Source organism: Lactuca virosa, chromosome 2, assembly GCF_052849685.1.
Source record: "Lactuca virosa cultivar CGN04683 chromosome 2, Lactuca_virosa_CGN04683_v6, whole genome shotgun sequence".
Lineage (NCBI taxonomy): Eukaryota > Viridiplantae > Streptophyta > Magnoliopsida > Asterales > Asteraceae > Lactuca > Lactuca virosa.
In genome coordinates, this window is record NC_136427.1 from 277,225,185 (window position 1) to 277,297,273 (window position 72,089).

Genomic DNA, 72,089 nt, shown 5'->3' on the forward strand with positions numbered 1-72,089 from the left:
CAATCCAATTACCCATCCCCATTATCTTCTTTATTTATTAAGGTTTTACCCTAAGAGTCAACTATCCTTCATTCATTCATTCCTAAGGATTGACCTAAGGAGTTGGCACAAAATCCATTGTTACATAAGGCTTATCTGCCAACTTTATCCTTTAAGCGCCTCTGCCAGGATTACGACATTCACTATTAGGCGCCACTGCCTGGATTACGACATACACTATTAGGCGCATCTGCCGACATTATCCTTTAAGCGCATCTTCCAGGATTATTCTTAATTATCTTTCATACCTCATCATTTATCTACCCATGTTTTACCCAACATATTCGTAGATATAAAATGTATATACAGTTTAACTTATTTAAAACCTGTACCAAACATTGAATTCAACACCCATCTCAAATAATCAAACAACTTATTTAACACATATCACATATTTTATAGCCAAAACTTCATATTAAACACCCTTCTCAGATAAAAAAACAATTTACTAACACATAGTACGTATTTCATAGCAAATACTTCATATTTATGTGTTAGAAGAAAGTAACTATACACTCATTTGATAAGGCAATGTTCGGACAGCACCTCGTCTCTTAAAATAATCTTTTCCGATGAAACCGGGAGATCTTCACAAAAACCGGGCTTCTCGCGGGCAGAGCTTCGACTTGGAAATTTCACTTCTCGGGATCTTCGGGGCTTCGGGATATTTCTTGCACGAAAAACGAGGTAAAAACGAGAGAGAAGGAAAGAAAATTGGCAAAGAACTCGGCTGCCCTCACACCCTTTATATAGGACTGGCTGACTCCTCGTACGCAGGGCGTACCTGCGAGGAACGCGGGGCGTTCCCTGCTCGTACGCAGCGCGTTCAACAGCTTCGGACGTCAGCGCTTACCTCATCCTCGGATGGTGCACTGGATGGGACTAGTGGGCGACGTGGACTAACCTAGACCTAGCATTTCCGAACGCGGGGCGTTCCCTTGGAACGCATAGTGTTCATTTCGGACCGATTCTCGAGATTTGAGCCCAAAACTTGTAAAATCCGCAACTTTCGCGTACGATCTCCGTTTTCGACGTTCTTTATATCCACGCGTAGGTGAGACTATGATCTACAACTTTTATTTAGACTTCGTCAGCTAATTCTGACTTTATTTTTAATAATATATTTTTAATAGGCCGGGACAGGAAAACTCCGTTAGAAATTCATAACTTCTTCATCTGACGTCCGTTTTCGTCTGTCTTTTTACTGTTGTACTATTATTGACGAGATCTTCGATTCTTGTTTAGATTGTTTCGGCTAGAAATCACTCGATCTCAAATCCGAACTTCGGGCTGCATACTGCTAAGCTGAAACGTAGAAAAATCATAACTTCCTCATACGAAGTCAGATTTGGACGTTCTTTTTATGCATGCTCTCGGTTTAACGAACTCTACGACGTTCGTTTAGATCACTAAGGCTAAATATCGCTCTATCGTAAATTCACTATTTACGTCGCGCTGTGTCGTGTCGGTTCTGTCGCGAAACTTCGACAGGTCATAACTTCTTCGTTATAACTCGGATTTCGACATTCTTTATATTTTCGGAAACCTTTCCACGACTACTACAACTTAGTTAAGATTATTCATTCTAAATAATCTTTTATCAAAAAGTCATTTTTGACGCTTATCGTCTCTAAATTGTCTAGCCCGGATCTACGGGCATTACACTTGGTGCCTTAGACCCATGGGTATGGTAAGAAGACTCACCTCTCAAAGGCTGAACTGGAAACTGTAGTCAGATATATATCCCACGCTGCTCCTCCCAAACTGTCTATAATCAATGAGTAAATAACTCAGCATAATCTCATAAATACCCCCACGGTCAACCCTGGTCAAAGTCAAGGTCTATAGTCAAGGTCAATAGTCCATATTAACCTTGACTCGTCGAGTACAATCAGTCACTCATCGGGTCCCCTGTTTAACTCATCGACTCGCCGAGTCACTCGAGGGACTCGTCGAGTTCCTAGATGTTCACGGCTGTAAACCACCAACCGTACACCCTTGACCGTGAACCCTCGGACGTGAACCCTTGGCCGTGAACCCTTGGCCGTAAATGAGAAAATCCTCTCGACTCGCCGAGTCACTAGAGGGACTCGACGAGTTCTCACGTATTCGGTTCTTTCCAGTGGATTTAAGGTTTCAAACTTCAGATCCATACTCTCCTAGTGAAGATGTCACGTAAAGTTGCAAACTTTACGTGCATGCATAGCCTCACATGGCCATAACACCATAACTAACCTTCAAACAAGGTTTTAATCACTAGAAGAAAACAGGCCTTTAATGACACGCAATTTATGACATGCAGTGATTATGATACGAAAAAGTGTGTAACCTAAAAATAATGTTAGCTCTTCATAAATTTTAAGGGTTTAGGGCGCGCATTTTTGCGTGCCCTAAAACTAGTATCATAGCAAAGAAAAAAAAACACGGAGGGCGCCTTTCGTAAAATGTGTGTCGTGTAAGAATGTCGCTTTATATTTTTTTTAATAAGGCGCGTTCATTCCTCCTAATAACCAACTAGGGCTTTTTTTCACAACTAGGGATTTTTTCCACATTCATTCCACACAAAATTGTGAACATTTCTACCGAAGAAGAATAACGATCGTTTCTCTTTTATCCCAATCTCTGAATCCTACCCCAAAAATTTATGTAATATCTGCTAATATGAATCGTGAAAACTCTTGGAATAGTAGCGGAAGCGAATAAAGGATCAGAAGAAGATGGCCCTTCGTTAGATGATCCGTGTATCCATTTTACAAAAAGCCTATACTTCTGTAAATGACTGGCGCCGTTCTCTCTGGTCAATCCTTCAACGTTCATCATCTGCATAATCGTTTTAGGAACAACGTTCTTCACTCCTAAATGCGCAACAACCTCCACAAATCTCTTGTGCAGTTGAGGAGTCCAAACCAAACGAAACCTTTTCAACGCTAGCGCCGCCGCTATCAACAGAGTCAGCTTCCTCTCCAGCTCCACCGATAGCGCTGCCGCTATCAACTCTCCTTAATTTCCTCGAATCAGAACTGTCTTGAGTCAGATCGATGGTCTCCTCGCCTTCCACAACCATCTTGAGTCAGATCGACGTTCGGCAACCCAACCTCCCACTCCGAAACTCGATCGTCGTCATCTCTACCGCTGACATCGAAGTCGTTAGTTCTGACTTCCTCTCCCATAGCAATAAATTGGTAAGCAATTTGAACCGATTTCAACAAATTAAACACCCTGGTTAACATTTTTTGGGGTAGGATTCAGAGATTGGAGAAATTTAGGGTTCAAGAAAGGTCTTGAAAGCTCCTGAAAGACTGCAAAACAGGTAATTAAATCGAATTGTTGGCTACTTCATTTATTTTCTCTAATTAAATTATGAATCTTTTGTGTTGGCTTCGTCTTGTGTTGCTTATGATTTTACATTTTTCTCTCACCACTTGATTTTCACTCCTCTCAAGGTTACACTGAGTTCTTTGGTGGGAAGCAGTTTATCCAACAATGTATTTCTGTTGTTGATTTAGTTTTCTAATTTAGTAGGAAACCCAAACTTGATCCTTTTGATATTCTATTCGAAGAACAGGCCCTAGAGATCAGATTCCCTTAAGGAACAATGGTATCCATGAATTCTTTCAACAAATATGTACAGAGCTCCAATATATCCACATAAACTCTCATCCACTGACTATTTACTCATTCGCTCTTCAAAGGGAAAGCTCTCATTAAGACGCATTGACCGGATTTACGTTGTTGGTCAACAGGTTTGACCTATATCTTTCCTTCGTTTTTTTCCATCTATATATTTATTTAAAATGTGTAATTTAAATAGGAGCCTCACATGGAGGTGATGTCCCCTGTATCAAAAGGTGTTCAGATGTATAATATGAATAGGCTTATGGTGTTCATGTATCGTGAGTTTCGTGCTCTTCAAAAAAATGGCTTGACACCTGCCATTCGTGCCAATGAGTTATCTACACAGTTTGCAAATGTAGCTGAAGTTTCTTTAAGAAAGAGGTTAAAGTTATTCTGTGATTTTCAGGTGAAATTTTACTCATTACTTTACTTTTTTACCCATAATACCAATATATTAAAAATTTGTTTTATATTTATGGAACCAATCACCAGAGGGGTTCATGGGTTATGAAGCGAAATTTTCGTATTCCATTAGAGGATACCTTTGGGGAACACGCAGTTCATTGTAGAGAGCTCCTTGGTTTCAAGTACAGACATGATGTGGTTCGGGATGTTCTCTTTGATGATTGTCGGTGTGCTGGTATTTCTGTGAAGAAAGAAGCGCCGGTGAACTTTTTGACAGACCCGCAGGATGGAAGGTCCACACTTAGACCGGCTGACATTTTGGTCTTTGGATGGATAGGAGGGAAGCATGCGTGTGTGGATCTTACTGGGGTCTCTCCTCTCGTTGGTTTGGGGAGCGGGGGTTTCACAGCTGGGCATGCCGCTTTGAAAGCCGCTGCGTGCAAAGTGGTAAAGCACGAGAATGCATGTATAGAAAATCAACATGTGTTTGTACCTTTTGCATTCGATACATTTGGTTTTCTCGCACCAGAGGCGGTGGAGCTCCTCAATAGAGTCCAACGGGTCATGCATTCTAATGTCATATCTCCTAGATCCACAAATGTAGTTTTCAAAAGAATTGGTTTTGCCATCCAAAAAGGGCTAGCGGCGCAGCTTGTTGCCCGTTTGCCTTCAATCGATATGTATTGAACATTTTGTTGTTTTATTTGAAACTACAATTAAGTCAAAAAATTAGAGGAGGAGCTTAGAAGAACGGTGACACCAGAAAATGTATGTTTTCACTTTTCTTTAATCTTTATCTTCCTTTTCTTTTATCTTATTTCTTTTTGTGTGTTAGGTGTGTGCTTTTGAAAGCATGCTAGCTGGAATGTGCAGACTTAAACGTCTAGGAATCAGCATGACTCATCCATCTGGTCTCTTCTCTGCAATGAATCAGCACCCTGATAAAGCAATAGCTTTAGCTGCTGCTTCCCACATCGAGAGAGAATTACAAATAACTCCCTGGAATTGAAGTAACAACTTTGTTTCTTGTACAAATCAGGTAAAAAAAACCAAACAAGGACTTAATACTTAACTGGATATGATTTATTGGTTTGAAGTCTTAAATATTGTTGTTCAGGATAGAGGAAATATTGAAAGATTGGAGATTACTGGTGTTGGTGATCCATCTGGTAGATGATTAAGATTTAGCTATGTTCGAACTGCTCCCAAGGCTCCAGTTTCAAATGTCATTGAAAAGAAAAAAGTTGCTATAAATAGAAGAGGATCTACAGTCACTAGAAATGATGCTGATCTTCATAGATTAAGCATGGATGCTGCAAGAGAGGTGCTTATTAAATTCAATGTTCCGGAAGAACAGATTGCAAAAGTTACAAGGTGGGTTAAAGGGTAGCTTTTCTTTGATAAAATGATATAGTTTAAGTGTTGCTTATTTCTTGTTTGCTGGTATCGCCTCCGTCTGATTTGGGCATAATGTGTTTTTTGTTTTTTGTTTTTTGTTTTTTGTTTTTAGCTTTTGCTATAATTTGCTTATATTATAGTAATCTGATTTGGTTATAATCTGAAGAACATAATGTTTTTTTGACAAAATTGCAAGAATGGTCCCTGTGGTATGTCAAAACTAGCAATTTTGGTCCAAAATGGGTTTGGCTCGCAAGGATGGTCCAATAGTTTCGTTTTGTTGCGAGTTTAGTCCAATTTCCAATCAACTTTTTGATAGTGTCGGATTTGCCCCTTATTATTTATTTTCCAATTTTCTTTTATTACAACAATTAAAAAACAATTAAAAACAAAACAAAAATAAAATCTCTCTCTCTCTCTTGTTTCTCACCTGATAACAAAAAAAACGAAGGCAAACAGCCGAGGCTACTACCCTGTTTCCACCCTCGACAACTAGCAGACCCCAAGCACCCGGATACTTGTTGTTGATGCCTTCATCGACTACAACCCCCTCCTTATATGTTCTATTTAAATGGCCATCAACCCTATTTTTGTGTTTCCTTTTCTGACAAACAAAGCAGTCAAACAGTCCCTTGGATCGATGTTTATATATATGTTGTCCTTCTTCTTTGTTTTCTGTAATGAACACACTCTCAATTGTGTGTGTTTTTATTCTTTTTCTGATAAAAGAACGAGAGACGACAACCCCCTCATTCCCTACTCTTCTTCTTTCTTCGAGACAGTTGAGCTCCGGTGGTGCTTTCCGATTCATCACTGCCCAACAACCCCACCTCTTCTCTTGCTTCCGTTTTCCTCCTTTTCTTGTCGTTCGGATCCGCTAAGACATCCCCCCAAATGTCGATTGTTTCTTTTTTGCCCCCTCCCTTCGAGTTTCACTGTCGAAGGTTCATATCATTTACCTTCATATTTTCCATTCCTGATCAGTGGAAGAGATGAAGAACGAAGACCCTTTCCTTTCCCAGCCGCACCGGAGCTCCCGTCGATCTGCCTTTCGTTCGAATCGATGGTGAGTTTTCGTTTCAGGTAAGGTTTTGTGTGTGGATTTTGTTTCAGATCTACCCTTCTTCATATTCGTTTCAAATTTGGAACCAAGAACATACCTACCTTCAACTTTTGGATTTGGGTTTTATTTTAGATCCAAAATTAAGAACGAAGAACACCCATTGTGGATTTGGATTTGGGATGTTGGATGGTGGTGGGTCACGACAGGGGGAGGAGGAGGAGCTCGACTGTGGTGGCTCTCTTCGCCGGAGAAGTGAGAAACGAGGGAGATAGACGAGTTTGAGATGAAAGGGAGGTCGAGGAAGGGATTCTGACGGCATCGGCTGTGGTGGGAGGTTGGGCTGTTGCAAAACGAGGGGAGGTGTTGCCTTCTCCGGCGATGGAGAAGAAGGAGGAGGGAGTTTTTTTCTGATGAGATACTAATGAGAGAGAGAGAGAGATTTTTTTTTCTTTTTTTGATTTCTGTAATAAAAAAATTGAAAAAGTGAAAATACCAAGGGCAAATTCGTCATTATAAAAAGTTTTAAAATTTTTGGACTAAACTCGCAACAAAACGAAACTATTGGACCATCCTTGCGAGCCAAACCCAATTTGGACCAAAGTTGCTAGTTTTGACATACCACAAGGACCATTCTTGCAATTTTGTCATGTTTTTTTTTTCTTTTTCAATCTGATTTATTTGTTATTTCCACAATATCCTAATCATATATGACGTTCAAGAATATTTGACAAATCTAGTTCATTTCAAGGTTGGAAAAGTTAGCAGCCAACTAATCTTGGAATGAATTTTTTAGATGAAGATGTTCAGAAGTATATTAATGAATGATTATCATTTACCTTTTGTTGTTTAAAGTTTAAACAAACTTATAGTGAAACTATATCAAGCATCTAAGCCCCATATTTTGCAATTGTTCTTTTCTATGGTTGTTGCACTTTTTCTCAATACATCATCTTTATTCATTGTAGTCCAATTTCATGTTCATCTTCACTGTCAATGGATGGAGGTATGTCTGCACCCAAGCCGAGCCCCAGCTTGATTAGCACTGCTATTCATTCAAATTATCCACGTGAAGTTCCTTCCGTGTTGGCCCCTATCCGGTTACCTGATGATATGTTCCCTTACCGTGTCCCTGTAACAACAACAAAATCCCAGAAAAACCCACTCCCAGCACCTCACACTGAATGCAAAGTCAACGTTGACCAGCCTGATCTAGATCATGAAAAAGCATGTACTATACCTGATAAAGAGATTAGGGAACATGGTGAGAAAGAAAAAGACACATCAGAAGACACAGAACAAAGAGAACATGATCAAGATTATAAATATTGTGATGTGACACATCATTTTTCCCAAAATAAACCCCCACGTACTCTTGAAGACTCTGTAGCTGAACTCTTTCATCAAGGTATCTACTAGTCCCATCTGGCTGTTGTTATAAAGGTATTGCATTCTTTTGAACAATTGATTTCATGTCCTTATTGAACCTTTGTATGTTGGAAGATGTACATGGCCAAATGTTTTGTCTTCGTGAGAAGGTGAAGGAAAGATTGAGCAACTCAGATGATTACTAGTCATTTTGAAGTGCATTGCAGAGTATTGCACAAAGAGTATTACTCGACCACAACTACAATCAAGGGTAAACTTATATACACAATACACATTATTTAAAGATTTATTCTTTTTTGTTTCTAGTATCTGCTTCCTGCTTTATTGCTAGTTATCTGCATTCGTTGTTTGTGTATCCATAAAACTTCTAGATGACTTTTTGTGTGGTATCCTTAGATTTAATTTGATAAATTAAAGAAATTTTTATTTTTGTTAGGTAAATAGTTTGCTTGGAGCATATCCGGATCTTGTGGAAAAAGTCAATGAGTTTATAGATCATAGTGAAAAAACAAGTAATTGTACACATAAGTTCTTATTTACATTTACATGCCTAATAAGAATCTATAAATCTTCATCTAATAATGTATATATATGCAGATAGCTCTTCCCCATGAGTAAGTTTACATATAATAACATATATCCTAATCCCAATGACGATTTTACCTAAATGCCCCTCCATGTTATTTCCTCAGTAATGTAGGATGTTAAATTGTTTTTTTTCATGACTCTCTAGCATGACTTTGACTAGCTTTGGCAGGATCTTTATGGAGTGATGGACATTTACCTGGAGTAATAAAGTGTAATGACGGGGGTAAAGATGGAAATTCTGATGGAGATGAAATGGAAAAGAATAGTTCGGCCATCAAGGAGAAGTATCTAACAAAATCAATTCAAGAACTTGACCTTTCTGACTGTGAATGTTTTTTTCATATTTGACCATGTGTTCATTTTTAATCTCTCTTTCTCTCACTTTGTTGTAAACAGGTATTTTCTGCTTTTGGGCCTGTTTTAAAGATAGCAATGTTTGACAAAAATGGTGGAGTTCAAGCTCTAATTCAATACCTTGGTGAGAGTTAATTAATTTTTTTGATAACAAGTGTTGAGAAGCTTATTGTATATAATATAATTTTGTAAAATGTTAAAAATAAATTATAAATTTCAGATGTTCAGACAGCTATTGTAGGCAAGGAAGCATTTGATGACAAGGGTTTTAAAAAAATCAGCACAAATCTTGTTTACAGAGAGGCACACATTAGGTTATTAGAACTATTAGTTTGTAAATTTCGTTACAACTTCTATTGATTTGTTTTATCTTTCCATGGAACGATTATTTGTATGACATTAAATTTTATGTAATGGATTGTATTTTTTGTATATGATATTTTATTTTCTATTATGAGACATTAAATGCAAATTTAATTTGAAAATTAGTAAATTTATAAATAATATTTTTTTAAACATTTAAAATTACGATACGCAAAAAGGTGTGTCATATTCATTTATGACATGACCTTTCTTGACAGGGGCTTTAATGATACGCAATGGGAGTCGTAAGGTTACGACACGCAAATGCGTGTCGTCTTCCTTTATGACAGGGTCTTCCTTGATACGCATTGCATGTCGTAAATGAGCGTCGTAAATGCGTGTCGTAACTGCGCGTCGTAAATGCGCATCGTCTATAGACGACGCGCAAAAGCGTGTCGTCTCTCGTTATGACAGGGCCTTCCTTGACACGCATTTGCGCGTCGTGTGAGCATTTTACGACACGCATTGCGCGTCGTAAAAGGCTGTTTTTCTAGTAGTGAACGCATGGAGAGGGGATAAGCTTATAAAAAGGTGTGACTTTATGATATTTGGGACCTAAGAAAGTCCAAATCTAGAACCATATCCTTGTGATAGGTCCAGATCTAAGCTTGCTTCCATTTCCTCAAAGTTGGTCACAACTCTCAAATAGAATCTAGGCTTAAGGTAACAGATTCGTACCTCAATTCAATGCCCAAGACAAACTAGATGCTAGATCTAGTGTTTTCTCCTTGATACTTCTTCTTCAAGCTTGGAATTCCTTCCACAACCCCAAGATTTAAGCTCCCAAAGCTCTTACTTCACACACCCAAGTGTTTGCGGCCGTAAACGATCTCTTATGATGCTAAGGGAGGCTACAAAGGCGTATAGTGTCGTTTATATAGGGGGAAAACCCCAAAATTTAGGGTTTTCTTTAAACAGCTCGGACTTGCCGAGTCGGACCTTCGACTCGCCGAGTCGGTCCCGTCTCGTGTTCCATGATACCACGACCCTACTCGACGAGTTGATCTCCCAACTCGTCGAGTCCATGCATAAAACATTTCCAAATCAAACCAGGTGTTACATGAGTCTTGATAACCACGACATGGTGAATGGAATCAACCACAGGAAAAAGGAGGGATTCGAAGCTAAACGAGAGTATCTTTTATTCTTTGTTTTAGATCGTCTTTTTAGTCATTAATTAGGTATTTTAGTTTAAGTTTTTCTGAACTTGTAAAATTAGATAGAAGCCCCACTTTTAGTTGTTTTTAGTTTTGCTTTTAGTAATTATTTTATTAATAAATACCGTTCCATGTGATTGACACATGACTTACCCAAGCTATTCCATAATCTGACTAGGTACACTGCCTATAAGTGCATAATTTAGCTAAGTACTTAGGTTTATAAATTTAAAGCTAGATAGGTATATAAAGTGCACATCAGTACACGATCTTAAAGTGGGATACACAAACAAAATCCCAAATATGCCCTTCACTCCAGTTCTATTTCTCCTATTCCTACTTCTCCTTAGTCAACTCTCCTTGACCAAAATTGGAATTGTGCTATGACCAATAAATTTAATGCTTTACTTAAACAGAATACATGGGATTTGGTTCCTCGTCCATGGGATACTGATGTAATTGGTTGTCATTGGATTTTTCGACATAAATTTAAGTCAGACGGGTCTCTTGAGCGATACAAAGTACGTTTGGTAATTAATGGTAAATCGCAAGAGTTTGGTGCGGACTATGGCGAAACGTTTAGTCTTGTTGCCAAATCTGCAACAATCCGAACAATTCTTATTCTTGCATTGAGTCGTCACTGGCCTATTCACCAACTTGACCTCAAAAACGCTTTCCTCCATGGGAATCTCAAGGAAATAGTCTACATGCACCAACCTCCAGGGAATCTCAATAATGAATATGCTTATCTACTTTTCTATGTCGATGACATAGTTCTTACGGCTTCTTCCCCTCAGCTAAAGGTCCAAATCATCTCTTCCCTAAAATCTGATTGTCACATGAATAACCTCAGTAACTCACGTATTTTTGTTTCTTTCACAACAAAAATACGCAGGTGAAATTCTCAAGACAGCCAAAATGGAAAACTATAAACTGGTTGCTACACCAACAGACACTAACTCTAAGCTCAATGCTTCGGTTGGTGATCCAGTTGCTGATCCTAGTGCCTATTGCCAGTTAGTTGGTGCTCTATAGTATCTAACTTTTACTAGACCCGACATTTCCTATGTTGTTCACCAAATGTGTCTCTTCATGCATGCTCCATGGGAACCACACTTAAATACTTTAAAACACATTCCCCGTTATTTAAAAGGCACTCTTCAACTTGGCTTGCATCTGTACTCTAGCAAGCCATCTCAACTTATTGAATATACTGATGCCGATTGGGGTGGTTGTCCCGACACACATAGTTTGACATCCAGATATTGTGTGTTCCTAGGTGATAATTTGATTATGTAGTCTGCTAAACGACAACCGACCCTGATCCATTCAATACCTTGGGGTTGCTAATGTTGTTGTCGAGGCTTGGTGGTTGCTTAATGTTGTTGTCAAGATTGCTACACCAATGTATGAAACATATTGAAATGGACATACACTTCGACCGGGAAAAAGTTGCTCCTGGTCACATCCGTGTTCTACATATCCCTTCTACTTATCAAACATTTTCACCAAAGGATTGCCTCCTCAACTCTTCTTGGACTTTAGATCCAGTTTGAACTACGTCCTCCTCCCGCTCCAACTGAGGGGGGCTATTACCGAAGATTATTTCCTTGTTTATTGTATTTTATATTTGGCATTGATCCCTTTGTATTTGTATTTATATATACAAAATACTGAATGAGAATGCAAGAACTAATTTGTATTGTATTAGATTTCATTATGTTGATAGATCGAGGACGAGCCGAGGATTGGTCGGGGAAAAACCAAAATCTAAAGGGGAGGGGATTCGATTCCATGCATCCTTCGGGGATGGGGACGAGCTTAGGCACTCGGCGATGGGGACAAGGATGGTCAACCCTGCCTCATCCCGCCCCATTTACATCCTTGTGTGTAACTCCATGGCTTTTAACTATCAACTTTGAGGAGTTCCCACATCGGTTTAACAAGGAAGGTCCACACTCCTCATCTTTTATATAATGATTTTTGGAGGCTCTTAGAGTTGGCGTATTCCTAACCTAACCATTTTTGGTTGGTGCCCATATAGCTAATGTCAAAGTTTTCTAGTTTAAACCAATAGGTTCGTTTTATGCATAATCATTTGGAACGATAATATCTCTCCACTGCTTGCATAATCCGTATAACAAAAACTTTTGTTGGATAAACAGATCAAGAGTGTGTTCAAGAATTGGGCTTGTTCCTGAACACAAAAGTGCAAGTCGCTAACAATGGTGGATGGACACATTTTGTGGGGTTTGTTTTTTTTTTTTTTGTTTCTTATGCGATTTTCGTGGGAGCATTTTAGAAAAAAATATATTTTGAAAATAATGGTTCATGGAAACTAAAATCACAGATTCAGCTTTTTAGGGTTTGAACAAATGAATTACAAGTGATACATCAGGCAATAGGGTCGAAATCACAATTTTTAAAAATGTTTATATACACGATCCTTAAATTATCCAAGTCGACTAATATTCGAATCCCAAAATTGCTATAGTTCAAAAATATATATAAATGAGGTGATATGTATGTAGGTTTTCGTAATTACATTCTCTTTACATATACATGATGCATTATAGAATCATATATAGTTGAATAAAGAATACCATAATAAAGGAGGAATTTACTTGCTATCGAGCATTCATAAGTGTTACGGTGACTTCATTGATAGAATCCAATGTTGGGGCCGATGACAAAGAGTTGATTTCTGTCACAAACCTCTCTTCCGCAAAAAATGCAGGTTGCTTAGGTGGAGGCAAATAGTTCTCATTACCCAGCATGAGAACCACTGACGGCATCGTGGGCCTATCATCTGCATGATGTTGTACGCATAACAAACCAATATGCACTGCCCGTAGTACTTGAGAGGTGACACATGAGTCTCGCACAGATGAGCTAACTAGCTCAACTGACTTTCCATCTTTGTGGAGTTTCCATGCCTAATGTCAAAATAAGAAGTTATTAGCATAATCCAAGGCGTTAATAGTCACAAAATACTATGTAATAATCCATTTCACATTGATAGAGAGTAAGGATTATAAGCCACTTATAAGTTATGAGCCTTAAGGCTACAAATAACTTCCATCATGCATATATGGGGTGTTTCAGAATAACTTCCATCAAGCGCTTAATGGGCTAGACTATAACTCGGGTATATATGGGGTGTTTAAGAATATAGGCCTCATGTACTTATTTACTTACATGTCCAATAAGGGTGTCATTGTAATCTTGTTGAGAAAATCCTCTATTTTTCTTCCCACTCACTATTTCCAACACCAAAACTCCGAAGCTGTACACATCCGACTTTACCGAGAAAAGGCCATGCACTGCATACTCTGGAGAGATGTAACCACTGAAATATAGTTTGACAAATTCGTTGATCATGTATGAGAATTTTAAATGAAACTAATACAATCAAATGAGAATATCTTAGATTCTTACTATGTTCCAACCACTCTGTTCGTGTTAGCTTCAGTCTCATATCCGCTAAACTTTCTAGCAAGGCCAAAATCCGATATCTTGGGATTCATGTTCTTGTCCAGCAATATATTGCCAGCCTTCAGATCTCTATGGACGATTCGTAGGCGTGAATCTTGATGCAAATAAACAAGTCCTCGAGCAATCCCATTGATAATATGAAAACGAAGAGGCCAATCAAGCATGATACTTCTAGATGCATCTGCAAAACAAAGTCACTAAATTAGTGTATATACAATTAACGAACTAATTACTATATATATCGCAAATGAAATGTGTGTGTTCGAACCGAATATAAAGAAGTCAAGGCTTTTGTTCTCCATGTATTCATATATCAACATTCTTTCATCTCCTTGAATGCAGTATCCGAGAAGCTTCACAAGATTTCGATGCTGAAGTTTGGCAATACATCCAACTTCATTCTTGAATTCATCAAGCCCTTGTGACGAAGTTGCTGAGAGTCGTTTCACAGCTATTTCTCGTCCATCTTCAAACACGCCCTAAAGATCCAGGTTATGGATATATCATTAGCTATCTTTCATATGTAAATATTAATTATTGTTTTTCATATAAAGAGGGAATGTATTACATTACCTTGTAAACCGGACCAAATCCACCTTCACCGAGCTTATTGTCGAGAGCAAAGTTGTTAGTTGACTTAGCAATCATGGACAAGCTAAATGCGGACAACTCTGTATCTTTATTCCTATCCTCATCATTGGTATACTTCTCCTCACGGGCTTGCATCAAAACTACAAGTTAGGATATATAATTAGTGTGTCTGCTAATTTCTAGTATTATATAGACCAGAAAAAAATAACTTGGTTGGGGTACCTTGTCTTCTCTTGCGAGATCTTTTCTTCTTTCTCCATGCTACATACAGTGCTAGAATCAGACATACAATAAATGAACCAATTGCAGCTGACACAGCTATAGTGATCGTTGGTTTCTTCTTTCCAGACCCTGAGCCATATTCTGGGGAAGTAGGGCCTTTATTCAATCCAAATAAATGACAACTGATCATCAGGATGTTATTTTGTACATATACACACGAATCATATACAACTACAATTAAAGCTTCAATAACAGAGATGGAAATGGAGAAGAGAAGCCTTACTTGGTAGTTCGGAAGCAGGCATTCTTATGTGAAGTTCTTGTGTTTCATCATACACCCGAATATCCATTAGATCACCGAACCATAGCAAGCATCCGCGTCCACCATTTCTGATATCTAAACTTGCATAAGCTGTACAAGAGCAATTCTCTTTGCAAGTTGTTTCACAATCATCAAGTGTCATGGTCAAATTGTACACTGAACGATTTGTGTCTGGGAATTTTACACCTGAAAGTGTACGAAATCCATCCCCATTCCCACAAGCTAATGGTGTTATCCTTTGACACCCACTTGACCAGTCTGCTAAATTCCATTCTTCAGGGCGCCGTGGTTCAAACCCTTCCAGGCAACTACAAGCAGGGGCGTTGTTAATGTTGCAGTTTCCATATGGACCACAGATTGCATAACGCGCACAAGCATCAATGTTACTTGCAGTCGAATAGACAGTCCAATTTTGTGTGCGATTGACCCAAATCAAGTCTTCGATTCTGCCATCCGCACTCAAATGCATCCTGGAAATAAGCGAGTCGTTCACAAGTGCATATTCATAGTATATCTCATTCTCATTGAAAACAAACTGGTGTGTGAATATTGAATTTTCGCCTAAATTAGGCATACCATTGAATGTAACACCATTCCATGGTCCGAATCTCGACACAGGAGCCATATTTTGCCTCTCAAAAAGTTGTGGATACCCATTTGTATCCACCCGAAAGACATACTGACCTGCAGAAGGAGAAGGGTCATCATCGCTCCTCCATGACCTCAAGTATGTTTCTCTTCCTGTTATCAAATCCACGCCGATTCTCATTCCTGAGAGAAGGGTGTCTACAGGATAATCAAAACTTTGCCAAATTAAACTTCCCTGATCCCTCAGAACAAGATTTCCAGTATCCATAAGTTGAGCCACCACATCGCTACCTCTATCAGATGCCGATGAATTTGATGACCAGATTACAGAGCTGTTACCACTGAGAATTTGGAGTGCACCCTGGCTAACTCTGAGCACACCAGACGTATCATTCAATGGAGTCTCTGTGTTAGCAACCCACACCACCGTACGGGTTGGTATCATCTTGTACCATATCCCTACGTACCGATTATTTGATCTGCCAGGTCTGAAGAACCCCATTTCAAAGATTTCACCAGCTGAAACAATGGTGTCACCATCTGTGATGGTTTGATTTGCTGATATGGTGTCTGCTGCTGCTGCAAAAGTTATCAAAATTGAGATTAGAAGAGTACCAAAGCATAACAAGAATATGGTAAGCTTCTCCATGAATGTGAACTTGTCCCTCGTTCATATGTGGATTATGTGTGGGTTTAAGCCATAAACGGCATGGGCCGAAAGAAACAAACTTTTCTGACCGAGGAAATTTAGAGGCAAAATTCAAAGATGATGGTCCACTTGAGATAATTAGCAACCGTCCAAGTAACACGCAGTTGACCAGCTATTTTCAACAACACCCACTTGCTACAATGGTCGATCAACCTGCCACACAAGTTATATATTAATTCAAACTAGAAATCCCATAGAATGATAAAACAGATAAACGCTCGATCACGATAGCCTGATTGTGACGGGACTTGTTGGTACCAATGAGTAGGGCCAAACAAAGGTTTTCACCAATCGGGTTATTCTTATTCTTTGTTGGGTGAGAATTTTCTAATTTAAAGGCAATGAAAAATTTTCATTGCACCTCTTTAAATTTTTAACATAACCTCTCATTATTTATTTTTTCTTAAATAACTATAAATAACTATAAGGTCATAAATTTACATTTTTAACAATAATTAGTTAAATAATTAAATATTACTATATTTCCATCATACTTATAATCATTATATTTTTTTCTCATTTTTTATTTTAATATATAGATTAAGATATTTCCGTTTTTTTTATACTTTTAACTATTTATTATTGTTTTACTTGTTTATCTTTGTTTTAATATTTAGAATATATATTATATTTTGTGATGTTCTGTTCGAATACATTACTTAACGTTTTTTTAACGTTGAATAATTGTTTTAATGTTTTAATTTTTTGTATTTTTTTACATTTTGTTTGAATAAAATTTCTATTTTTTATAATTTTATTAAAAATATTTATTTAATGTTTTTTTTATGTTTTGTCTGTGTATATTTATTCAAGATTCCATGACCATTGTAATTATAATTTGTAACATAATTCAATTTTACGATATGAACTTATTTTTACTTTGCTATGATCGTAATCTTTTTATTTATTTTTTTTTCTAGATCTAAAATTACGATAAAAGAATTGAACATGATAATTAATTTACTTCTTAAATAAATTTATTATGATTAAATAAATTCCAATGTTATCGATTTGTACGGTCCAAATGAATATTGTAAATGGAAAATCAATGAGGAAATATATAATTTTAGAAGAAATGAGAAAAAAAATCTTTAGAAAATAATTAAATTTATTTCAACCAAATAAATGGTTATGAAAATCTTTAAAAAATCAGAAAAAGATAATTAAATAACGCATTCGAACAAACCGTCAAAATCTAATTATTCAAAAATTATGAAGATGACTAAAGCGTTGTTAGGTGCGTCAAACCCAACAAATGATAGGGGTACAACAGACTTCAAATACACTACTTCAATGCACTAAAAAGTAGTACAAGACAAGCAGGGTCGAACCACAAAGACACGGGATAAAAGTCTATACCTCTTTACGCAAGGTACTTTGGTCATAAAGGGGGGTTTTCTTTGCAAAAGTAAAATAGTAAAATAACATTCTACTTTAAAAACATGCAGAAAATGAAATAAACTTGTAAACAATTTGATTGAAGTGTTCTAGTTCTAGTTCTCAATGTTATTGCTCAACTTGATTATGACTTGATGTAATTCATGATTGTTATTCTAAGTTGGTACTGAAAGATAATAACACGCTCTAATACCTCTCGCTTTCCAAATTATCTAACCAAAACACGCTCTTTGACTAGACCTAGCTTTACTAATTCAACCTAAACACGCTCTTAGATTGTATTGAAAAACTGCATTAAGTTTTGTACAAGCTTCCCAACAATGTTAATTTCTTCTCATACGCTCGGAAGTGTGAAAACATGTGATATATGTTTTACAATAAGAAAACTTATTGTTTATTACCAATTATTAACTTAATAGAGCAATTAGGTGCTTAAAAGTTAATTAACTACACAAAAATCCAATTCATGAAAGTGGCCAATCAAACACAAATCAAATTCAAGGATTCTAGTTTAAACAAAAATATAATCACTAGAATATAATCACAAATCAATCATCAAATCATATGCTTCAAGTCAAGCAATCAACATGTTTTGAACAAGAACTAGAAATTAGGGTTTCTTAGCCACACATGACTAAGAACAAATCAATCAAAAAGAAAGATGGTATTGGAAATGTTTAATACTTACAAAATGAAATCAAAAGTGTTTGCAATGATCTGGTCTTCTCAAAAGCTCCAAGAAATCTCCCAGAATTACCCAAGATCGCCCCACAGTTGCTCCAAAACCGTCTCTTTCAAAAGTGTGGCGATCCCCCTTGTTTTATTAATGCTCACGTGCTTGCCATAAGACCATGCGTTTTTAGCATGGTCATGCGTTTTGCCCATGTGTTTTTGGCATGTCCATTTGTCTTGACAATGTGTTTTTCGCATGACCCATGCTTTTTTTTTTCTCTAAAAGTCCAATAAGTCTTCACTGTTGGCTCCATCTTCAGTCTAGCTTCACCACGAGTCATATTGCTCAAATATAAGATGAGAAAGGACAAACACGACCCGTGTCGGTGTGACATGAACCGTGTTTCAAACGTAGTCCTTTGCTATGATGATAATGCAACAATGACTCGGGTTGTTTTTTCATGTTTTCTTCCATGGCATGACCGGTCCATCTTCTCTTCATGCTCCAAAGCTCCATGTTCCATGCTCCAAGCTCCAATTTCCATGCTTCGTGCTCCATGCATCTAAGCTTCAAGCTCCACTCTCCATAATGCCTGCAAAATAAAAAAAAAATAGTGAAGTGCCAGACATTCTTAATGAAATATGTTATTGCCCAAATAATTAACTAAATGCAAGAATTATGAAGTAGAATGCTATGAAAGGACGAAAATAAACATGCAAAATAGGTGCATAAAATGCACCTATCAAACCTCCCCAAGCTTAGACCTTTCTTGTCCTCAAGAAAGAACAAAATTAAGAATCACCTTAGAGAAGACGATAGGTGACTAAAGAGAAACTGAAACATCCTAAAAATATAGTCCAAATTTTTCATTTTTAATTTATAAATAAAAACATAGTAACCCAAATCAACTCATAAAAACATAAGTGATCGTATCTCAAAACATCATATCAAAACACTGTATCAAAATCAAAAGTCAAAATATCAAAGTAAATCATCCCAGGCTAAATGTTGTGGTATGTTGTAGACAGTGTGGTTTAGCTCAAGGTTTAGTTATATCCTGTTTTTGTTTCATCAGTTTCCAGTTATGGTTTCTCCGAATAAAGAAGAGCTTGGTGTCGGATCGGACCTGTGAGGCCGTGGTAGTTGGGCTTGGATGGTGCAGTCTGTTGCAGGTTAGTTGATCCTAAAGGGTGGAGGGCCTTGTTCGAAGTGGTGGTAGTATGAGCTGCAGGAATCAAGTAACAAGCAGTGATAGTTATCAGCTCGAGGATCGCAGCCAGAGGCTGGATGATTGGCAGGTGGATTTGGACATCATTATCTTCAAAAAGGGTTATGCTTTTCCAATGTTCCGCGTTCAGAAGAAGGAGAGAACAGACTGACGATTTGCAAATTTGGGGTGTAGGCCCGACATGGGGCTAGATAGTTACGGTTTTGGGGGCAAGTATGGCAGTATGGGGTTTATAGGCAAGGTGTATGGTAGTCCGTTCATTTCCAGATAGGAAATCGGAGATAGGAATGGACTAATAGAATTATCTTTTGTGCACATGCGCAGGATTCTTGATGTTAGAGACGACTATGATTGGGAAGTTTCCGAGGTCTCCATCTGATATTCGGAATCCCTTGGAGGATGCTTGGTCGTTATCTGGAAGATCATCTTGCGTTGTGGCATAAATTCTAAGGGTCAAGGATGCTATGTACCTGGTTGAGCCGGTTTGAGAATTGGTCTATCTACAATGCCAGTTGGTTGTAGTTTGATCCCTAAGTGGGGGAGAACTAGGTATTCTGTTGGGAGGATCATCGATGTATTCAATTTTATAGTGCGACATAATAGGTCACAAGTATCCGCGTTCTGGGTATGCGGGGTTTTGGTCCAAGATTGGGTGAAAGCGGGATGCAGAGCAAGTTGCCATCAGATATAGATGCTCAGGAGTGCATGCGATGTTTTCGCACATGAAGTTGTTGGATAAAGATCTCATTGTATCAAATGGTTCCTTTAGGGTCGCTGATGATTAGGTCAGGAGGTGTTTGGGCCGCTCACATTGAGTATCCGTTAATGTGGGATTTGTTAGCTCGTCGTGCAAATTTCCATCGTTAGTATGGAATGAGCAGACATGATCTGTCAATCAACTTCAGGGTTTAGTATGTGTAGTCCCTCATGGGCTGGGTTCAATAGTGTATTGGATATGTGGATTATTGGTCAATGCATTCTCGATCCTTGGTCATTTCATTCATCGTCATCAGCAGAGGTTCTTCGAAATTTTCAAGAAGTTCAATGGAAGCTTGATGAATGTGTTAGCCTATCGTCAAATTATGTAAATTGTACTTTGTTGGTTTCCAGGTATTGGTACCCTCAGTTGTTGAATATGGAAGTATTGTTCATAGTGAGCTCGGATTTGGCAGTTGTTCTTGGTTTTAGGAGTTTGGACATTGAGCGGTATTGTTTAGTTTTTTTTGTATGACTTTGGATCTATGCAGAATCCAATTTTAGCATGTTGTGTCATTAGGGTTTTAGTAGCATTTCTGGATAACCTTGGGAGTTTTATCGAACTAGTTACATAGTGGTGGAATCCGTTCAGTTTCAGTCAAGGACATGATATTGTTTCTTTCGTTTATGAGGATGATATTGTTAGCGATTGAGGCACGTTATCCATTAGATCTACTGGTACTTCACCCTTTGGATAAGGCTGTGAGGAAAAAAGGAATGCAATAGATCCAGGGTTGGTGTGAGTATTATGGTAGTTCATTGTGTATCATCGTGAGAGGTGTACGTGGTCGGAACAAGAGAGCTAAGGAGCACTTGGTACAAATTATTGGTATGATTCTTATTGGTTTATAACCTCTGAACCAGGACAACAATACAACTCCCTATCCCATTCTCTGAATGCGTGCAACCATGTTTCGTCTAATTTTTTATGGGTAATAGCTTGTACTATGGAAGGAACTGTGCATTATAGAAAGGTATGGCTCTTGTTGCGTTTGGTTAGTGTTTAGAAGGATGTTCGATTGGGTTCCTGCAGGTTGGTGGGCTCAGGGTTGTGAATCTTTATGCCCTGTGGTATTGGTTATGAGTTTCAGGACAATGTTGGAATGACGAAGAAATTGCTACTGCGTGGAGGGAAATCCAGTCATGAGCTTAGGGGTATTCCAGAGTCATGCTGCATCCAGACTTATGCCGAGGTTCTTGTAGGAGTATTCCAGACATAATTTGTAGGCCCGATGTTTATGTTGGTGCATTGTTGGGAGTCGGGAGACTCGGTGACTAGTTGGTTTGAACCGTGAGGATAGTAGAAGTGGTAGACGGCAAGGTTACTTGTTGATTATGGCTCGAAATCTTATATAGTTTAAGTCGGATATCCTGAGAGATTTTAGCCTAATGCTTGTTTCTGATGTTCTTGTTTGATCGTTCGCTCTCGGGCGGATCATCTATTCAACCGTCTATCTGACCCCTGACTACATAGATCATCATGATTATCATGAAAAGACCATGAAATTGAATAGGCCCGTTGGGTTGAAATAGACCCGTTGGCTGAAATAGGCCGTTCGGTTGAAAGATATCGTGTGAGTCAATTCGGACTCAGGATTGTTTCAAACCCGTTACTATTGGCTGGTGATTTCTCTATCTAGAAGTATGTGTTGTAAGGGCTAAGGGAGTGTGTAGACTAGGTATGGTATTGTTTTGAGTAGTTACTCGGCTGAGGTTTTGCCCGGACATTGGTATGCATGGTCGTTTGCACAACGTTTGGTCGAGGGTTCGGTTTCAGATTTTCGTGGGAAAGGTGCGAGTCAGCAGAGATCCTGGATGGATTGAATCTGGGAGCTTTGTAGGCATGGTTGGTGTACGTGACCGTCTTCTTATGGGAATATCTGGCGCGATCTAGGTTCTTCGGATTACAATTAAGGATATCGTTTTCTCGATGTTAGTTACTAATTGTGTTGTGTATGCACCGTCGTGGTTGCGGGTGGGATTTCATCATGTTCAAGTCGGCAAATGGATCTTTATATGGTCAAGTATTGTTGTAAGGTTTCAGAGAGGCGTAAGAGGGAACCAGATGTTGAACATGCGTCAGAATTGATCGTGTGCCGGTTTTGCGGACACTTTGTGGTTGAGGATCACCAGGTTATATTGGCGATATCTTATGCGGAAAGACTTGGGTTTGGGAAACCTTTAAGGGATGAGTATGCATTTGTGAAAGATTTGTAAGTAACAATTTGGAGGAAAAAATTTGATTCAAGTGGGGGAGAGTTGTAAGATCCTGTTTCTGATCCTGTTTCTGAATAAACCCTATGTATTTATTTAATTTTATTTTTAATTTAGCCCTAGAGTCGTATTAATTTGATGGGGTGTTCACTATCGGGACTTAAATGTTATAAATTTTGGAAATCGGGGGTTAAAGTGTAACTTTCAGACTAGTTATGAATAGATTTGTGGAAGCCGGGGGCTGTACTTGTGGACTTAAATTGAAAGGATTTTTGGACACAGGGGGCTATAGAATAAATTATGGATTTAATTTGAAAATGAAATTATGTAGAGGGACTGAAAGTGTAAAAAAAGATTTAATGTTTGAAAGAGAAGCGAGACTTAACCCGCTCCCCCCCCACCATCTTGTTTTTCTCGGCGACAAGCAAACATCAACCCTAACCCTAATTTATAATAGTAGTCGCCACCTTGTGCTCCAGCTGCCGTCGCCATCTTACGAGCATCATACTTCTGCCACTTACACCGCCAAGCTCGACCGCCACCATCTTGGCTGACCGGTATCACCCCCTCTATAACAGAAAGAGAGCGACACCTTAGGGAGAAAGAAGTTAGGGGCTATCGCACCACCGTCTTCTTCGTGGTGGCCTGCTGTCGTGAAATCGAGCAGCCACTGTCTTGCTGTTGTCGTTGTTGCCACTTCCAGCGATAAAATGGAGAAGTCGAGTAAGGGAATCGAAGCAAGAAGTTGCGAGATGTTGTTGTTGCATTCGTTTCACTTGAAAGGAAGTGTTTTATGCGGCTTCTTCCCTTGCTTTTGTGCGTGAAACCAACGACAACCACCTAGCTGCCACCGCTCACCACCGCCGTTAGGTGTTGGTGTGTGCAAGGCGTGTGTGTGTTGGTTGCAGCCGATTGTATAGCGTAAGTATGTGTTATGGGTGTTGTATGGCATGTTTGTGTCTTGTTAAGCCGGAAAACCAAAGGAAACCTATCACCATTGTAAGGAGGTGGCTACCACCCTCTACTGCCTTGTTGCCACCTTCTGTCACCACCATCCACTGTGTTAGGATGTTGTGTGCATGTATTAATGTGTGTATGTGTCTTTTCTATGTAAATAACATAATAGGTGCTTGTTTTCCAAATTTTGACTCGAAAACCACCACCACCGCCATGAAGTGGTGGTTGCCGACGTGAACCACCATCAACCACCACCGCCCGGGGTGGCAGTGGGTGATGCCCAACCTATTAAACTCTAATTAACCTAAACTTGGAACTAGTTGGCATGTGTTTGGGTTGGAAACCCTAACTGGGGTTTAGCAAACCCTAATCTTGGAAACTTTAGTTTGGGACTTGCCAGGAACCGCGTTTGGACCATTGATTTAGAGGTATGAATTATACCCGACCTTATTTTATGATTGACTTATTAGGGTGACAGAATTAATGGAATAAGTCCTTAATGGGTTAAGTGTGGAACACTAACCCTAGTTATCATTTTATGTGAGAAACCTAGAGACGTAAAACTCTAATATTGAACACGATGATCCGATTTTGACTCAAGTGTCTTCCTGTAAGTGAGAGGAAGTGACTTGAAGCTAGATGAGTTATTCGTTACTACTATGGTGACCTACACGCATATCGAGGTGAGTTTTACTCACTGTAACTGTGGGTCGAAGGCACCAATGCCATACCACTAGATTATGCATCCTGGATATAGGATAGTGTTATGCTAGTATATGATTAATTAGTAGATCTGTATGGTTATCTGTAACTGTTGGTTCTGTGTTTATGTTGTTTTTTACATATGTCGACATATTGTGGTTGGGTTGAGGCGGTCCTGCTTTGTGCTGAAGGCCAAGACACCCGGGGCAGTCCAGATAGGTTGTAGGCCATGCGAGGCGGTCTAGTCAGGCCGAAGGCCCGTACAACGATCCAGATAGGCGGTAGGCCCTGAGAGGTGGTCCAATCAGGCTGAAGGCTCATATTTGCTTGCTATATTTGTTATGTTCTGTGTTGGTACTTTTGGGGAACTCACTAAGCCTAGGCTTACAGTTTTAGTTTACTGTTTCAGGTACTTCTGATGAGCGTGGCCAAGCGAAGGCGTGATCATGCACATTCCTTCAGATTTCTATTATTTGGATTTTAGGATACTCTGATATTTGATAAACACTTTTGAAACACTAGTTTTGTAAACAATTGTAACGACCCAAATTTCCAAATAAATTTTTCATTTTTAAATTAATCAAAATATCACCATAAAATATGAAATCTCAATAATAATTTTTTTCAAAATCTATAACATCAACATTTTATTTCAAATATCAGAGTGTCCCCATATAAAATGTCGGAGAGTACACGCCGTGCCATTAAACCTTGCCCTTTCCCTTAGGCTCTGAAGTACCTGAAACAATCAACAAACTGTAAGCTAATGCTTAGTGAGTTCCCCAGAGCATATCCCACACAATCCACATGATCACATAATCCATATTAGCTATATAAGCTACATAAATGACATAAGCCATGCATACTAACATATAGGGATGTCGTGGATTCCCTCCAGGGTCTTACTCCTATGTGCGATTGGCTCCCCCACATGGTCTTAACTACTTGTCATGGGCTCCCCCACATGGTCTTTACCTAGGAATGCCATGGGCTCCCCCACATGGTCTTATATCCCACTGCCACGGGCTCCCCCCGGGGTCTTCCATGCAAATAACACAAAGTCAGCTAACATACCATATATCACAGAAATATCTATCATAGTACATAAGTAATACATAAACATATAGGGATGTCGTGGACTCCCTCCAGGGTCTTACTCCTATGTGTCATTGGCCCCCACACATGGTCTTAACTACTTGTCATGGGTTCCCCCACATGGTCTTTACCTAGGAATGTCATGGGCTCCCCCACATGGTCTTATATCCAACTTCCACGGGCTCCCCCCGGGGTCTTCGCATATCTAGTCAATAAGTACTAGCACATCCTCATATACATGTAAAATAGGCATATCAGTAGTGAATCTACAATAAACACTACAACTAACTAAACGGGCCGGCCTTGGTGCCTTAGACCCATTGGTATGGTGAAGAGACTCACCTCTGTCTGCTGAATCCGAAAGTTGCTCTCCTAACAGTCCGTAACCACCTGTGCTGAACAATAATACCATTAACCCAAGGTTAGGGTTGAATATATCCTAATTAAAGAACCTAAGCCCCAAGTCCTTTCATAATGGCCCAAAAGTCTCCCATTGCTAATGGACCCAAAGTCCATGTCCAAAATCATTAATGGGCCTCATGGCCCAATAAAGCCCAACTATAGCAACCATGGCCCAAAACAGATAAATTAGCCCACTAACTCAAAGCATGACCAGGCCCAATGACTGATTAAGTCCCATAGGGCTTACAAGCCCAAAACGAGTCCAAGCCCATCTAAGTGTGTAGGCCTTGCGTACCACTCCTGTACGCTTAACGTATTGAGTCCCTGATCTGTACGCGTTGCGTACGCTATACTACGCCCAGCGTACAAGCAAATTAAGAACCTTCTTCCATTAAGTGCTTAATACTTGATGTTCCAACGTCCAACTTTAGATCTAAGTCCATTAAGACGTCCTAAGGCATAAAGTTGGCAACTTTATGCCTTTGCATGTTCCATATGCTCCCAACAACCCATTAAGACCTTTCAAAGAGTCTTAATCCATGCATGAGTTCAAAACACCCATCAAGACACCATTTTTATGGCATGAATGAGTCAAGGGACCTTAGATCTACTCTTCCCAAGCTCTGGAGTTGCTCCACTCTCTATAGGTGGTCCATGAGCATAAAAAGGGACCATATAGAAAACTCTAGCTCTAGAAATGATAATGATAGCCAAGGTGAAAGCTTTTTACCTCCTCAAGCTTCCTAAGCTGCTAAAAATGCAAGATCCAGAAGCTCTTCCTCGTTCAAGCTAGTTTCCTCCTCTTCCTTGTAGCTAACACTCCAAAAAGGATGGTGTTTAAACACTCACAAGCTCAAGAACACACACTCTAATGATTTCAGGGCTTTAGGGACGTTTGAGGGTGAAGGAGGCTAGTTAGGGTGAGGCTCAAATGAGATAAGGATGCTTATATAGGTCTTATGTCCGGAAATTAGGGTTTGAACATTCGTCACATACGCCCCGCATACCCTTTGGTACGCCCAGCGTAGGTGCTTCCCCTCTGCGATCATTCATGCATGGTACGCTAAGCGTACCCTGAATTACGCCCAACATACTTAAGGGACCATTATGCAATATTTATAATTTCAAGGTTTCCAAAGGTAATACCAGATTTGCAGTGTTACAACTCTCTCCCACTTGAACTAGACTTCATCCTCGTAGTCCGCATGCACAAAAAGATCAGGGTAATGCTCCCGCATCTCATCCTCCGGCTCCCATGTCCATTCGGAGCCTCTTTGGTGCTGCCATTGCACCTTCACTAGCTTCACCTCCTTGTTACGAAGAACCTTAGTCTTTCTATCCAGAACCGCAATGGGTCTCTTAATGTAGTTCAGGCTCTCATCAACCTGATTGTCGTCCAACGAAATAATTGTGGCCTCGTCAGTGACACACTTCTGGAGCTGAGACACATGGAAGGTGTTGTGAATCTGGCTAAGTTTGTCCGGCAGATTCAAACGGTAAGCCACCTTGCCCACCCGGGCAGAAACCCTAAACGGACCAATATATCGGGGCCCTAACTTGCCCCTCTTCCGAAACCTGATGACTCCCTTCCATGGCAACACTTTCAGCAAAACAAAGTGCCCCACCTGAAACTCAAGATTTGATCGACGTCGATCCGCATAGCTTTTCTGACGGCTCTGTGCAACTCGTAGCCGGTCGCGCACCTGCTAAATCAACTTGGTAGTCTTGAGCACCACCTTAGTGCTTCCCATAACTCAGTGTCCAACCTCACCCCAACAAACTGGGGTCCTACACCTCCGGCCATACAACATCTCAAACGGGGGTCGGTCGATACTAGCATGGTAATTGTTGTTATATGAAAACTATGCTGGTGGGAGGTATGTATCCAACTCCCTCAGAAGTCTAGTACACATGGTCGAAGCATATCCTCGAGCGTCTGGATCGTCCGCTCGCTCTGGCCGTCTGTCTGGGGGTGATATGAAGTGCTAAAGTGTAACTGTGTGCCCAGTTCCTCATGGAACTTTCTCCAGAATCTGGATGTGAATCGGACATCCTGGTCAGAGACCACCGACACTGGAACCCCATGCCTAACCACCACCTCTCGTACATAAATATCTGCTAATTTCTCAGCGGATATGCTCTCAGAGATCGTAATAAAGTGGGCACTCTTTGTCAATCTATCCACAATAACCCATATAGCATCCACACCCCTCGTCGTCCTCAGTAACTTCGTGATGAAGTCCATGGTGATCTCTTCCCACTTCCACATAGGAATGGGTAGCGGCTAAACCTTGCCATTAGGCCACTGATGTTCGGCCTTAACCTTCCTGCAGGTCAAGCACCACTCCACAAACCAGGCGATCTCCCGCTTCATGCAGGGCCACCAGAAGCTCAGCCTCAGATCTCTATACATTTTTGTAGCTCTCGGATGTATAGAGAACTTGGACTTATGTGCCTCCTCCAATATCTTCTGTCTCACTCCCCCAGTCACCGGTACCCACACCCGGCCACACCGTGTCAAGAGTCCCCGACCATCCCGTACAAACAAGGGAAACTGGCCCCGAATCCGCTCTATCTTCCAGTTCTCTTTCTTCAAACCCTCCACTTGAGCCTTCTTGATCATATATAACAGTGGAGAGACCACCTTCATCCTCAAACAAACGTTCCCGATCGGAGAACCCTCCGTCTTGCGGCTCAAAGCATCGGCCACCACGTTGGCCTTCCTTGGATCGTATAAGATCCCGCAGTCATAATCTTTGAGTACATCCAACTGTTGGATTAATGTCTAAGTCCATAATTATAATTGGTAAGACTTGACCCGACCCGGCATGGTCCATTTGGGTTGCATGGCATCATGCATTTGGATAGACTATAATGAGAGAAATAACACTTAAGGTTGATTAATATATTATAAGTTCTAATATATTAATAAGGTTATTTAATTAGTATTGATCAAGAATTAATTTGGAATTAATTAAGTGATCAAAAGGAGACTAATTAAATATATGGGTTGATTGTGTAAATCATTCATTCTTATATATGTGGGCTTGTGATCCAAGATTCCTTATGTTGGACTAAGTCCATGGGGTGACCCATGGATACTCCATGGAGGTTAAAATCCATGGAGCATAAGGAATGGGTAAAGTTATGAGTTACATGGTGTAACCCTAATAGCCACCATATAAAAGAATCCCATGGCTCAAGAAATCGTGCACTAATGTGTGAGTGTGAGGGCTAGACGATTTCAAGGAGTGTTCAAGTTTCTCTCAAGTTATTCCAAGTGTATTTGGTGTTGTGTGAACCATTTGAGGTGTCACACTTGGGGCACTAGGCACTCAAGCTTCATGAAGACATTCTACATCAAAGAGGTATGTATTCTATCTTGTTATATTTATTATTTTGTATGCTAGATTAGGATAATACCTTGGATGTTCATAATTGTATGTATAATAGAGAAAACATAGATCCAAGGTATTTAGGGTTGCATGTACACTTAGGAGTGTTAGAATGCTCATAACCCAACAGTGGTATCAGAGCCTAGGCTTGTTTTCTTGTTATACTTGCAAAAGTAGCTGAAAAATCGAGTTGGATGCATATATTCGATTGTTTTGGCTGGAACTGGACTAGGAACATTACCCTAAGATGTTTTTGTAAACTTGTTTTTGATGTGGTAATGTTCATGCTAATCCAATTTCTAAGATAATTGTCATAATTTCAAGATTTGTATTAGTTTGTATGTTCATGCTAATTTCTTGAAGATTGATGATTTGAATTATCTTGTTCTTATGAGGTTCTTAGATTAATAGAAAAGTTGTGTGAAATAGTTGTTTTCAATCCATTTTAATCTAAGAGTTGATTCCAAAGTGTGTTTTTGTAACTTGTCCTCAAGTTATATGAAAAGTCACATTTAAGAATCATAAAACTCATAAAAGTTGGCAAAGGTTACAAAATGAAGAGTCTAGTTCTAATTAAATGGTTTTATGACTCCATAACTTGTCCTCAAGTTATGGAGGTTCAAGAGTCTCTTCATTAAATTAAAAAAAAAAGTGTAACCTTAATTAGTTCCATAAGTTACAATAAAAAAAAAGTTATTTTTTTTATTAATTAGTTTAAAGTCTTCCATAACTTGTCCTCAAGTTATGGAACTTGAAGAGTTTTTTTTTTAATTAAAACTACTTTAAACTCATAAGTTATGGAATTAATTAGTTTTGAATAGTTTCAAAAACTTGCCCTCAAGTTTTGGAATTTGAAAAGTTTTCACTTATGAATACTTTAATTCCAAGTTAGCCCTTAGAATTTTAAAAGTTAAAATTCAACCCTTATACTTTATAATATTATAAGTTAATAATATTTATATATATATATATATATATATATATGTATAAGAGTAAAGTCAGTCTTACCGTTAGTAGGCCTCATTCACGAAGCCGGTCTATAAGGGGGGTATAAGGTTACTGCCTATAAAATGGCAGTTTAATGGGTGTCCACTCTCACCCACCGCTTCCTTGACTGGTGGAGGGTCGTTAGCCGAACGGGTAGGACAAGGACTATAATTCTCCTTTCATTAAAAGTATTAATGATAAATACTAAGTAACTAAACTCTTATTAATACCCAATCTTAGTTACTTAGGAAAATGTGAATTTGGTGCTAACCCATGAAATTACACTTTGCACTTTGCTTAAGTCGTTAGTGGAGCGTGTGTGGTTAACCGGCACACTAACCTGGACTTAACAAGGTAGGCAAAGGGTAACTTAATATTTATCATAGTATCGGTGGAGCGTGTGTGGTTAACCGGCACACTGATTAAGGGGTAAATATTAAGGGTACCAAGTATATTTGCATGGTTATTCACACCTTGTTTTGTGATCCTCGGCATCCCAGTCACAAAACCTGAAGGGCACACTCGAGATTGAAACATGCCTTTGAACAGTTCAATGAATCTCAAAGATCTAGGACTTTCAAATCTAATTAAAACCTAATAAATTATTTCGTTTTTCATGGTGGAAATTGGTGAATCGTCATTCACCTACCTTCAAATATTTTATAGCTTGGATTACGGCATCCCTATTCTAAGTTATAAAATAGTTTGTTGGGTCCTAGCCTTAATATTTCATATTGGGTGTCATATTAAGGAATTTAAATCAACTATCTTGAATATCTCCCAAAAAGATGTCTGGTCTAGACATTTATGATCTTCCCAAATCTCTTGAAACAAGCTTTCCTAAATGAAGATGATGTCCCATGGATATCATACTTCTTTCACCTCCTCCAATTATTCTCCCTAACCCACAAGTTCCTAAAAAGTTTAAGGTCACTCAAGCCCTATTGGCAAGGCAAGGTCTAGGTGTGATCACATCTTGGAGATGTAGTCACATATTGACAAGCCGGGAGAGTTGGGTGTCAAAGTCTTGAGAAAGTTGGTGGCTCAACTACTTTCTAAGTCACATAGTGAGTTCTTTTGGGAATCCGATGAAAGAGACTAAGACAAGACCCTTAATGATCTTATCTATTTGCTAAGATCAACTTCCTAAAACGCTATGGACATTGACAATGATGACATTGGATATCCAGTAAAGCTCTCTCTTCCCAATGGAAAGGGATCGGCCATAGTCAACTCGGTTGACCCAATGGTAAAGAGAGAGGCGAAGTCTGAGATAGTCCCATTATCAAGGGTCCATAGGTAACTATTGCCAAAGGAAGGGGCATTGGTTACGAAGCTGCCAAATTTACCTAAGGATGTTAAAGTCAATAAGTTTGGCTCTACTTCAGGTAAAGTCCATTGTCTAACTCTATTAAGTACATGCTGATTCTGATCGCGAAGATGGATTTCAATCGCATGGTTCGGTGATCAGAATTTTGGGCTATTACTTAAGAGTTATGATATTTATATTGCTTAGGAATAGATAACAACAAGGTTTTCATATGGATTGTAAGGATAAGTTTTTCCGCAAAGTTTTAAAATAAAAGAAAAAGGTTTTGATTTTATTTATTTTAAGTATCCTTACAATGGCATTTGTGAAAAGTTGTTGCTTATAAGATTCCATTGATAGCAATATTGGAAAAATGGATTTGATTCTTTCGGTTGTGGTAGTGTCTAATATTACCAAATAAGGAAAGATTCTCATCACCCAAGGTTCAATTGGACCGAAACTTGGAATCATGCAAGTTGTATAGTATGATGAATGAGAACTTTCAGCTTGGAAAATTAAGACTAATTCCTTATGTGAATAAGGAAAGGACTAAGGGATCGAGTACACATTCTTGTGCACTGGTCAAGTCCACCACAAAAGATCAAGAAGACTATTTGTCATGATTTACTTAAGTTCAGTAAATATGGTTATACTTATAAGTTTAAGTATAAGTCTGTAGCATTGGAGAAGTTTCAATGTGAGACAGAACGAATAAGAAGAATCAAAGTATGGCAGAAAGATAAAAGTTTCTCAAATCTGAAAAGATGGGAGACTACTTTAGTATCATGTTTATGATCATCTTAATGATTAAGATACCATATCACAATTGGTCCTCTAAAGTCATCTTAGTGCATTCTTATGACTAAGAAGAGGAGTCATGAATTGTTGAAATGGTTAAATCAAAAAGATGAGTCATACTTCGTTCCAAAACAATTCTTAGAGTCATACTCCAAGATTGTAACTTGAGTGACATATCTTAAAGAGGGTTTGTTAACACTAGTCAAATGTAAGAGTAAAAGGTTATCTACTCTTGTACATTTGAAATTGGTAAGTTGTGATGTTTTGGATAAAACAGAGACCAACTTAGGCCAATTGTGTAAAGTGTTAGTCTTGATAAAGAATCTGCACTATCTCTTGAATATTTGACAAGGGAGTCTTATATGTCAAGAGGACAGTGGGAGTCTTAAAGCTCTTGAAAGTTTCAAGACTTAATCAAGAATAAAACCTAAAGTCCTTCACTAGCACACGACTTGAGGTTTATAACCTATCGTGTTGAAATTTTTGTGCCTATTCAAGTTGGCTTTGCATAGGAGTTCTGAGAATTCTCAATTGGTTGCACAACTACTTGGAAGCAATGGCAGGCCCTGTACTGCCAGGTGGCAAGAAGTTAAGATTGCATAAGTTCAGTCCATATGAGTTTGGATTTGTCATTATCCTTGTCTTGTGACTATGGTTTTGACGATTCACATGGATAAGAACACATACACCATAAAATCTAAGGGTCATAAGGTTTCTCTCCGATTCACGAAAATGATGGTGAGGAAACACTTCCACCAAGTAGATTTGAAGCAGATGGCAAAAGGTCTAAACAGTTGAGACTATGATTACGGCATCCCTTTTCATAGTTCTGAAATTGTTTAGACACACATGCATGCTATCTAAGGAAAGGTGTATGATTTTGATAAAGTTTTATCAAAGCATCTCGTATCAGAAATCTGAACTTTGGTAAGGAAGTCAATAAAGTATTGATTTCTAGAAGTCCAGCTGATTTCTGAGTACATGTCAAAGCTAGTGGGAGCATAAGTGTTATGCTAATAATCATCATGTTAGTGGGAGCATGATAATTATTGTTAGTGTTGCAAGTTAGCAATGTTAATTATAGAAAACAAAAGTTTCAATTCGTGAGGCTGCAGGGATTGAAAAAGTTGTTTTGCTATAATTAAGGGAGAGGATATACTTCATTTCAGTTCTAAAGGCTTAGATTGAGACCTTAATCATCTTTAGTCAAGAATATATATATGAATTTCATGTTGGATTGGTTCAACTTAAGGAAATTCTATATATGGGTCCATTATTTGCGTTCTAAAATTCGATTATGATTACGGCATCCCTTTTCATAATCTGAATTTTGAGAACTTGGCAAATTGAAATAAAAATATTGTAGCAAAAGACTGGTCTAGAATCATGTCTTTATGTGAGACATCATGAATCGTGTACCATTTGCTTTGGGTACAGGATCGATTGCATGTGCTATAATATTTGTCATTTCTAAATTTTTCCAAATGCCCAGAGGCATTAAGAAGGGAAAAGGTCTAGAATTGGATATGACTAAAATGATTAAGCAATTGTCGAGGACAATCTGAGGTTTACCAAAGATTGGTTGCTCAGGGACAGTTGGAAGTATAGTGCTAATTTTGGAAGGACCATATTGACATATTCTGAAAAGAGGCATCTCTTATTCAGAAGTGATAGTCAAAATGAGAATATGGAGTTGTCTCCATAGGTGGAAGTTATCTGTGTAAGATTAGAAAACTTAATGCAAGAAGCATGTCCAAAGCAATGTACTTTGAATATGAGACTTAGTTTCCATGGAGTTGATCTCCATTGGAATACCTTATAATGACTGTTGACAAGTCTTTGTGACTTTGTACATATTCATTACAGGAGGGTCAGTGCATATAAGTTTAAAATCTAAACAGATTTCGATAAATGATATGAATTTGAAATTCTCACATTTTTCGATAAGGATTTGGGAGTGTGAAATTAGAATCATTGAAATTATGTTCAATTGGTTTATTTCACAAAGTAAGGATCATAGACAAACATAGAGTGCATATTTGGTGTATGGCAATGCTATTGTTTAAGAAAAACATAGTGTACATGCTTGGAGCATGGGACAACTAGTGTTTTTAATTCAAGTATAAAGTTGATAAAACCGAAACAATGAATAATGAGTAATCAGTATGGTGATAAATAAAAGTGTTTATTTATATTCATAGGGTTTGATACCATCAAACCATCCACAGTCGGTCATATGTTGGAAGTAGATATGAATCAAGACTGTCATGGGTTGGTTTGTAGAGGTCCAAGTTGGTGGACAAAGTGGTGCTACAACACTCATGAGTGCTCATAAGTTCTGAGTATTGGATTCAACCCGCGCTCATTTGAATCACTTCATGGATTTTATCACGAGTGATCATGAGACGATAATATCTTATATTCTTCAAACCTAGAGATATGAGTTGTTACTATGAGTTGGTTATACATTGATTGCACGAAAACGCATTGGTAACTCGATGTTATAAAACGTGCCTTTGTGTATGATTCAACAAGTAGTAGAACAAGCCATATGAGTCGAAGTTTATCCATTCCTTTTACCTTCGGGATAAAAGCGATATCTGTGGGCCCCTCGATGATTTAAAGATGATACATGTGAGTGCTTGGCCAAGCCAGGACTGATTGGATTTGTTCAATCAGTCAGTCATCATGAATCGGAAATCGGGAAACAACAAATGGACAGAGAGAATGATTGATAATCCATGTCTCAGTCCATATGATATCTAGAATGGAGGAATATATGATCCCTTATCTAATGGACAAGTCATTGACAAAGGTCAGAGTTCATCGACAAGGTCAGAGTTCGACAGAAGCTTTTGAGAGCTACGACTGCTGATCGGTTCCTGAAGTCATACGCAATAATAGTTTTAGACTTATCCAAGTGGGAGACTGTTGGATTAATGTCTAAGTCCATAACTATAATTGGTAAGACTTGACCCGACCCGGCATGGTCCATTTGGGTTGCATGGCATCATGCATTTGGATAGACTATAATGAGAGAAATAACACTTAAGGTTGGTTAATATATTATAAGTTCTAATATATTAATAAGGTTATTTAATTAGTATTGATCAAGAATTAATTTGGAATTAATTAAGTGATCAAAAGGAGACTAATTAAATATATGGGTTGATTGTGTAAATCATTCATTCTTATATATGTGGGCTTGTGATCCAAGATTCCTTATGTTGGACTAAGTCCATGGGGTGACCCATGGATACTCCATGGAGGTTAAAATCCATGGAGCATAAGGAATGGGTAAAGTTATGAGTTACATGGTGTAACCCTAATAGCCACCATATAAAAGAATCCCATGGCTCAAGAAATCGTGCACTAATGTGTGAGTGTGAGGGCTAGACGATTTCAAGGAGTGTTCAAGTTTCTCTCAAGTTATTCCAAGTGTATTTGGTGTTGTGTGAACCATTTGAGGTGTCACACTTGGGGCACTAGGCACTCAAGCTTCATGAAGACATTCTACATCAAAGAGGTATGTATTCTATCTTGTTATATATATTATTTTGTATGCTAGATTAGGATAATACCTTGGATGTTCATAATTATATGTATAATAGAGAAAACATAGATCCAAGGTATTTAGGGTTGCATGTACACTTAGGAGTGTTAGAATGCTCATAACCCAACACCAACCACCTCCTCTGTCGCATGTTGAGGTTCTGCTGATCCATCAAATACTTCAAACTCTTGTGGTCAGTATAGATGGTGCAACACATAAGTAATGCCTCCAGATTTTGAGGGCAAACACCATTGCCCCCAATTCCTGGTCATGAGTGGGGTAATTCGCCTCATAAGGCTTCAATTGCCTCGAGGCGTACGCGATCACATGCCCCCTCTGCATCAGAACCTCCCCTAATCCCGAAATTGATGCATCACAATACACCACCAAATCATCCAACCCCTCGGGTAGTACTAGAATCGGGGACTCACATAACCTCTGCCTCAAGGTCTCGAAACCCGACTGCTGGTCCAGGCCCCACCGGAAATTCACATTCTTCTTGGTCAAACGGGTCAATGACACAACGATCTTGAAGAAATCCTGGATGAATCTCCGATAATACCCCGCTAGACCCAAGAAGCTACGGATCTCAGATGCATTCTTCGGTACTTCGCACCGCATCACTGCCTCAACCTTGGCTGGATCAACCGAAATACCCTCTTGGTTGATGATGTGCCCCAAAAACTGCACCTCTCGCAACCAGAAATCACATTTTGAGAACATGGCATAAAGCCTTTCCGTTCTCAGTGTCTCCAATACCTCCCTTAGATGCTGCTCGTGCTGCTCCTTGGTCTTAGAATAGACCAGGATATCATCAATGAAAACGATCACCGACCGATCCAACATCGGTCTACACACCCGGTTCATGAGATCCATGAACGCTGCTGGGGCATTAGTGAGCCTGAATGGCATCACCACAAACTCATAGTGTCCGTATCGAGTCCTGAAAGTTGTCTTTGATATATCCTCAGCCCTAATCCTCATCTGATGATACCCCGACCGAAGATCAATCATGGAAAACCAAGACGCACCCTGCAACTAATCAAACAAATCATCGATCCTCGGGAGCGGATAACGGTTTTTCACTGTTAGCTTGTTCAGCTACCTATAATCCATATACATCCTGTGTGACCCGTCCTTCTTTTTCACGAACAGGATCGGTGCTCCCCACGGGGAACTGCTCGGACGAATGAACCCTCGGTCTAGCAGCTCCCGACACTAAATCAATGTGAAACTCTACTTGCCTCTCCGGAGGCACCCCAGGAAACTCCTCGGGAAAGACATCCCGATAATCCTGTACAACCGGTAAACTTCCCAAATCTGTCGGGGCCTCAACCCTTGTATCTGAGACATACGCGAAGAATCCTGAACAACCCTGATGAAGAAGTCTCCTAGCCCTCGCAGCTGAACAGAGGGTTGGCCCATGCGAGGCTCTGTCTCCATGAATAACCAGTTCTCCCCCACTTGGGGTTCGACCTCTCACCAGCTGGCGCTCGCAATCTATCATGGCCCCATTGGCCCCCAACCACTCTATCCCGACAATCACCTTCAACCCTCGCAACGGTATCGGTACCAGATCAACCCGAAACCTCTCCCCAAATACGTTTAGGACACAGTCCTGATACACCCTCGCACCACTCACAGTGCGGTCATCTGCAATCTCAACCTCAAGCGGGGAGTCCAAATTTCCCGTAGCATCCCGAAACTTCTTGCTAAGTGCAAGAGATACGAACGACCGGGTAGCTCCCGAATCAAAAAGAACATGAGCCGACATACCATTGACCAAAAAGGTCCCTATACAGGAGCACATATATACACATAAGCAATAAAAAACAATATCAAGCAGGAAAAATAAAATACGTACTAGCCACGATGTCTGGCGTTGCCCGAGCCTCCTCGGTAGTCAACTGGAATGTGCGGCTCCTTACCGCAGGAGTATCCTCCTTAGCAAGGAGGCCATCAGTGATCCTCATTGTGGCGGGCGCAGACACCGCCACCGCTCTTCCTCCTCGCCACAACCTCGGACAATCGGCCTTTTTATGGCTAGTCTAGTTGTAGTGAAAACAAATCAAGCCCTTCTTGGGGCAGTCCCTGCTCATGTGGCCCGGTTGGCCGCATGCGTAACATCCCGAGCCTGCTGCTCAACAAGCCTCACTGTGCGGTTTACCATACTTGGCACACCGGCCACGACCCTGCTAGCCCCTACCAGAAGAATTCGAGGTCTTAGGCTTTTTTAGCCTGACTTGTAGCTGCCTGAACCTGCTCTGGCTTCCGCTTGGTGCGAAGCTCCAACTCCATTTCCCGTTCACGGGCATTTTTCCACCATCTCATTCAGGTTTTTGCACCCTGTAAAGCTCACAAACACACATATATCATCCCTCAGCATAGAATGATATCTCGTCCTCCTCATGTCCTCATCTGTAGCATACTGCATGATCAACAGTGCTCGTTCCTGAAACTTGTCGGTGTTCTCTGCCACAGTCTCGGTAGTCTGCTGGAGTTCCTGGAACTCCCTCACTAACCGTTTCACCTCAATAGATGGTGCAAACTCTAGATCAAAGTGTCTAACAAAATCCGCCCATGTCATCTCAGCCACACCGGCTGTTCCCACCCGGATAGTCACCTCCTCCAACCAATCCCTGGCTCGGTCTCGTAACATGCACGAAGCAAACCCCACATTTGCCTCATCGGAGCAGAAGCTCGTGCGCTGGGCATTCTCCATATCTGTCACCCAGCGTCGACTAGCAATGGGGTCCCTGACCCCAAAGAACTCAGGCGCTCCGCACACCTTGAACTCCCGGAACGAGGGAGTTCGGGCCCCGACCTGGCCCGCAACAATCTAGGCTCGGATAGACCTGAGCCGCTCCTCCATGATCTTCATCATCCCTTTCTTGACTGTCCCAAAAATCATTGGGGTAGCGTCAAGGATGCCCCTCGTAACCTCGACTACATTGAGCTCGCGCAGCGTCTCGTCCATGGGCTCGGTACCGTCGCCCGACCCAAATCCGGATCCTGATCCTGATCCCCCTGCTCCATCTCGTGTCACCACCATCCTGATCTGAAATACTATAACACAAAATGATCAAGATATCCAAAAAGAGGATCCTCCCATACTGGTTCTCCTTAGAGCTTCCACGTCTAACATTAGTTCGGGTAAAGGTCATGTGCTTTCAGTAGTACGGGTCCAATACTACCTTCCACACCTACCTGTACCTTCCCCAAGGCTCTACCTAATAACTCTAATTCGTCCCAGAATAAAGCTCTGATACCAACTTGTAACGGCCCAAATTTCCAAATAAAATTTTCATTTTTAAATTAATCAAAACATCCCCATAAAATATGAAATCTCAATAACAATTGTTTTCAAAATCTATAACATCAACATTTTATTTCAAATATCAGAGTGTCCCCATATAAAATGCCGAAGAGTACACGCCGCGCCATCAAACCTTGCCCTTTCCCTTAGGCTCTGAAGTACCTGAAACAATCAACAAACTATAAGCTAATACTTAGTGAGTTCCCCAGAGCATACCTCACACAATCCACATAACCACATAATCCATATTAGCTATATAAGCTACATAAATCACATAAGCAATGCATACTAACATATAGGGATGTCGTGGACTCCCTCCAGGGTCTTACCCCTATGTGCCATTAGCTCCCCCACATGGTCTTAACTACTTGCCATGGGCTCCCCCACATGGTCTTATATCCTACTGTCACGGGCTCCCCCCGGGGTCTTCCATGCAAGTAACAAAAAGTCAACTAGCATACCATATATCACAAAAATATTTATCATACCACATAACTCATACATAAACATATAGGGATGCCATGGACTCCCTACAGGGTCTTACTCCTATGTGTCATTGGCTCCCCCACATGGTCTTAACTACTTGCCATGGCTCCCCTACATGGTCTTTACCTAGGAATACCATGGGATCCCCCACATGGTCTTATATCCAACTGCTACGAGCTCCCCCGGGGTCTTCGCATATCTAGTCAATAAGTACTAGCACATCCTCATACACATGCATACCAGACATATCAGTAGTGAATCTACAATAAACACTACAACTAACTAAATGGGCCGTCCTTGGTGCCTTAGACCCATTGGTATGGTGAGGAGACTCACCTCTGTCTGCTGAATCCGAAAGCTGCTCTCCTAACAGTCCGTAACCACCCGTGCTGAACAATAATACCATTAAACCAAGGTTAGGGTTGAATATATCCCAATTAAAGAACCCAAGCCCCAAGTCCTTTCATAATGGCCCAAAAGTCTCCCATTGCTAATGGGCCCAAAGTCCATGTCCAGAATCATTAATGGGCCTCATGGCCCAAAACAGATAAATTGGCCGACTAACTCAAAACATGACCAGGCCCAATGACTGATGAAGGCCCAAAGGGCTTACAAGCCCAAAACGCGTCCAAGCCCATCTGAGTGCGTACACCTTGCGTACCACTCATGTACGCTCAGCGTACTGAGTCCCTGATTTATACGCGTTGCGTACGCTATACTACACCCAACGTATAAGCAGATTAAGCACCTTCTTTCATTAAGTGCTTAATACTTGATGTTCCAACGTCCAACTTTAGATCTAAGTCCATTAAGACGTCTTAAGACATAAAGTTGGCAACTTTATGCCTTTGCATGTTCCATATGCTCCCAACAACCCATTAAGACCTTTCCAAGAGTCTTAATCCATGCATGAGTTCAAAACACCCATCAAGACACCATTTTTATGGCATGAATGAGTCAAGGGACCTTAGATCTACTCTTCCTAAGCTCTAGAGTTGCTCCAACTCTCTAGAGGTGGTCCATGAACACAAAAAGGGACCATATAGAAAACCCTAGCTCTAGAAATGATAATGATGACCAAGGTGAAAGCTTTTTACCTCCTCAAGCTTCCTAAGCTGCTCAAAATGAAAGATCCAAAAGCTCTTCCTCGTTCAAGCTTGTTTCCTCCTCTTCCTTGTAGCTAACACTCCAAAAAGGATGGTGTTTAAACACTCACAAGCTCAAGAACACACACTCTAATGATTTCATGGCTTTAGGGACGTTTGAGGGTGAACGAGGCTAGTTAGGGTGAGGCTCAAATGAGATAAGGATGCTTATATAGATCTTAAGTTCGGAAATTTAGGTTTGAATATTCGTCACGTACGCCATGCGTACCCTTTGGTACACCCAGCGTACGTGCTGCTCCTCCGCGATCATTCATGCATGGTACGCTAAGCGTACCTTGAGGTGCGCCCAGTGCACTTAAGGGACCATTATGCAATATTTATAATTTCAAGGGATCCAAGGGAAATACCAGATTTGGAGTGTTACAACAATGATGGCTTTTGGGCTTTTTTGAATAGATAAAATTTATTGTGATTCTTGGGATGTTACACAATCATTGATCGGTCCAACATTGGCCTACACACTAGGTTCATGAGAGCCACAAACATTGTCGATGCGTTAGTGAGTCCGAAACGAATCACCACGAACTTGTAATGCCCATAGTGAGTTCGGAAAGCCATCTTTGGGATATCCTTCTCCCGAACTCTCATCTTATGATAACCATATCTCAAGTTGATCTTGGAAAACCAAGATGCCCCCTACAACTAATCAAAAAGTTTATCAATCCGCGACAATGGATATCGGTTCGTTATTGTCAACTTGTTCAACTCCTAGTAATCAAGGCACATCCGGTGTGAACCATACTTCTTCGTGACAAAAATTATTGGTACTCCCCATTGCGAGCTACTCGGCCGAATAAATTCTTTCCCCACCAACTCATGCAGTTGTGAGGATAACTCCCGCATCTCTAGTGGCACAAGGCGATATGACACCTTCACGATTGGGGCAGCACGAAGGATCAGATCAATCCTAAATTCAAATTGCCTCTTGGGAGACACGCCATGCAATTCCACTGGGAAAACATCAGGAAACTCTCTCACAATAGGGACATCAGAAACTGACTTCTTCTTCTTAACCCACGTATCGACCACATAAGAAAGATACCCCATACATTCATGTTGAAGACACTACCTTGCCCTGGCGGCGGAAAAAAGGCAGATTCAACGATAGTACCCTCACTATAGATAATCAACACTCCCCAACTAGGGTCACAAATCTTCACTAACTGCTTTTTGCAGTCTATCAATTCTCCGAACCAGCTTAACCAATCCATACCCGCAATCACACAAACATTTCCCGTCACAATGGGAATGAGATCAATCGGGAATCTGACACCAAAAATCTTCAATACACAATCACGGTAAACCTCAGTCGCAGAAACCATACCAACATCAGCTAAACCCTGAACCCTCTACAGAAAGATGTAGACACAACTGACTGACTTGCACCCGAGTCAAATAAGACCAAGGTAGGTATAGAATTCACAAGTAAAGTACCTAACATAAATACAACATAAGCATATTAAATAAAACAATTCAGTAGAAATACAAGACAGATACATACAAGCGATGACATCGGGTACTGCTCGGGGATCCTCTATAGTCAACTGAAAAGCTCGACCTCGGGCCTTCAGGGCCTTAACCTTCCCATGATGCCTATCAATGATGCACAGGTTCGAAGGAGCAGGAGTCTGAACTTGCTTCAATGCAAGGAGTGAACATCCGACCTTCACATGGCCCGCCTGGTTGCAGCTGAAACATACTTGTAAACCCTTCGGGCACTCCTTTGTGAAGTGTCCCTCCTTGCCACATATGTAGCACATCGATCCTGATCGAAAGGGACACTCATGACCCTTGCCACACTTGCTGCAAGTGCGGATCCTCTGACCTCCTTCTCTCGAATCAGTGGGCTTTGCCCGCTTAGCCGCCGGCTGCGACTGGACTAGCCTCATATCCCTCATCTGAGTATCCACCCCAATCTCTCTTTCCTACAACTCCAGCTCAATCTCCATCCTCCCGGTATTGGACTGCAGCTCAGCCAATGTACAGTACTAGGATTTCGTCTCGAACTCTTTGATATCCTTCTTGAGCATACTCAAGTATTGGGTCGTTCGTTCCTACTCAGTAAATGCGTACTCTGGATAAAACATAGCCCTCTCGTGGAGCATCATGGTGATCTCAGTCACCGACTCTGTTGTCTGTCGGAGCGATAGGTACTCCTGAGCCAATCTCTCCCTCTCCACCAAGGGAACATACTCCTCTCGGAACATCTCAACTAACCGATCCCAGGTCAGTACAGCCTTCTTCGCAGGTGAATAGTCAGCAGTCACGAACTTCCACCAGTCCTCCACTCCCAAACAAAGTAGGTTCATGTGACATCCCCAAATTTATGGCCATTTTAAAACTTTTTATTTATGCTTATTTAAATCAAAGTTCGTTTATAATTGCGGAATTGGTCTCGAAAAAGTATTTCTGAAGAAATGTTTTTCATTGATTATAAAATTCTTGCGATGTCATAATTGATACAAAAAATAAGCATAAATGGGCCTTACATCAATAATCTAGCAGCCTACGAACTCCTTTAATCTCTTGACAAATAATTATATTATCTATCAGTACCTTTGTATCGTTACCTGTAATACAAGAAACTCAGTGGGCCAGGTTGGGAAACCTGGTGAGTACATAGGGTTTTCAACTTACAATATTATAATCTTTAATTATATATTCTTCAGCATTCAAATAACCCAATTACCCCACTCCCGATTTCTCACTTACTAATCCTAATATGATGATCTTGAGGGATCTTTCTTAAAGGACCTTTAACAACATACAATTACAATTCCTAGATGATTAGTCAAGGTAGTATGATAATACTTTGGGTAAACACGACAACACGACAGTACATTAGTACTTTGGATATTCACAGAAGGCACGACAGTACAATAATACTTGGGTTTAACACGGCAATACAAAAGTACTTGGGATAGACAAGGCAGACACTACTTATTATTTCGCACAATTCTTACTAACCTATCACAGCTACTATCTCACACAACCCTATCACAACCTCTAATTTATAATTTTACTCGGCCCTTTACTACCCAGTCATATTATTAAGGATGATAAAATATATATAGTTTAATTATATCATGTTGCACACACACACACACACACACACACACACACATATATATATATATATATATATATATATATATATATATATATATATATATATATATATATATATATATATATATATATAGAACACATCAAGACAACGCACATAACATTTAAGCAATTTATAATATGTGTATCTACGTGTGAGTTTGAAAGTAACTATGCACTCACTTGATAAACAGTAGATGACTTGAGGTTAGGGCAACGCTTCGCCTTAACACTTTTCCAAAAGACCTAGATGTACACAATGCTAAGTTTTAGTCTAGTTTCATGATCCTGGAGACTATAGTAATTATAGTCTAGATATTGCAATAATCCCAATGTCTACTGATCTATAGTTGATAAGGATAACCAGGTAGGATCATATTGGTGGTAGGGTCTGTTTGGTATATAGAGTATACTGTTTGGAAATCTCACTTTAAACAGCTCACAAAATCCAGCATATACATCATCGAGGGGATGTAGATCAATCAGTAATATGACGTTGGAATCACTGACAAATCTTATTTATAAAATTCATAACAATAGCTATGAATTTAAATATAAATTACACTAAAATAAAGTTATTGTTTAATTTAACTTACAGAGATTCCCTAGACAAAAGTCTGGAAATTGCACTGGCAGAGCTTTTACTCGAAAGCTATTACTTGTCGAGCACTTAGGGGTCACTAGGCTTCGTCGACATACTAGAATTAAGGGAGAATAGGGATAAGGCAGAGCAAAAGTCGAGAGAATGACTAGTAGGGGTGTGAGGAATAATTTGTATACGGAGTGGTATTTATAGGGACGAAAAACATAATGTACGCCGCGACCAAACCAGATACACGCCACCTACTGGCCTAGTCGGCACCCTCTACACCTGACACGTGTTTGATTTTGGCTGGTCATACGTCACCCCCTTCTAGAAGGAATGCACGCCGCAAATTGCGCGTGATCCGTTTCTCAAATTTTCAAATTCGCGTTTCTTCACACGGGCTCCGTTTTGACGTTCTTTATATCCACGCGTAGCTATCGACGGGATCTAAAACTTTCATTTAGACTCCGTCGGCTATTTTTGACATTATTTATTTTACAAAGGCTTAGACTGTTAAATCCCGTATTAAATGCATAACTTTCCCATCTGGCGTCCGTTTTCAACTGTCTTTATATCATTGAACTTGTATTAACGAGACTTTTAATTCTCATTTAGATTGTTTTGGCTAAAAATCGACCGATCTAAAATTCTTTTTCTGAGCTGTATACTACTATGCTAAATCTTAGAAAAATCATAACTTACTCTAATGAAGTCAGAGTTAGACGTTCTCTATATGTATGCTCTCAGTTTGATGACTACTATGAATTTCGTTTAGATCACTTTGGTTAAAAAATTAATCTATAAAAAATCTACTTTTTTTACGATACGCAAAGTCGTGCCGGTTTAATCGTGAAACTTTGAAGAAGCATAACTTCTTCATAAGAAGTTGGATTTCAGTGTTCTTTATATGTGTTGAATCCTTGTCACACATACTATAACTTGGTTAAGATTATTCATTCTAAATAATCTCATATTTAAAAGTCATTATTATGGTGTTTAATAACATATTTGCCTAGCCCGAATTTGCAGGTGTCACAATTATATCCCCCTTAGGATGATTACGTCTCAGAATCATCAGAAACGCTGCACGTGTATAATGACTCTGCATGTTTCCTTTTCATCCTAGGTGGTAACCGTAACTCTTACGTTCTTCGAGTTGCTAATTCTTAGAAGTTTTGGACCGTTGACGGTGTTGCACCTACTCTTCCTTCTAAATTTGATATCCATTGGATGCTCCTTCTCCTTCTAGGATAAGCTTAACCTAAATTAAGATTCTTACTTCGACTACCGTAACAGACCAACAGGTCATGTTCTAATGACCTCTCATCGTATGATGCAACGGTTAGACTCAAGTCTCTTTGAGTCAGACACTAATACGAAGGATATCTTCCTTCATGTTCTAATGTGATATAATCGCATTCTACCATGTAGCATTTGTAGCTACAAGCTGCTTAATTTTAATGATGATCGCGATACCTCTATTGATCGCTTCCATTATCTTTTCCTTCGATTTTATACGTCGAACGTACTTTGTAGATTAGTCGGACTCGAAACTACTTAGAGGCTTTAGTAACTTTGTGACTTTCTCTGATCCAAGTGTGAGTCCTATGCTTCCGGTAGTATAGAACTCTACTACTTTTCACACCTACTCAAATTCGTCCCAAGTATTGTCTCGCAGTCCACTAAGTTATCACAAAATGGAATCGCACAGAAGGCACATAACGTAGTTTAGTAAGTTTCATTATTTATTTATGTTACATGCCTATTACATCATGCCACACAACCTAATACTAATCATTTGTCTCCTTCTCTCAAATACTCCAGACAAGCAACTCTAAATTCTCGCCCTCTTGTTTCATCATCAAGCCCAATAAAATATGCCCTCGCTTTTGGCTTTGGCAAAATATTTGGCATGACAACTTCTTTCTTCTGTGGGCAGTCCTTCATGACATGCCCTTCCTCCTTACATTCAAAACACACCCTTCATTCATACCGGCACTCGTCAGAATAATGACCAAATATTCCGCACCTATAGCAGGTCACTTCTCTTTTTCATTACCCAGCATGCTTCTTGAATTTACTACACCTTTTTGCTTCATTACTACCCCCTGACTTCTTGTCGTTGGGGTCAAACATTGAGATTTTACTTTTGTTATCGGACATTGAGAGTCCTTCACTTCTGCTTTTTCTCACCAACCTCAGTTTTGTCAGCAGTTCTCTGCTTGATCATATCTTCCACAGACTTTGCTGCCCAGACGTCTACTTCAAAGGTAAGTGTCTGTTTAACCGGCACAATGTACTCCCATGGTATCCCTTGGCGTACCTATCAATTTTGGCTAGTTTTCTGAGACAATGCGTGGGGCGAACTCCATCTTATAGGTGAAGGCATTGGTGTACTCCTCCACAATCAAACTCTTCTTCAAATTCAGGAATTGGTTTTCTAGTTCCAGTATGTTCTAAGCAGAACAATACTTTCACTTCAAATGCACTAGGAACTCGGTCCATGTCAGTTGCAATGGCTTGTTTGGGCTTATTATCTTTCCCAACGTGTTCCACCAGCGAACAACCGACCCTTAAATTGTCTCACTGTGTAAGTGGTTTGCAACTTTCCTATGCAACCACAGGTGATGAAAGTCTGCTCCATCTCAGAAATCCAGCCCATAACTCCCACTAGGTCTTCTTTTCCGGTAAAGGTTGAGGGTTTGCAGGTTATAAAGTCCTTATACTTTCATCTGTTCTTATCGGTCCCTTCTTCTGAGTCGTTACTCCTAATTTATTGTGGTTCAGGTTGACTTACGGTTCTACTATAGTTTCCTTCATCCGACTGACCTTCATTCAGTTCGAGCTGTACAACAGGCACAGTAGGTTCCCTTCCGTTCTATCGGATTAATTATCTCATTTCCCCCCTCTGTTCAGCTAACATGGCTCTAATCATTTCCATTGTAACATGTTCAACTACCGATACTGCTTCAGGTGCACACTCGATCACAGGGGGGCTCAGGCTGTTGATTCTTGTTACTGTTTTCCAATCCTCTTTGTGTCCTCACCATGACGTTCTGTACACCAAAGCGACATTTAGTGTACCGAGACTATAATATAGATAGGGAAGGTTTAGATGCATAATTCTCCTTATCACTCCGAAAAGTTTTATGTCAGTTCTAATATTGTAATTAAACGTTTAGAAATATAAATACATAAAATTTCCTAATTCTAGGCAGGCAACAGACCTTAAACAAAGTAATAGCAATTTAGATAGGCAACCTAAGGCATGCTATAATACCGTAACTGATGGGTTTTTAGCATTCTAACTCTTCCTAAGTGTACATGCAACCCTAATAACCTTGGATCTATGTTTGTCTAATAATCATGCAAAGTTGAATTCCAAGGTTATATTCCTATCTAGCATACATGGGGAACATTTTTAACTTGAATGAAAGATAGAATAACTTACCTTGTTGTTGATTATGATCCTTGAAACCTTGTGAGCCTAGCACCCCAAGTGTGATGCCTCAAATGCTTCACACAACACCAAATGCAAAGGAGTAAACTTTGAGAGAATCTTACACTTGCAAAATCGGCTCTAGCCCTCTTGTTTCTTAGTGTAGCCTATTTTGGTGGAGAATGGGTTTCTTATATAGTGTTGACACATCTAGGGTTACACCATGTAAACCCTAATGTGTCATGACTCTTCATTTCCATGACCCATGGGTTTGTAACTCCCATGGAGCATCCATGGAGCATCCTATGGGTGGAACCCAACTTGATAATCCATGGAACCTTTTAGCCCACTATATAAGATATGGAAGATTTACATAATCTACCCATATATTTAATTAGTTATCTTTTGATCACTTAATTAATTCTAAATTAATTCTTGATCAAACTAATTAAATAATATTATTAATATATTAGAACTTATAATATATTAATAAACCATAAGTGTTATTTCTCTCATTTTAGTTTATCCAATTGCATGGTGCCATGCAACCCAAACGGACCATGCCGGGTCAGGTCAAGTACATACCAGAAATATTTATGGACTTATACACCTTATCCAACAGTCTCCCACTTGGATAAGTCTAATAACTATAACTGCAATACTTCAGGAACCGATCGGCAATCGTAGCTCTTTCAAGGTCTCTCGAAACTGAGAAGATGATGATACGCCATTTAAGATAAGTGACCATATAATCCTCTGTTCTAGATATCAGCCGGACAAATACATGGAACAATGTCTTACTTATTGTCCAGCAGTTTGTTTCCCGATTTCCGATTTGTTTGACAAAGAACTTAATTGAACACATCAACTTAGTTCTGACCGGGCCCGGTACATAGGTCAAAATAAAATCATCGAGGGGCCCAGATATCACCTTCTAATCCAAGAAGGAACAGATAAACTTCGACTCATATGTTTGTGCTACCACTCATTGAATTATACATAAAAGCACGTTTTATAACATCGAGTTACCAATGCGTTAACGTACAATCAATGCATAACCAACTCATAAGTAACAAATCATATCTCTAGGTTTGAAGACTTATATGATATTACCGTCTCACGATCACTCGAGATAAATTCCATGAAGTGATTCCAGTGAGCGTGGGTTGAGTCCAATGCTCAGAACTTATGAGCACTCATGAGTGTTGTAGCCATGTCCAACAACTTAGACCTTTGCAACTAATCATGACAGTCTTGATTCATACCTACTTCCGACATATGACCGACTGTGGAGGTTCGAATAGTATGATATACCAAACATAATTATTCTGGAAGTCAAAACATGCAAAAGAAATATAGTAAACGATCGACAAGAGATAGCAACACTTTACTCATAAATAAAACACCTTTTATTCATCATCTAATGTCAATTACACTTTACAAATTTCAAGGTTATCTAACTACTAAATCTAATATCATCCTTCAGCCCTATGCTCCGAGCATGCTGGAGATGCTTAACCCGAGTCAGTCCCTTCGTGAGGGGATCCGCTGGATTCTCATCCGATGATACCCTCTTTGCCACAATGAGTCCTTCTTCTATTCGATGTCTGATGAAATGGTATTTTCTGTCGATGTGTCTGGATCTCCCGTGATCCCTTGGTTCCTTGGCTAAGGCAACTACACTTTCACTATCACAGAAAATTTCCATTGGCTCTTTAATAGCTGGTACAACTCCAAGGTCTCCAATGAAGTTCTTCAGCCATATCGCCTCCTTTGCTGCCTCGCTAGCTGCTATATACTCTGATTCGCAAGTTGAATCAGCCACTGTCTCTTGCTTGGAACTCTTCCAAGAAATTGCTCCTCCATTTAAGGTAAAGACCCAGCCTGACTGAGAGCGGAAATTATCCCTATCAGTCTGAAAGCTAGCATCACTATACCCTACAACTCTCAAGTCTTCACTCCCACCGAGGGTAAGGACCCAGTCCTTAGTCCTCCGTAGGTACTTGAGGATATTCTTTACATCAGTCCAGTTGCCTTGCCAGGGTTCCCCTGATACCTGCTAACCATGCACAAAGAAAAGGCTACATCAGGTCGAGTACACGTCATAGCATACATGATCGATCCTACAGCCGAAGCATAAGGTATTCGACTCATTTCTGCTATCTCAGCGTCAGTACTAGGGCTTTGTGTCTTACTCAATCTGGCGTTACTCTGGATGGGTAACTCTCCTTTCTTGGAGTCCTGCATGCCGAATCTCTTCAGCACCTTATCCAAGTAGGTACTCTGACTAAGTCCAATTAGTCTTTTACTCCGGTCTCTCAATATCCTTATCCCTAGAATATAGGCAGCTTCTCCTAGGTCCTTCATAGAGAAACACTTCCCAAGCCAAGACTTAACTTCCTGCAGAGTTGGGATGTCATTTCCTATGAGTAGTATGTCATCCACATACAATACCAAAAAGCTAACTATACTCCCACTAGCCTTGACATATACACAAGATTCATCTTCACTCCTAGAAAAGCCAAATTCCTTGACTTTCTCATCAAAGCAAAGATTCCATCTGTGAGGTGCTTGCTTTAACCCATAAATGGATTTTTCAAGCTTACACACTCTATTAGGGTACTCTGTGTTGACAAAACCCTCTGGCTGACTCATGTAAACATCCTCAGCCAACTTTCCATTAAGGAAAGCGGTTTTGACATCCATTTGCCATATTTCATAGTCATGAAATGCGGCTATGGCTAACAGAACCCTAATAGACTTAATCTTGGCCACTGGAGAAAAGGTCTCATCATAATCAACTCCCGGAGTTTGTGAGAAACCCTTTGCAACCAGTCGTGCCTTATAAGTGTGTACATTACCATCCATGTCGGTCTTCTTCTTGAAGATCCATTTGCACCCTACAGTCTTACGACCTGGTACATTCTCAACCAAGTTCCAAACTTGATTGTCATACATGGACTGTATCTCGCTGTCCATTGCCTCTTTCCACTTGGCTGACTCAGGGCCTGCCATGGCTTCCGCGTAACTGTTAGGTTCATCCAGACCTATCAGTGTCTCATCACTGATAAGTGTATCACCTTCCGCAGTAATATGGAATCCATAGTAATGCTCAGGTGCATTCCTAACCCTTGTGGAACGCCTCAGAGGTACAGACTTGTCAATTGGCTCAACAGGAGTTTCCTCCTCAAGTTGAGTGCTAGGGTTTGAAGTTCCTTCACCACTTGACTCTTGAATTTCTTCAAGGTCAACTTGCCTCCCACTGTCTCCTTGGCTTATGAACTCTCTCTCTCTCTCGAAAGAAAGCCCTCCTAGCTACAAAGACCACATTCTCACTAGGTCTGTAGAAGAGGTAACCAAAGGATTTCTGTGGGTAGCCGATGAAAATACACCTCTCACTTCGAGGTTCGAGCTTATCATGAGTCTCGCGTCTCACGAAAGCCTCGCAACCCCAAATCTTAATGTGGTCTAGTTTGGGTACTTTACCAGTCCACATCTCATGAGGAGTTTTGGCAACTTTCTTTGTGGGAACTAGATTAAGGATATGGGCGGCAGTCTCTAAGGCATACCCCCAAAATGAGATTGGTAGCGAAGCTCGACTCATCATGGAACGAACCATATCCAACAAGGTTCGATTACGCCTCTCAGCTACACCATTCAACTGTGGTGTCCTGGGAGGTGTCAATTGTGAGACAATCCCACATTCCCTAAGATAGTCGAGGAACTCTGAACTAAGATACTCACCACCTCGATCGGATCGAAGCATCTTAATGTTCCTGCCCAATTGATTCTCGACTTCCTGTTTAAACTCTTTAAACCTCTCAAAAGTCTCTGACTTATGCTTGATTAAGTAGACATATCCATATCTACTGTAATCATCAGTAAAAGTCAAATAATAACGATTAGCATCCCTTGTGGCATGTTTGAAGGGCCCACACACATCCGTGTGTATAAGATCCAACAAACCTTCACCCCTCTCACAAGAACCTGTGAAGGGTGACTTTGTCATTTTTACAAGTAAGCATGATTCGCAACTATCATCTGACTTTAGGTCAAATGACTCCAATACTCCATCCATTTGGAGTTGGCCTGTGCGTTTCTTGCTTATATGTCCAAGACGACAATGCCATAATGATGCTTTATCCAAGTTATTATCATTAACAGAATCAATACACAATACATTATTTCCTAAGTTATCAACCACAGATACAGTTTCATACACACCATCACAAGGTAATGCTTTAAAATAAAGAACATTATTAAAGAAAGCATTAATCAAACCAACTTCATTATCAAATGAAAAGGTGAAACCTTGTTTATACAATGCATGAAAGGAAATAATATTTCTTGCCATTTCTGACGAATAACAACATTTATTCAAATCTAAACTAAACCCACTACTTAGCGATAAAGTATAAACTCCAATCTTGGTGACAGGTAAAGCTTTCCTATTCCCCATGATTAAGTTTATTCTTCCATGCTCCACATTCTCACTTCTTCTTAGTCCCTGCAAATCAGAACAGATATGAATACCACAACCGGTATCAAGGACCCAAGAGTTAGAATGGGGTGAGTTATTAGATAAGATAGTGTAAATACCTGCATGGTTGGGTTTAACTTTCCCATCCTTCACATCTTGCTGGTACTTTGGGCAGTTCCGCTTCCAATATGACTTTTCATGGCAATAGAAGCATTCAGCCTCTTTAGGGTCAGAAGAAGGAGTGACAAAACCTTTCTTGGTTCCACTTGAAGAAGAGCCATCAAGGGTCCTAGCCTTGGTACCCTTCGAAGAGCTCTTCCTCTTCTTCCCTCTACCTTTCCCGATTGCCAAAACCGGGGCGGAGTTTGGAGTAGGAGTGTTAACAACCGACTTACCCTTAAGACCTGTTTCTGCGGTCTTGAGGAGTCCCTGAAGTTTGCTGAGTGTGACCTCTTCCTTATTCATGTGATATGTCATGCGGAATTGATCATAGCACGATGGTAAGGAGTGCAAAATGATATCTATTGCAAGCTCCTCAGGGAAGTTCACATTAAGCTTCAGCAACCGATCCACATACCTTTGCATTTTCTGCATGTGGCTCGTGACGGATTCCCCGACCTTCATCATGGTTGTTATGATAGAGCATATGATTTCATACCTCTCTTGTCATGCACTTTGATGGTATCTTTCCATTAGATCTTGGTGCATTTCAAAAGGGTAGAAGTCCTCATAGGACTTTTGGAGTTCCGCTGTCATGGTGGCCAACATGATGCATGCCACTTTTGTAGCATCCCTTTCATGTGCCCGGAAGTCAGCGATCTCGTGGGGAGTTGCAGTGGTCTCATCAATCTCCTTAGGCTCCTTGTCAAGGACATATTCTTTGTCCTCGTAGCGGGTAATCATCCTGATGTTTCTGATCCATTCATTGAAGTTGGATCCATCAAAAGTGACTTTCCCACACAAGTTCATAAGGGTAAAGGAGCCATTAGGATTAGAGCCAGAAGCAGCATTGTTTGAAGACATCTGAAAGAAGAGAACAAGATTAGTTTAGATATTAAGAGAGTCCTTAATAAAACACCCAAATGTAATATTAAGGCTAGGATCCAATCACAATATATTATAACTTAGAAGAGGTATGCCGTAATCCAAGCTATAACATATTTGAAAGGTAGGTGAATGACGATTCACCAATTTCCACCATGAAAAACGAAATATAAATATTAGGTTTTTAATTGGTTCTTAGAAATTCCTAGATTCTTTTGAGATTCAATGAACTTTTCAAAGGCATGTTTCAATCTCGAGTGTGCCCTCCAAGTTTTGTGACTGGGATACCGAGGATCACAAAACGAGGTGTGAAGTAACCATGCAAATCACTTGGTACCCTCACGGTTTATCACTCAATCGATGTGCCGGTAAACCACACACGCTCCACCGATGCTATGGTAAACCTTAAGTCACCCTTTACCTACCTTGTTAAGTCCAAGTTAGTGTGCCGGTTAACCACACACGCTCTACCAACGACTTAAACAAAGTGTAAAGTGTAATTTCATGGATTAGCACCTTATTCACATTTTCCTAAAGTAACTAAGATTGGGAATTTAATAAAAGCATTTAGTTACTTTATAATATTCATCATACTTTTAATGAGAATTTATAAGTCCTTGTCTTACCCGTTCGGCTAATGACCCTCCACCGATCAAGGAAGCGGTGGGTGAGAGTGGACACCCATTAAGTTGCCATTTTATAGGCAACAACCTTATACCCCCCTTATAGACCGGCTTCGTGAATGAGGCGTACTAGCGGTAAGACGACTTGTCGTTATACATATATATATTAGTAACTTATAATATTATAAAGTATAAGGGTTGAATTTTAACTTTTAAAATTCTAAGGGTTGGAACTAAAGTTTTAATCAAGACTTTACATGTTCCAAAACTTGAGGGCAAGTTTTGTAAACTTCCAAAACTTTTCATTTCTTATAACTTATGAATTAATTGAGTAATAAAAATGAAGACTCTTCATTTTTATAACTCTTGTGTTCTTTTAATGGCTTTAATAAAAGTGAGACTTTTGGTTTTCCATAACTTGAGGACAAGTTATGGACTCCATTAAAACACATTATGATCATGAATTAAACTACCATGAAGGTTACAAACAATTCCTATGATCATCTAATCTTCATAAGTTCAAGAACATGAATATGAACACTTTCAAGAATCAAAAATTACACTTAAAAAAACTTGTAATTTTAATAATTGTCATTGTAAATGGATTAGCATAAACATTACACCATCTAAAACAATCTTTAAAACATCAAAACAGTTTAGGGTAATGTTTCTAGTCCATTTCCAGCAACAAATGTGCAAACTTTCATACGAGCAGAAAACAGAAAAACGATTTTTTTCAAGCTGTTTGCACACAAAAAAAAAACAACAAACGAACCATGCTCTGATACCACTGATGGGTTTTTAGCATTCTAACACTTCCTAAGTGTACATGCAACCCTAATAACCTTGAATCTATGTTTGTCTAATAATCATGCAAAGTTGAATTCCAAGGTTATATTCCTATCTAGCATACATGGGGAACATTTTTAACTTGAATGAAAGATAGAATAACTTACCTTGTTGTTGATTATGATCCTTGAAACCTTGTGAGCCTAGCACCCCAAGTGTGATGCCTCAAATGCTTCACACAACACCAAATGCAAAGGAGTAAACTTTGAGAGAATCTTACACTTGCAAAATCGGCTCTAGCCCTCTTGTTTCTTAGTGTAGCCTATTTTGGTGGAGAATGGGTTTCTTATATAGTGTTGACACATCTAGGGTTACACCATGTAAACCCTAATGTGTCATGACTCTTCATTTCCATGACCCATGGGTTTGTAACTCCCATGGAGCATCCTATGGGTGGAACCCAACTTGATAATCCATGGAGCCTCTTAGCCTACTATATAAGATATGGAAGATTTACATAATCTACCCATATATTTAATTAGTTATCTTTTGATCACTTAATTAATTCTAAATTAATTCTTGATCAAACTAATTAAAGAATATTATTAATATATTAGAACTTATAATATATTAATAAACCATAAGTGTTATTTCTCTCATTTTAGTTTATCCAATTGCATGGTGCCATGCAACCCAAATGGACCATGTCGGGTCAGGTCAAGTACATACCAGAAATAGTTATGGACTTATACACCTTATCCAACAGTAACATCTATTTTTTAGGTATTCGTTTTAACCCTTGACTTATGCTCTATTTGCAATTTAGCCCCCGGTGGCAATTTCGTAATTTCGATAGTTGTTGGAGTACGCGGGGCGTACACCCTCATACGCTGAGCATACTCCGGATGACATTAGTATGCAATGTGTACGTTGGTACGCAGGGCGTACGCAGCCAGGGTGCAAACGCTAAAATTTAGGGTTTGGATCCTATTTAAACACACCATGCACCTTCTTATGTTCAGCATCCTTCCTCATTTCGAAACCCTAAAGAGTGTTTGTGCATTTTGAAGCTTGTTGAGCCATTTTGGTGCTATTTGGAGCTTTTGAAGTAGAAGGAAGAGCATTGAGGTGGTGGTGTTTCATTCAATGATTTAGATCCAACATCTTGTCCCCCTTGTGCACCTTGTGGAGGTAAAAAGTTTCAACCTTGAAGTAGAAATCTCATGGATCTAGCTTTTGCTCAAGTTGTTTCCTTTTTGGTCCCAAACTTGGTCTTTGTGAGTAGAAGGTACTCCAAGGCATTTGAGTTGTCCTTCCAGAGGTTATAAGGGGTGTTAAGTCATAAAGTTGGGTTTTGGTCACTAGTTTCCCTCCATGCAAGTGTTAGATAGTCTTAATGGGTTAAGAGACTAGGGTTTTTGGAGTTAAGGACTTAATAACCATGCTAGACCATAAAGTTGGAAACTTTATGGTTTAGATCATCTTTTGTGGCCTAGATCTGAAGTTTGGACGTAAGTGCTTAAAGGATTAAGCACTTAATAAGGAGGGTGGCAAGCAGCCGCGTACGCGGGGCGTACCGAGTGGGACGTATGCTGAGCGTACGAGTTCAGCTTCCCGATCCTCGGTCAACTACGAAGTACGCCCCACGTGGCGTACTGACTGAGTCGACCCGGTTGACTCGGTTGACTTTGACCTGGATTTTGACTAGGGTTTGACCTAGGGGTATTTTAGGTATCATAGGCTCGGAAGCGTAAAAACTTATTCAATCGGTTTATATTACAATTAAATCCTAGAATAAAACTAATCTAATATTCGTTACTTATTACTGACTAATTAAGACAGTTATGGATCCTAACAACCAGTTAACTAGAATTATTTATTAACAATTCAGGTGATCAACAAATACTGAATCAAAATCAAACATTCATTTAAACGCAAAACTGATCAAACTAGACAAGATTCACAATAAAAAAATCAAGCCTAATAATTACTTGCATGAAAAGTTGAGTCGATGTGAAATTGAAATCAAGGGTTTAGCTTGACATGGGTAGAAATTGATTACAAATGGTAAAAATAAAGTCTAAATGACAAATCTTACTAAACAAGATGAATGAGTCAACCTGCAATCTTCAGATTTGGAAAATTGCCGAAAAACTTCATAAAATCGGCAAAAAAATCGTCTGCAGCAGCTTCCGGTTCGACTGAGAAGACATCTCTTATTTATATAGCACGTCTGGCAGTAAATAAGGGCTCTGGCGAGAAGCAAGACCTTGCTTAGGAGGCACGACCCATGTTTAGAGGCGGACTGAATCCATACGTAACTAAATGAAGTACATTGCCAAAACGGGACTTTTTTTCAGGAGCACGGGTATGAAGCATGACCCGTGATTGAGTGACAACATCATGCCTTTCAGACGCCAAAATAACAATCTTTTAAATCTCCAAAACTTAGGAAATTTGTCATCAAGGAGTAAGCACGGCATGTACTTGGGTAGCACGAACCGTGCCTGACCATCGTAGGTCAGACTCCAAAAAGTACCACTCAGAAATTGCCAGCTCAAGTGCATGAATGAAGCACGACCCGTGCTTGACATTTTTTCGCATTTAAGGGTCAAAACGTCATTCCAAGCTACTTTCTTCTATTATGTAGCATCATCGGGTACGTTTAGCTCCAGTTAAGCTCCAATGCTCCACTCTTACATCCAAAGTCCAACTCCGCATCAAAATCCCTAAAAAATACATTAAAATATAAACAATACGGGCATTCTTACGGAAAAAGGCATTGTTCAAATTTTACTAAAAACATGGTTACAAATGCCAAAAATACGATACGGAATTAGATTAAATATAACCAAAATGTTGCACAAAAATGCACCCAACAGTGGCACCCCTAATGCTCACATTTCTTATATTATATGACTCATAAAGTTAATTTGAAGCTTAACATTGTTGTCACGTCACGTCTCACGCTATTTAGAACATTGATTAAAATTAAGAGCATCTACAATGTATAATTTCATGAAAGATCTCACGCTATTTAGAACATTGATTAAAATTAAGAGCATCTACAATGTATAATTTCATGAAAGAGATGGATAAGGTGGAATGCTTAGTTGATCTTCAATAAATTAAATCCAACTATAATGGGATGTTAAGTTCATGTTTAACAATTGAGTTTTTTTAACAAATAACACACACTCTAAATAATCTTACTTCTAGACTACACTTTTGTTTGCTATGGGAATTGAACCTCATCCCTTAGGGGTGAGAAACATTTTCAAACACCTCATACAACTAGGCCAAGAGCCCTTCGGTATAGAGGAGTTTAATGGCCATTAAACATTTCAATGAGATTTTTTTTTCAATGATATGACATGCGATGTCATAAATGAGTTCTTTTAAATAAGTTCCATTGAAATTTTGTAAAGTTCAATGTATTTTATGAAAAATTGGAAGAAATTTATGAAAAGTAGAATTATAATGTTACAATCTGGAATATTGTATAAAGGTCAATGCATCGTGGATGCCTAAATCGCCATTTAACGATCTTATTATGTTTACAAAACATACATTCAACCAATAGATTCTATAATAATTTGGTTGATACGTCTATAATATATGTGAAAAAGAAAACTTAGTATTATGATCACGAAATGGACTTTGACATGAACAAATAATATACATATTATCGAGGTTCTAATGTTGTCATTGTGATGTCATCGACAGAAGCTAGACTAAGTTGAGGCAAACTTCCTTTGGCAAAAAATGCAGGTTGTTTAGGTTGAGGCAATGCGCCTTCTTTATCAAACATCAAAACGACAGATGACATAGTTGGTCTATCTTTTGCAAAATGTTGGACACATAAAAGACCGATATGTATTGAGCGAAGTACTTCGGAGGCTACACACGACTCACGCATATGCGCAGCAAGCAGCTCCATCGCCATGCCTTCTTCAAAAAGTCTCCACGCCTAAAAAACCGAAATAAGCCACAACAACAATCATCTTCTATGTAAGCTAAATTTTATTCTATGATATTCAAAAGAATAATCGCATTGGAGAAGTAGAAGAAAAAATTGATGGACAAATTTGCAAATAGTTGTAACTTGATGGGGAAAGTTAATTTTGATGTTAAAAAGAAAACACTAATGTGTTGAGTCCAACAACTAAAAAACCCCTTTAAAGTGTTACGAAACTTACATGTGCAAGAAGATTATCACTATCATTCTGATGAGAGAATCCTCTATTTTTTTTCCCACTCACAATTTCCAACACAAGAACACCAAAACTGAAGACATCTGATTTTTCCGAGAAAATCCCATCTACAGCATATTCTGGTGCTATGTAACCCCTGAAGGAAAATTTATGAAGGTTTAAACATATGACTTGAGGAAGTAAAATTTATAAAGAAAGTTGCATGGTTAATTTATGAATCCTTACAAAGTTCCAACTACATTGTTCGTATTTGCTTCATTTTCATGTTCTCTAAACATTCTTGCAAGACCAAAGTCTGATATCTTTGGGTTCATGTCAACGTCCAGCAAAATATTGCTTGTTTTGAGATCTCGATGAACAATTTTAAATCGTGAATCTTGATGAAGATAAAGGAGTCCTCGAGCAATCCCATGAATGATGCGAAAACGATCTGACCAACCTAGTATCGAACTTTTGATTTTATCTGCTCAACATAAGTTATCAGTATGATTTACCTTAAGAAAAAATTGAAAAGCAAGCAAGGCGAAGAAACATGTTTCATAGAAAGTAGAGTTGTACCAAATATGAATGAGTCCAGACTTTTGTTAGGCATGTACTCGTATATTAACATGTTTTCATCTCCTTGAATGCAGTATCCCAAAAGCTTTACAAGATTTCGATGTTGAAGCTTAGCAATGAATTTAACTTCATTTTTAAACTCTCCAATTCCTTGTCTTGAAGTTTTGGATAATCTTTTCACAGCTATTTCTCGTTTGTCATCAAGCACACCCTAAAGATCAAAGGGTATTTCAGATATTGTACAAAAAAATAAGATTCTGTTTAACAAATATAAAATCAATTAAACGTTTATGAGAATATATAAAAAGAACTACCGGTAGCTGTTAACAGTCTTACCTTGTAAACAGGACCAAAACCACCTTGTCCAAGTTTCTTGTCATTTGCAAAATCATTAGTGGATTTCGATATCTTAGTCAGGCTAAAAGCCGTTAACTCTGTATCATCATCTTGGCTCTCCATGATATACTCTTCATCAATGGTTTGCACTGGTACATCAGCAAATGGTAACAAACCAAACTAATATATGTTAAATGAACGATTCACATTTCAAATTATTATTTTTGACATTTACTCTATAAATAACCAAAATAATCAAAGAATTACCTGGTATTTTTTTCACTCGGGATCTTTTATTTTTTCTCCTACCATACAAGATTACTAAAATCAAGATCACCATAACAAGAATAGATAAGATCGACACCACCGCTATGATTGTTTGCCTCTTCTTGTTGGAACCAGCTGGTCTGGAGGTAAATTCCGGGATTGATTGAACTATAAGCAAAAACATAACAAGTTAATTGAACGAAGTACATGAGCTGTTATTTTAGTCAAAAGAACTCGGTAAGATTGTCAAAAAAAAAAAAATACACATTAAAAACCCAAACTGGATCTTTTAAAGTCGTTTATTATCATGAAAAATCAGCTTCTACCTGTCAAGTCGGAGACAGCCATTCTTACAAAAAGGTCCTGGCTTTCATCCACTGTTCGGATATCCATTAGATCACCGAACCACAGCAAGCATCCGCTTCCGTTCATTCGAATATCAATATTCGAATACGCGTTACACGAGCAATTCTGCTTGCATGCTGTCTCACATTCGCCAAGTGTCATGCTCCTATTGAACCATGCACGCCGAGTGTCTGGCAATTTAACATTTTTAAACACACGAAAGCCATCCCCATTCGAACAACTTAAAGCTGTTCTACGGCGACACCCACTTGACCACTGGGATGCACTCCATTCGTCTGGGTTTCGTGGTTCGAACCCTTCCATACAACTACAAAGAGGTGAGTTCTTAGGGTCGCACCTTCCATTTGAACCACATAGCGCGAAAAGGCTACACATGTCGATATTCGCGCTCGAGTATAGGAACCACATCTGTGTTCGTTCATTCCAGTTCATTCGTAACGGGATGCCTTCTGGAGTGAAGTAGATGCGGGTCACGACTGAACTATTAACAAGTGTGAACCAATAGTACACCTCCTTATCATTCATAACAAAGTCGTGTGTGTATATGGAGTTTGAAATATGAGTAGGAATGCCATTGAACGTAAGACCATTCCATGGTCCAAACCTTGAGTAAGGAACAGAATCTCTTTCTACCCACAATTGTGGGTACCCGTTTGTATTCATCAACGCTTCATACAGGCCAGGTGAAGGATCGTTGAGGCTCTTCCATGACGACAACCGCCTATCTAACCCAGAGATCAGGTCCTTCCCTAATTTTATCCCGGGAAGGAACATGTCTCCAGGGTGATCAAAACTTTGCCAAATGAAACTTCCTTGGCCACTTTGATCTCTAACAACAAGATTTCCAGGGTTCAAAAGTTGTGCCACCGGATTTATGGTTGTGGGAGATACCGGGCCAGGGTTAGATGACCAGACGATGGTGTTGTTGCTACCAGCGATAACCAATAGGGATCCGTTGGTGTCAACTCTGAAGACACCTGACGAATCTGTTATTGGTGTCTCCCTGTTAGCAACCCATGCCACTGTCAGTGGGGATTTGTTCTTGTACCATATCCCCAAATACCGATTTGTAATGTTTCCGGGACTAAAAAACCCGAGTTCATACATTTCATCAGCTGAAACAAGGGTATCCCTGTCACGGAGAGTTTGATTAGCTGCTATGGTGTCTTGTGCCCTACAAATTCGCAAATAAGACATCAGGAGACCAAAAAATAAGAAATAATGAAGGATCTCCATTGAAGTTTTCTTTGGAGAATTGTTAATTCATTTTTTCTTCAACTGCAGATTGTTAATTTATTTGGAATATATTCATTTTGTCAAAGAAGGCTGTGAGGGTAAGGGTTGACCTGATGAGTGGTTCTCCAAGATTTTGCTCCAGAATTTGGACTTAGAGTTGGTCGTCGACACCAGCACCACACCCCACTTGCTACGTCGGTCATGAGGTTACCTCTGACTTTTTTGGAATTCAATCCAAGGTTAAAGCTTATGGGAATGAATAGTACAAAACATCCTGTTATTGACAGCTAATTCGGTGGATTTCAATGGGGACCAAAATTTGACAGAAAAACAAAAAATCCCGTGGATAATTTTTAAGAAAAATATGACAATTACATCAAAATTATAATTTAACATTGTATTTTTTTTTTGTCAAAATTGATATGTGTTTTTAATCTTTTACAATACTGAGCACTTAACCGGTTAATCCAGTTACCTGCTGATGTGACATGATGATATGTCAGTTTTGATGACGTAGCATGCTGACATAATATGCTGATGTGTCAAATTTGAATTATTTCCCAAGACACTAAATTTTTACTTTTTTTTTTTTGATTTTGATATTAAATTTAATTTTTTCTTTCAATTTTAACAATCTGTTTTTTTTTCTCAAAATCGAATATCATTTTTTCCAATTTTGTCTAATATTGCCCTTTTTTCATTTGTAACCGTCTAAATATTTTTTAATACATTTTAAACCGTATAGATACTTTTTTTTCTTTTAAAAGCCATATTTTTGTATAAATACAAGGTTTTTTTTACATTCAAACCGTAATTTGATGTATAAATATGTATTAGTTGTATAAAAACTTTATTTTATATTGAATACGCAACTTTAAAATGAATTTGGAGGTTTGAAGTGTAATATCCTGTTTCCCGTCATTTTATATTTCAGGGACGTGAGTCGGAAGTCGATTGTGTAAAAGCTTTGGGCCTTAAGGTGGTAAATATTAGACCTTGTGGAAGGAGGCAATGATGGATGAGAGATCTAACCCTTGAATTGTGTTTTGGGCTGATGGGTAAAAAGGTAAAAGTCATAGGTCGGGTCCTTGCATTAAATATGGATTTTTGTTTGAGAAGTTTTTAGCCCAAGATATTTAGATAATATTGTTGAGCTCTTCAACATCTTTCTATGGATATAAAGAACGTTGAAAACGGAATTAGAATGAAGAAGTTATGACCGTTTGAGGTTGTGGCGATTTTTTGGCTAGCCACGAACGCTGGGCTTACAGGGAGTACCCTTGGCGTACTAAGGTATCCCTAATACGCTAGGCGTACCAGGAATTCGTGATCAGTACCTAAACCCTATTTTCGTGGTTTAAGCCATATTTAAGCTCCTTAACTTCCCCAAACCCACTCCATTCTTATCCTCCACTTCTCCAACACCCACTCTTGAAACTCTAACCCTAGTTTGAGCCTTGTGAGCAAAAAGGTGTTTTTAAGTGCTTTGGAGTGTTCTTGGTGCACCTTGGAGAAGAAGGAACTCATTGAAGAAGCGTTGGTTGGATTGGAGCTTGTAGATCCAAAACTTGTTCACCTTGATCTTTCTTCTGGAGGTATAAAATTTGAATTTTGATGATGAAATTGTTAGATCTAGCTAGTTTTGGGTGTTATGAGCTTTTGGTCACTTTAAGTGCATAAAGTTTAAATTTTGAAATTTTGTGACCTTGTTATGGATAAAGTTGGAAACTTTATCCATCTAAACATCATATTGATTCAGATATGAAGGTTGGAGACTTGGACTTAATGCACTTCTGGTCCTTTTATGACTTAAAGACTATATCTTGTTTGTTGGGATCAATCTCATGGATAAAGTTGAAAACTTTATCCATTATATAGCTATTAGGAACCATAAAAATGTGATTTTGGTCCTTCTATCCCTTCCATGCAAGATTTTTAATGTCTTAATGGATTAATAAGTTAGGGTTTTAGCTTTTGGACCTTCCCTAGCCATGAAAAGTAATAAAGGTGGAAACTTTATGATTTAAGACAATGTTTTGAGGCTAGATCTAAATTTGGGTGAAAAGTCCTTAAGGGATTAAGTGCTTAATGGAAAGGATGGAACCAAATCGAGTACGTTGGGCGTAATTTTTGTACGTTGGGCATACTAAGCCATCCCATGTATGTGGCGTGTAAGTTGAGTATGCAGGGCGTACTCAACCAGCCTTGGACTTTGACTTTTGTTGAATTCGTTGACCGTTGACTTTTTGACCAAGTTTGACTTTGGGACAAACTTGAGGGTTTTGATTGGTGATTAAGATTTTATATTGTTCTGATGTTAGTGGATCCACGGGAGCAAGCAGTGTAGTAGGGAGCATATCACATTGTTCTCAGGTTTCTTCATTTCAGGTGAGTTTTGCCTCATTGTACTCGTGGGTCGAAGTCACCAATGTCGGCCCACTAGTTTTGGTTATCTATTAGTAGAGGGATGCCTTAGGGACTATATATAGTTATGTAGGATAGACTAAGGACTCTTGATCTAGGCTCTTTTACTTGTTCCTTGTTTAGTTGTGGTTCTAGAGTAGGATCACATGTCTGGGTGTCTATCTCACCTCTGATTATATACTGTCATGCATTCCTTGGATTGTTGATATTGAGTATGTTGCTATGTTGAAGTGACCTATTAGAATTGTATCTTGGTATAGAGTATGTTGTTATGCTGTAGTGACCTATTAGATCTGTATCCTGGTATCAAGTATGTTGCGTTGCGGTTGTGATCTGTAGATCTGTATGTCTATCTGTACTTGATGCTTATCATCTAATGGAGTGCCCTTGTAACATCCGGATTCCCAGGTATCTTATTTTAAGTATTTATCTTGAGTTTTAGGGAGGGACTCGGCGAGTAGGCGCTCAGACTCGCCGAGTAGGATCGCACATTTCTTGTCTGATTTAATGAAGGACTCGACGAGTCGATGCGTGGACTCGGCGAGTCCGCGCTGTAAATTAAAACCCTAATTCTCGGGGTTTGTGCCCTATTTAAAGGCCTTTATAGCCTCCATTTGCGGCCAATGCACCCCTGAGAAACCCTAGAGAGCAGAGAGAAAGCTTGTAGTGCAAGAGGAGGGCTAATTCATCATTCTAAGTGTAATTTTGCAAGAAAGAAGGAAGGAGGACAAACAAGGAAGATTGAGGAGCTCAGATCTATCACCCATTTGATCAGAAGAGGCTGCTAGAGGTACTAATCTGTGCTCAATCTCGTGTATTTGGTGATCTACTTGAATCTAGGGTTTTCTTATGCCTTCTTTGGCTTGGATTCGAAGTATGTGAGGTCCCAAGGTGGAGTTCTAGAGGTCCAGAGAGTCCTATCTATCTTGCTTTTTGCTATTTCATTAGAGATATGACCCTAGGTTGCCATTCTAGAGGTTATTTCACCCAAAGAAGCTTTATGGACATTGCATGAGTGTAAAGGTCGGACCTTTACGTGGTTATAGTGGTTGGGAAGGCCAGATCTATAGGTTAGAGAAGTAGATCTGACCTCAGAAGGTCATTTCAGTGTTGCCATGGATGCAACTCGCCGAGTCCATAATGGGACTCGACGAGTCGAGTCGGGATTGCCCCGTGATTCGTGACAGGTGTAACCCGTCGAGTGGGACGATGACTCGACGAGCCAAGAGAGGCTAGAAGGATTCAGAGAACCCGCATGGACTCGCCGAGTTGCCCATATGCACTCGACGAGTCGGTCAAGGTTTGACCGTTGACTTTCGTTGACCTTAGGGTTCTGGTCAAGACTGATTCAAGAGAGTTCAGGGAAGGGTAGAATGACCTTCTACCCAATCTGTAGAGATGAGGCTATGAGAGAATATTGATCGGGAATGTTATTTTAATAATAGGAGGAGGCTAGGTTGGGACGTTGAGCACGAGAGTTTATCCGACTTCATTAAGGTGAGTCTTCTCACTATACTGTACCTGGAAGGGTACCTATGTGTGACCGGAAGGTCTTGTATGCTATGAGATGTATGTGCTATATGCGGTTATGTGATATATATGTGTTATGTATGTTATGTATGGTAAGGACCGGAAGGTCAGGATGATATGGACCGGAAGGTCAGAAGGTTACGGACCGGAAGGTCGATACGGGTAGGACCGGAAGGTCTACCGGGATTCGGGATGGAAGTCCCCTGAGACACATGGATCAGAAGATCCTATAGAGTTATGGCCTGGAAAGGCGTATGTGTTGCATGTGGTATTTTGGGGAACTCACTAAGCATTTATGCTTACAGTTGTTGTGTTATGTGTTTCAGGTACTAGCGAGGATCACGGGAAGGCGCCGGCATGATCCATACACACTCATAGAGATTATGTTTTGAGATTCTGGCTTTTTGTTTGTTATGATGACATTGGATACAGTTGTTGATATTGTTTTTGATGATTGAAAATACGATTTAAAAATGAAAAATTGTTTTGGAAATTTACGTCGTTACAAGTTGGTATCAGAGCCTTGGTTTGAGGGATTCGGATGCACCTTCGGGCGTATCTGAACTCAAGCTGAGGATTTCGGAAAGTTTTTCATAAAAAGGAACAATTTTTCTAACAGAGTAAAAGATTTTGAGAAAAGCATAAAGGAGCAGTGTGTACGATTAGCCAGCGCCCGAACGGTGATTTCCCAAAATACCCTTATATTATGTGTTATGAGATATGTTATGATATGCATGCTAGAGTAGGCTACATATTCATATTAGGACTAGAGTGGCCTGATTTGTGATGCCTTAGCCTAGGGATATTTCTGCTGCTATGTGATGCTTGAGAGTGAGTAGATAGCAGTGAGGAGCTTATGAGAGGTCTACCGAAGGGTAGCCAATGCCAGCGAGATGTAGGGTGCTTGTGATCTGGGATCCAAGGAGGAGGATTTAGGGTGAATACTGATGCGGTGTGGACAGTAGTATAGGGCCCGTACTACTGAAGACACCGGAGCAGTGCGCACTCTAAGTAAAAATCCTTTGGGTACTAAGGAGCAAGTAGGGTTGAGTTATCAAGTGTGAGTATGCTCGAGCGAGTCTCTGATATTATTATGTTGTATTTCAGAGACATCATGGTTGGGACACGCCACAGACTTGAGCCGAGCGGCGTGAGTGACGAGGAGCTTCGTCAGATGATCCACGATGAGGTGGCGGCATCGATTCGAGCCGAGATTCCGGAGATGTTTGGGTCTATCAAGACCACATTGATTGAGACTTTTGATGAGCGGTATGCAGCGGTGACTGAGGCTGCGGCTGCTGCAGCTACTGCAGCTGTGGCTGCTGCCAGGCCTCAGGGAGGTGACTCGTTGTTGTTTCGGGAGTTCAGCAACACGAAGCCACCAGAGTTTGATGGGACGCAGGATCCGATCGTTGCGATGAGATGGATTTCTGATATCGAGGGATGCTTCTACACGTGTTCATGTCCGGAGCATCTGAGGGTACGGTTCGCGTTGAACCAGCTTCGCTTGGGAGCGAAGGACTGGTGGAAGTTCGTGACGACGAGCTTCACTCTTGCAGAGATTTCAGCGGTGACCTGGGAGAGGTTCACCACCATGTTCAGAGACGAGTATGTTCCCCCAGTGGAGAGGGAACGGTTGGTTCAGGAGTTCTTGACCCTCAAGCAGGGTACTGATTCGGTTACTGTGGTTACCAGGAAGTTTCATGAGAGGGCGATGTTCTGCCCTGAGCAGGTGTCTACTGAGCAGGCACGCATGAGCCGGTATTTGGGCGTTTTGAGGAGGGATATTCGGGAGTTTGTGTCGAACTCGACTTACCAGACATTTGCTGAGCTCCAGGCAAATGCCCAGAAGAGGGAGATTGAGTTGGAGACTCAGGCCAGGGAGGAGGCCGAGTCTCAGGGGATGGATCGGCGGCCGGCACAGTCTCAGCCGGCAGCCAAGCGGGCAAAGCCCGCCGATTCTAGATCTGGAGGCCAGAAGGGCCGCACTTGCGGAAAGTGCGGCAAGGGACATGACGGGGTGTGTCGATCGGGTGCTTGCTACAAATGTGTCAAGGAGGGGCATATTGCCAAGGATTGCCCCAAGGGGTTCATGGTTTGCTTTCATTGCAACCAGACATGCCATCGGAAGGCCGAGTGTCCGCAGCTGCGGGGGACAATACAGGGAGCACTGCAGGGATCTGCCCCTGCCGCCGTGCAAGCTACTGAGGTTCGGCCGGTGAAGGCCGATGCACCGAAGGCTCGCGGGAGAGCCTTCCAGTTGACAGCGGAGGAGGTCCGCGCAGCGCCCGATGTCGTGGCTGGTATGTATTCTTTCATTTATTTATGCTGAGTATGAGGTGTTGTGCTTATATTATGATATGCGTAGGTACTTTTCTTGTGAATTCCGTACCTGCTTTGGTGTTATTTGACTCGGGTGCGATTCGGTCATTTGTTTCCTTAGCGTTCAGTCAGTACATCAGTATCCGACGAGAGGCGTTGAGTCGACCTCTGCGAGTTTCTATAGCTGACGAGCAAGCGGTGTATGCTACGGAAGTAGTTCGAGGATGTGTACTCGAGATCTTCGGTGTTGAGTTCCCGATAGATCTAGTCCCGATTGCAATGGGGGACGTATGTGTCATAGTGGGCATGGATTGGTTGAGCCGATTTGGGGCTGTTATAGACTGCGTGCGACAGTTGGTGACGATACGAGACCCTAGTGGGGGAGTACTTACGGTGTACGGCGAGGGTAACCGATGTGGGTCAGCGTTTTGTTCGGTTGCCAGAGCGAGACAGAGTTTACAGCAGGGCTGCAGCGGGTTTGTAGCCTATGTGATGGACACACGAGAGGCTGCTGGGAGGCCAAGTTCGATGGATGACGTTCCGATAGTGCGTGAGTTCCCGGATGTTTTCCCCGAGGAGTTGTCGGGTGTGCCTCCCGAGAGGCAGGTAGAGTTCCGCATCGATTTGGTTCCGAGGGCAGCGCCTATCGCCAAGGCGCCTTATCGCCTTGCGCCGCCAGAGATGTAGGAGTTATCCTCGCAGCTTCAGGAGCTGCTAGGGAAGGGGTTTATTAGACCGAGTAATTCCCCTTGGGGAGCACCGATCCTTTTTGTCAAGAAAAAGGATGGTTCACACCGGATGTGTATTGATTACCGGGAGTTGAAAAAGTTGACGGTCAAGAACCGTTACCCATTACCGAGGATCGACGATTTGTTCGATCAGTTGCAGGGAGCGTCTTGGTTCTCCAAGATTGATCTGAGGTATGGATATCATCAGATCAGAGTGCGTGATGAGGATATCCAGAAGACGACGTTCAGGACTCGTTATGGGCATTACGAGTTCGTGGTGATGCCTTTCGGGTTCACCAATGCACCAGTAGCGTTCATGGATCTCATGAATAGGGTGTGCAGACCGATGTTGGATTGTTCGGTGATCGTGTTCATCGACGATATACTGGTGTATTCGAGATCTAGAGAGCAGCACGAGGAGCATCTGAGAGAGATCATCGGGGTATTGAGGACGGAGAGGCTTTATGCCAAATTCTCCAAGTGCGAGTTCTGGTTACGGGAGGTCCAGTTCTTGGGGCATCTCGTCAACCAGAATGGGATTTTGGTCGATCCGGCCAAAATTGAGGCGGTTATGAGGTGGGAGGTGCCGAGATCACCCCCCGAGATCAGGAGCTTTCTAGGATTGGCCGACTACTATCGAAGATTTATCAGAGATTTCTCCAAGATCGCCGTGCCTCTCACCAGGTTGACCCGGAAGGGTGTTGCTTTTTCATGGGGTCCGGAGCAGCAGACCTCGTTTGAGACACTTCGCCAGAAATTATGCGAAGCCCCGGTGTTAGCCCTCCCGGAAGGGATGGAAGATTTTGTGGTGTATTGTGACGCATCGATATCAGGGTTGGGTGCAGTACTTATGTAGAGGGAGCATGTGATAGCGTATGCATCGAGGCAGCTGAAGCCTCATGAGACGAGATATCCCACCCACGATCTGGAATTGGGGGCAGTGGTGCTCGCCCTCAAGATCTGGCGTCACTATTTGTATGGGATTCGGTGTACCATATACACGGACCATAAGAGCTTGAAGTATTTGATGGATCAGCCCAATCTGAATATGCGCCAGAGGAGATGGTTGGACGTGGTAAAGGATTACGATTGTGAGATCCTGTACCACCCGGGCAAAGCTAATGTTGTAGCTGATGCGCTGAGTCGTAGGGCGGAGAGTGCCCCGATTCGAGACACTTGTATGCGATTGACAGTGATGACTCCGGTGTTGGACACCATTCGGGAGGCCTAGGCAGAGGCCGTGAGACCGGAGAACCGCAAGAGAGAGCGGGTGATTGGGCAGGTACCTGAGTTTGTTACCGATAGTCGTGGGCTTATGACCTTTCAGGGTCGGATTTGGGTGCCGTATGCAGGCGGGATGCGCACCACTTTGATGGAGGAGGCGCACCGATCGAGGTTCTCGATCCATCCCGGGGCCACTAAGATGTATTTGGACCTGAAGAATGACTATTGGTGGCCCTGTATGAAGAGGGATGTAGCATGGTTTGTTGAGAGGTGCTTGACCTGTCGCAGGGTTAAGGCCGAGCACCAGCATCCGCATGGCCAGTTGCAGCCACTTGAGGTTCCCCAATGGAAGTGGGAACAGATTTCTATGGATGTTATCACCAAATTGCTGAGGACCGCGAGGGGCGTCGATGCAATTTGGGTGATAGTCGACCGGCTGACTAAGAGCGCTCACTTCCTTGCAATCAGTGAGAGCTCTTCCGCTGAGAGGCTGGCCGAGTTGTATGTGAGAGAGGTGGTATCGCGTCATGGAGTACCGATATCGATTGTATCAGATCGAGATGTACGATTCACTTCCAGGTTCTGGAAGAAGTTCCACGAGGAGTTGGGTACGAGGTTGCATTTCAGTACCGCCTACCACCCACAGACGGATGGGCAGAGTGAGCGGACGATTCAGACACTCGAGGACATGCTTCAAGCATGTGTGTTGGACTTTGGAGGAAGTTGGGACACGTAATTGCCGTTGGCTGAGTTTTCCTACAACAACAGCCACCATTCGAGTATTGGTATGCCTCCCTTCGAGTTGTTGTATGGGAGGAGGTGTCGAACTCCTATTTGCTGGGGAGAGGTAGGGCAGCGCGTGATGGGTAGCACTGAGATAGTGCTTCAGACGACAGAGCAGATACAGCAGGTTAGACAGAGGTTACTGACGGCTCAGAGTCGTCAGAAGAATTATGCGGATCGGCGACGATCCGAGCTGGAATTCCAGGTAGGAGACTTCGTACTCCTGAAAGTATCTCCTTAGAAAGGAGTGATCCGATTCTAGGTAGGAGACTTCGTACTCCTGAAAGTATCTTCTGAGGAACAAGGAAGTGTCCCTGGTGTAGGTCCAGTGGCAACATCGGAAAGGGTCCGAGCTGACTTGGGAGCCGGAGTTGGAGATACGGGAGCAGCATCCAGAGTTGTTTGTCGAGCAGGACTTCGAGGGCGAAGTCTGATTCTAGTGGGGGAGAATTATAACATCCGGATTCCCAGGTATCTTATTTTAAGTATTTATCTTGAGTTTTAGGGAGGGACTCGGCGAGTAGGCGCTCAGACTCGCCGAGTAGGATCGCGCATTTCTTGTCTGATTTAATGAAGGACTCGACGAGTCGATGCGTGGACTCGGCGAGTCCGCGCTGTAAATTGAAACCCTAATTCTCGGGGTATGTGCCCTATTTAAAGGCCTTTATAGCCTCCATTTGCGGCCAATGCACCCCTGAGAAACCCTAGAGAGCAGAGAGAAAGCTTGTAGTGCAAGAGGAGGGCTAATTCATCATTCTAAGTGTAATTTTGCAAGAAAGAAGGAAGGAGGACAAACAAGGAAGATTGAGGAGCTCAGATCTATCACCCATTTGATCAGACGAGGCTGCTAGAGGTACTAATCTGTGCTCAATCTCGTGTATTTGGTGATCTACTTGAATCTAGGGTTTTTTTATTCCTTCTTTGGCTTGGATTCGAAGTATGTGAGGTCCCAAGGTGGAGTTCTTCTTAGATCTGGACCTTAAGAGGTCCAGAGAGTCCTATCTATCTTGCTTTTTGCTATTTCATTAGAGATATGACCCTAGGTTGCCATTCTAGAGGTTATTTCACCCAAAGAAGCTTTATGGACATTGCATGAGTGTAAAGGTCGGACCTTTACGTGATTATAGTGGTTGGGAAGGCCAGATCTATAGGTTAGAGAAGTAGATCTGACCTCAGAAGGTTATTTCAGTGTTTCCATGGATGCAACTCGCCGAGTCCATAATGGGACTCGACGAGTCGAGTCGGGGTTGCCCCGCGATTCGTGACAGGTGTAACCCGTCGAGTGGGACGATGACTCGACGAGCC

General features: G+C 40.4%; 2 protein-coding genes and 1 pseudogene across 5 annotated transcripts; all 3 read right to left on the reverse strand.

Annotated features, from left to right (window-relative positions):
- Positions 1-2,649: 2,649 nt before the first annotated feature.
- On the reverse strand, positions 2,650-3,209 carry LOC145158541 (transcription factor LUX pseudogene; annotated as a pseudogene).
- Positions 3,210-12,839: 9,630 nt separating this feature from the next.
- On the reverse strand, positions 12,840-16,412 carry LOC145161160 (G-type lectin S-receptor-like serine/threonine-protein kinase At4g27290). Of its 3 annotated transcripts, XM_079080631.1 has the most exons (8): positions 15,575-15,726; positions 14,960-15,468; positions 14,677-14,832; positions 14,437-14,594; positions 14,132-14,342; positions 13,807-14,044; positions 13,567-13,717; positions 12,840-13,304 (listed from the first exon to the last, which is right to left on the reverse strand). In XM_079080631.1, exons 1-8 carry the CDS (start codon positions 15,595-15,597, stop codon positions 12,996-12,998), a joined length of 1,755 nt encoding a protein of 584 aa, XP_078936757.1. In that variant the 5' UTR covers positions 15,598-15,726; the 3' UTR covers positions 12,840-12,995. The 3 variants fall into 3 exon arrangements, with proteins under 3 accessions (XP_078936757.1, XP_078936756.1, XP_078936755.1); XM_079080630.1 differs by having other exon boundaries at positions 14,437-14,582; positions 14,960-16,412; XM_079080629.1 differs by having other exon boundaries at positions 14,960-16,410.
- Positions 16,413-58,294: 41,882 nt separating this feature from the next.
- Positions 58,295-61,991, reverse strand: LOC145161162 (G-type lectin S-receptor-like serine/threonine-protein kinase At4g27290). Of its 2 annotated transcripts, XM_079080633.1 has the most exons (8): positions 61,884-61,991; positions 60,498-61,711; positions 60,172-60,339; positions 59,905-60,053; positions 59,569-59,779; positions 59,236-59,473; positions 58,996-59,146; positions 58,295-58,766 (listed from the first exon to the last, which is right to left on the reverse strand). In XM_079080633.1, exons 2-8 carry the CDS (start codon positions 61,642-61,644, stop codon positions 58,482-58,484), a joined length of 2,349 nt encoding a protein of 782 aa, XP_078936759.1. In that variant the 5' UTR covers positions 61,645-61,711; positions 61,884-61,991; the 3' UTR covers positions 58,295-58,481. The 2 variants fall into 2 exon arrangements, with proteins under 2 accessions (XP_078936759.1, XP_078936758.1); XM_079080632.1 differs by lacking the exon at positions 61,884-61,991 and having other exon boundaries at positions 60,498-61,857.
- Between the last annotated feature and the right edge of the window lie 10,098 nt (positions 61,992-72,089).

Excerpts from the sequence above, each read along its gene's own strand:
- LOC145161160 (XM_079080629.1), bottom strand. The coding sequence starts at position 16,235 with ATGGAGAAGCTTACCATATTCTTGTTATGCTTTGGTACTCTTCTAATC. Across the intron at positions 13,718-13,806 it reads AACAGAGTGGTTGGAACATA|TGGTTACATCTCTCCAGAGT; the intron begins GTAAGAATCTAA and ends ACTATATTTCAG. Across the intron at positions 13,305-13,566 it reads ATGACACCCTTATTGGACAT|GCATGGAAACTCCACAAAGA; the intron begins GTAAGTAAATAA and ends TTTTGACATTAG.
- LOC145161162 (XM_079080632.1), bottom strand. The coding sequence starts at position 61,773 with ATGGAGATCCTTCATTATTTCTTATTTTTTGGTCTCCTGATGTCTTAT. Across the intron at positions 60,054-60,171 it reads CCGAGTGAAAAAAATACCAG|TGCAAACCATTGATGAAGAG; the intron begins GTAATTCTTTGA and ends CTGATGTACCAG. Across the intron at positions 59,147-59,235 it reads AACAATGTAGTTGGAACTTT|GGGTTACATAGCACCAGAAT; the intron begins GTAAGGATTCAT and ends ATTTTCCTTCAG.